The sequence below is a fragment of the Populus nigra genome, chromosome 11 (assembly GCF_951802175.1).
Source record: "Populus nigra chromosome 11, ddPopNigr1.1, whole genome shotgun sequence".
Classification (NCBI taxonomy): domain Eukaryota; kingdom Viridiplantae; phylum Streptophyta; class Magnoliopsida; order Malpighiales; family Salicaceae; genus Populus; species Populus nigra.
Window position 1 is genome coordinate 7229593 of NC_084862.1, and position 72089 is coordinate 7301681.

The 72089-nt window shown below is 35.8% G+C and overlaps 1 non-coding gene and 1 pseudogene across 1 annotated transcript; one reads left to right on the forward strand and one right to left on the reverse strand.

Moving 5' to 3' along the window:
* Nucleotides 1-6748: 6748 nt before the first annotated feature.
* Nucleotides 6749-57724, forward strand: LOC133668693 (uncharacterized; annotated as a pseudogene).
* Nucleotides 33426-33525, reverse strand: LOC133668850 (small nucleolar RNA R71). The gene has a single exon (XR_009833807.1). It is a non-coding gene; the product is annotated as a small nucleolar RNA R71 (small nucleolar RNA).
* Nucleotides 57725-72089: the final 14365 nt, after the last annotated feature.

Below are 72089 nucleotides of genomic sequence, written 5' to 3' on the forward strand. Positions count from 1 at the left end.
GAGTTAGGTTCATTTTGTGGTCAATATGGGCATGATACCTTAGTTACACATCAAGAAAGCATAAACAAATCAGGAAACAAAAAACAAAAGCTAAACATTATATTTATAAAAAAAACCTTTATACAAGAGAAAATGATCAAATAAACCATATATAAGATCAAAACCCATAACCTCAAAACAACTAACCTATTTTAAATATGGTCAAGTAGGTCATTATAAAAGTCAATGCAAAATAAAAATAAAAAAACAAATTCAAGAATTAGAAATAAAAGATAAAATTAGAAATCAAATTATCAACCTTTTGAATTCAGATATTGACACTAATATTCAAAAAGGTTCTAGTGATGAAATACTAGTCATTCAAAATAATGAAACCTTAAGTGAATTAGATAATGACCAAGAAAATGATAATTGCAGTCCAACAATTTGTATCTGTTCATACAAACAAATCAATATAATAACCTAGGAGAAAGATTTAATATTAGATGTCATTGATAAAACTCAAGATCTTGAAATAAAAAAAGAATATCTTCTCAAACTAAGACACCTAGTTTCAAATAAAAATAGACCAAATGATATAAAGCCATATAATCTTCAACAAATTCTAAATTAATTTCCTAAACAACAAGGTCCAATTGCAATTCAAGACTTACTACGAGAAATTAGAGAAATCAAAAGAGAACTAAGACAACTCACTACAATCATAATAAAACTCAACTAAAATGATTATTACTATAAAAACAAGATTGTTTTCCTGATCAAGAAGAATTTATAAATAAATAATTACCTGCAATATCTTAAGAATTCATAAACATAATACCAAAAATAGAATTTCAAAAATGGTATATAGAAATAACATTAATCATTAACAATGAACATTAAATTAAAACAATTGCTCTTGTAGATTATAGAGAAGGTCAAAATTATATTCAAGAAGGATTAATGCCAATTGAATAGTATGAAAAGACCAAATAAATATTAAGTGGCGCTAATGGTAAAAAACTTCAAATCAATTACAAGTTATCAAATGTTTAAATATATAATCAAGAAATTTGTTTTAAGAATATTTTTATAATTGTTAAAGTTATGAATCAACAAATAATTTTAGGAATTCCTTTTCTAACTCAAATATATCCATTTAAACTAAGCAATCAAGGTATCAAAACAAGAATATTTGGTTGAGAAATAATTTTTAAGTTTATATTATCCCTGAGGCCACTAGAAATAAATAATTTTCAAAACAAGTCAATTTATAAATTAATTTTTGTAATAAAAAAAAGAAACACCTACCTTTAAATTAAGAAGTATATTATTAAAAAAATTAATGACGTTAAACTTCTCTAATTCAAGAAAATATCAAACAATTTCAATAATTAGTTAAAAAGAAAATATGTTTCAATTTACCAAATGCCTTTCGGAACAAAAACCATTATACAATTCAATAACCTTTTGAAAAGGGGTTTGATGAAAGAAAAATCCCTACAAATGCCAAACCTATTCAAACGAATCAAGACTTAGTGAAATACTACAAAACATAAATCAGTAAACTACTCAATAAAGGTTTAATTAGGCCAACCAAGTCTCATTGGTTTTGTGCCTCTTTCTATGTTTAAAATCAAGCTAAAATTGAATGTGGGGCTCCAAAGCTCCTCATCAATGATAAACCACTCAATAAAGTTATTTAGTGGATTAGATATCCTATTCCAAATAAGAGTGATATCATTTGAAGACTTCATAATGCTTTAATATTCTTAAAATTTGATATGAAATCTTGTTTTTGGCAAGTTTAAATAGTTGAAAATGATCGCCATAAAGCAACCTTTATTATCCTGAATGGAATGTAATGTCCTTTGGTCTAAAAATGCTTTTTTATAATTTCCAAAGATCATGAATGATATTTTCAATCCTTATTTAAAATTCTTAATTGTCCATATAGATGTTGTCCTAGTGTTTTCAAAATGAGTCACCAAACATTTTAGTCATTCGCAAAGATTTTTCAATATTCTCAAATAAAATAGACTAGTTGTCTCAGCTTAAAAAATCAAATTATGTCAAACAAAAACCAAATTTGTAAGATACAACATTTATCAAGGATTAATAACTTTAAATTGTTGAGAAATTGAGTTTGATGATAAATTTTCTAATGTAATTGGTTAGTACTTAAAAGTGCATTTTATCAAGGTTTTATATCATCATTTTGCACTTGAAGTATCAATAACTCCTTAACTAAAACATGTTTTATAATAACAAGTCTGATACTATAAGATATCTTTAATTTATGGTAAATGTTCATCTTAAATGCATGCTTGTAACATAAATCAAAGGATTGATTGATGAATTTAACTACTGAAATTGAGAAGACAAAGAGAGGGTTAAGCTTAGAAAAGAGATGCTGGTTTAGTCCAAATTGGAACACTGTTCAGTCAATAGGTCATATCTGGAGTTGTAGATTTGGATTTCAAGTTGGTTTATATGGCTAGAAAGCTAAGACATAGGCCTAAAACATTCATGAGGAGTGCAAGACTCAATTTTGCTGTTTGGAAGTCCAAATCTTAGCAACAACGGAGAAGTCAGAATCTGTCCTACAACCGAGACACTGTTCAGTGTTCAGCCCATATCTCGAGTTTTAAAAGTCCAAATGACCTCATTCTTGTTTTGTTATAAAGCTGAGACAATTCCCCAGAACTTTCATGAGACTATCTGTTCAAATTTTGATGATAGCAATGATGTTTTCAGCAGACAAGAAGATAAGAATGGTTACCAAGTCAAGAGATGGCCACCCACTCAACAATTAGTCATCAAATCAATACTTCCGAATTTTGGCCTATAAAAGGAGGCATTTGCCATGCATTTAGGCATCTTGGTGTTTAGATCAAGATCTTGCTCTTGCTCTCTTTCTTCATATTTTGTAATATTCAAGTTTTATTCCATGTTATATTTTGCTTAATCTATTGTTTATGCTTTTTATTTCCTTTACTATACTTATATAATTATGTTCTTATCTTGTTTATCTATGTTTCTCTTATTCATAATGTTCAACTAAGTTTATTATGTCAATGTGAAAAGGTTACACTAATGGTGTAAGAATAAGTATAGTATAAACTCAACATGGACTTTAATGTTTGATACTAACATGTTTTATATTTATTATCTTGCTCACTCTTAATACCTTGCTTATTAAATGGTTAATCTAGATTTGTGTTGAACAACACTTGGTACAACAAATACTTGACACTTTCATAGCCCAACTATATGGTATAACTGACAGCTGTGCTATGAAAGGAACTTGTTTTGTTGTTAACATAAGTTATCACCATGAATACCTGATAATTTTTACAAGTATTGGCATTACTCTAATAAGATAATTAATTTAATCATGTTAACAATTTATAATCCGAGTGGAACCTCCTTTATGTGTGGTTTCCAATCAAGTAATAAAAAGAGTTTATACTATACTTGTTTGAAATACCATTAGTTGATCTTTTAACCTTGATAATTATTTTATCCTTGTTTAATCCTCATATTAATCTTACATCTCAAAGTCCTCTTTAACTTATTATTATTATTGTTGTTGTTGTTATTGGTGTTGTTGTTGTTAACCTCCCTGTGGTTCAACCTCGGTCTTGCCGGGTTATTTATTACTTCGACACTTCTGCACTTGGGAGAAGACATCAATCTTTTGGTCGTGTCAAGTTTTTGGCGCCGTTGCCGGGGAGGTAAATTCTTGTATAAATTATAGTATTTATTTTATTTTCTCTTTTCACTTTTCTTGTATCTAACTTTGTTTTTTTTATTTTGTTTTCTTCTTCATTTTATTCTCTTTCTACACGTGCATGAGAGTTTGGTCATGTATATTAAGTGGTAGACTTTGTAGGCTATCCTCATTATTTTTAGAAAATATGGTCAAAGAAGATAACCAGTCACTTCATAATGAGAATAATGAGAATAACCATGTTAGAACACTTAAAGACCACATGAATCCCACAAGAACAAGTGCACCCTCATGTATAGTTTTCCCCCCTGATGCATCTCATTTTAATTTTAAGCCAACCATTATTCAACTTTTATCTTCTTTTCATGGCTTAGATTTAGAAAATCCATATTTGCATTTAAAGGAATTTGAGAAGGTTTGTAACACCTATAATGACTTAAATTGTAGCATGAACACCATCAGATTAAAGCTTTTTTCCTTTTTCATTAAAAGATAAAGCTAAAACATGGCTACAAAACTTGAGACCAGGATCCATTCGTGCTTGGGATGAAATGCAACAACAATTTTTAAAGAAGTTTTTTCCATCTTACAATACAAACTCTTTCAAAAAACAAATCACCACATTCACTCAAAAGCTAGGAGAAATGACACGACTAAAAGATTGATGTCTTTTCCCAAGTGCAGGAGTGTCAAAGTAATAAATAAGCCGGCAAGACCAAGGTCGAACCACAAGGAGGTTAATTGTATAAATTATAGACAACAATAATACAACAACAACAATAGTAACAATAGTAACAATAACAATAATAGTAATAATAACAATAATAATAATAGTAATACTTGTAGTAGTAGTAATAATAATAGTAGTAATATTAATACTAAAGAGGAAGAAGTTGATGGGAACTTTGAGATGAAAGATTAACGTAAGGATTAAACAATGATAACAACAAATGTCAAGGTTAGAAGATCCACTAATGGTATTTTAAACAAGTATAGTATAAACCCTTATTATTCAATTGGAAACCACACACAAGGAGGTTCCAATCAAATTATAAATTGTTAACATGATTACATTAGCTATCTTATTCGAATAATGCTAATACTTGTAAATGTTTTCAGGCATTCATAATTATAACTTATGTTAACAACAAATCAAGTTCCTTTCATAGCTCAGGTGTCGGTTATACCATACAGTATGGGCTATGAAAGTGCCAAGTATTTGTTGTACCAAGTGTTATACAACATAAATCTAGATTAACCATTTAACAAGCAAAGTATTAAAAGTGAATAAGATAACAAATATAAAGCATGTTAGTATCCAACATTAAAGTCCATGTTGAGTTTATATTATACTTATCCTTACACCATTAGTGTAACCTTTTTACCTTGACATAATTCACTTAGCTAGACATAATGAAAGAAAGAAACATAAATAAACAAGATAAGAACATAAGTTAGATAAAAGTTAACTAAGTAAAGGAAAGGAAAGGAAAGGCATAAACTTAATATTAATGAAAGCAAAGCATAAGCAATACAAAGAGAGAAAGCAAGAGCATATCTTGATCTGAACATCAAGATGCCTAAATACATGGTAAATGCCTCCTTTTATAGGTCAAAATTTGGAACTATTGATTTGTTGACTAATTGATGAGTGGGTGGCCACATCTTGACTTGGTGACAATTCTTATCTTCTTGTCTGCCAAAAACATCATTGATAACGTCATAATTTGGACAGACTTCAATCATAAAAGTTCTAGGCAATTGTCTCATCTTTCCAGGGTAAAAATTTGAGATCATTTGGATTTCTAGAACTCGAGATATGGGCTGAACACTGAATAGTGTTTGGGCTGGAGGACAGATTCAGACTTCTTCTTTGTTGCTACAATTTGGACTTGAAAACGGCCTTGTTAAATCTTGGGCTTCACATGAAAGTTGTAGGCCTATGTCTTATCTTTCCATCCATATAAAATGGACCTAAATCCAAGATCTACAGCTTCAGATATGACCCAATTACCGAACAGTGTTCCAGTTTGGACTGCACCAACATCTCTTTTCTAAGTTTGGCCATCTCTTTGTCCTTTCAATTTCAGTACTTCAACTCATCAATCAATTCTTTTATTTATGTGATAGGCCTGCATTTAAGATGAACATTTACCATAAATTAAAGGTATCTTATATAATTAGATATGTTATTATAAAACACTCTTTAGTTAAGGAGTTATTGATACTTCAAGTGCAAAATGATGATATAAAACCTTGATAAAAATGCACTTTTAAGTACTAATCAAGAAACATTTTACCAATATTGGGATATGTATCAAGACTTGCTTAATACTTGCCCTCATCATGGCTTTGAAACATGGAGATTGGTTTCACACTTTTATGAAGGGTTAACATCAAAAGATAGGCAAATGGTTGAATTGATGTGTAATGGAACTTTTGAAGATAAAGACCCTAATGAAGCAATGGAGTACCTAGACTTGCTAGCTGAAAATGCTCAAAATTGGAACACTACAGGCACTTATAAGGCACCAAGTAAAACTCAACCTCATATATCTAGTGGAGGAATGTACAACCTTAGGGAAGATCATGACCTCCAAGCCAAGTTTGCATCTTTAGCTAGAAAACTCGAGGCACTAGAATTGAAAAGGAGTGGTCAATTAAAATCTGTTCAAAACATTGTGTGTCAAATCTGTGAAACGAATGAACATGCAAAAAATAATTATCCAACTTTGCCTTCTTTTAGGGAATGCCTCCATGAACAAGCCCATGTTTTAAAACAGTTTTCAAAGGCCCAATCATAACCCATACTCACAAACATACAACCCTGGTTGGAGAAATCACCCAAATTTCAGTTGGAAGAGTGATAACAATAATGCACAAACTTTACAGTCACCGTTTCAGGCACACCATAATTTCCAAAATTCTCATGGATATGCACCTCCTTATGCTCCCCCTCCTAGAAGAAATCTTGAGGAAAAATTACATGCATTCATTGAAAAGCAAGAGACAATCAACACTCAACTTGCTCAAAGCATGACAGATTTTAAAGATACTCTTGCAAAATTCACATATGCTCTCAGTTTTCAAGAGAAAGGTAAGTTTCCATCTCAACCATAACAAAATCCCAAGGGGCAATATAATGCAAATGCAAGTAGTTCCGGAAGCCAACACATGGATCAAATCCAATCAGTCATTACTCTCCATAGTGGTAAGGTTATTGAAAAACCCACTCTTGAACTTTGCGAGAAAGATGACGAGTCAATCTCTGAGGGTAAGGAAGGGGTTGAATCTTAACATTGCAAAGAAAAGACTAATTCCCCACCCCGCCAGCATTTCCATTTCCTCATGCCATGACCAAACAAAGGAAAGTCAATCAAAACTCTGAAATCTTTGAAACTTTCAAACAGGTAAGGATCAATATACCTTTGTTGGATGCTATTAAACAGGTTCCTTCCCATGCTAAATTTTTGAAAGATTTATGCACTATGAAGAGAAAACTGAATGTGAAAAAGAAAGCCTTTTTAGCCGAACAAGTAAGTGCCATTCTTCAAAACAATAATGCTTTGAAATATAAAGACCCTTATTGTCCTACAACTTCTTGCTTTATTAGAGAACATAAAATTGAAAGAGCCTTACTTGATCTTGGAGTTAGTGTGAATTTACTTCCATATTCAGTCTTTCAAAGTCTCAATCTAGGTGAGTTAAAACCAACTTCTGTAACTCTCTTATTTGCTGATAGATCTGTAAAAGTACCTAGAGGAATAGTTGAGGATGTGTTAGTACAAGTTGATAAATTCATTTACCCTGTAGATTTTGTTGTCTTGGATACACAACCTGTTGAAGCATGTAATTCAATTCATGTCATTTTAGGACATCCATTTCTTGCAACTTCTAATGCATTGATTAATTGTAGGAATGGACTGATGAAGTTATCATTTGGAAATATGACATTGGAGATGAATATTTTCAACATTTGCAAGCAACCTGGGGATGATAATGGTTTACAAGAAGTGGGCTTTATTGAAAAATTAGTTCATGATCAATTTCAAACCACTTCTAGTGAAATTGAGATTGATGAATCTAACGATTTGCAAATGATCTATTTTTAGGAAGAATCAAAGGCATGTAATTGGAGACCACAAATTGAAGAATTGTCACCACAATCAATTGAGTCCATACCTTCAAGTGTTCAACCACCAAAACCTGATTTGAAGTCGTTACCATTCAATCTCAAATACTTATTTTTGGGAGAAAATGGAACTTTTCCGGTAATACTCTCTTCCAAACTTAATGCACATCAAGAATGTAAGTTATTACAGACTCTGAAAATGCACAAAAATGCATTAGGATGGACCATAATTGACATAAAAGGAATTAGCCCTTTGATCTGCACACACAGGATTTATTTGGAGGAAAATGCTAAATCCTCTAGAGAAATGCAATGAAGGCTTAATCCTAATATGAAAGAAGTAGTGAAAAATGAAGTCATTAAGCTTCTAGATAATGGAATCATTTATCCTATTTCTGACAGCAAATGGGTAAGTCCTACCCAAGTTGTATCCAAGAAGTCTGGAGTCACTGTGATAACAAGTGAGAAAAATGAGTTAATTCCAACTATGACTGGTTGGCGCATGTGTATTGACTATAGGAAACTTAATTCAATAACTAGAAAAGATCATTTCCCTTTACCTTTCATGGATCAAATCCTAGAAAGAGTTGCAGGTTATGAATTTTATTGTTTCCTAGATGGTTATTCAGGTTACAATCAAATTGAAATTGCATTGGAAGATCAAGAGAAGACTACTTTCACATGTCCATTTGGTACTTTTGCATATCGAAGGATGCCTTTTGGATTATGTAATGCACCAGCCACGTTTCAAATATGCATGCTTAGCATATTCAGTGATATGATTGAATGTTTTCTTGAAATTTTTATGAATGATTTTTCTGTTTTTGGCGATTCATTTGATGATTGTTTGACTAACTTGGAAAAGGTTTTAAGCAGGTGTGAAGAGAAGAATCTTGTACTGAATTGGGGAAAATTTCATTTAATGGTAACAAACGGCATTGTACTTGGTGACATTGTTTCATCAAAAGGACTTGAGGTTGACAAATCAAAAATCGAGTTAATTACCAACTTGCCAACACCAAAATCTGTTAAAGATGTTAGATCATTCTTAGGATATGCTGGTTTTTATAGAAGGTTCATCAAAGATTTTAGTTTTTGATTTCATAACTAAGCCATTGTATAACCTTCTAACAAAGGAAAATGTTTTTGAATGGACCGAACAATGTGAAAAAGCCTTTGTTAAACTTAAAAGCTTACTTACTTCTGCTCCAGTCATTCAACCTCCTAATTGGTCATTACCTTTTAAAATAATTTGTGATGCTAGTGATTATGCCATAGGTGCTGTCTTAGGACAAAGAAAAGATAAGAAACCCTATGTGATTTATTATACAAGTAAGACTTTAAATAGTGCTCAAATGAATTACACTACCACTGAAAAGGAATTACTTGCAGTAGTATTTGCATGTGACAAGTTCAGATCTTATCTTGTTGGCTCAACTGTTGTCGTTTTTAGTGATCATGCATCTTTGAAATATCTTCTTTCAAAAAAGGATTCTAAGGCTAGATTGGTACGATGGATTTTATTACTTCAAGAATTTGATATCACAATCAAAGACAAGAAAGGCACCAAAAATGTTGTCGCAGATCATTTGTCAAGTTTTTGGCACCGTTGCCAGGGACAACAGATTCAAGATCTGACAATTTGTCAAAATTGACAACAGATTCGAGATCTGACATCACACCAATCGATGACTACTTTCCTGATGAATATTTATTTTTAGTCTCTACAATGCCTTGGTTTGCTAATATTGTTAATTTTCTTGTTTTAGGACATTTGCCAACTCATTGGAGTACCCAAGACAAAAGAAAGTTCTTGAATGAGGTGAAGAACTTCTATTGGGATGACCCTTATTTATTCAAATATTGTCATGATCAAATATTTCAAAGATGCATTCCTGACAATGAGGTAAGTAATGTCATTAAATTTTGTCATTCTGAGGCATGTGGGGGTCATTTCTCATCAAGAAAAACAACTGCAAAATCTTACAACGTGGATTTTACTAGCCCACCATGTTCAAGGACTCACATGCATTCTGCAAGACTTGTGAAAATTGTCAAAAGTTAGGATCTATTTCAAAACGTCACATGATGCCTTTAAATCCTATTCTTGTCATTGAGATCTTTGACTGTTGGGGTATAGATTTCATGGGTCCATTTCCTCCATCATTTGGTTTCTTGTACATATTAGTCGTAGTAGATTATGTTTCAAAATGGATAGAGGCAATTCCAAGTCGAAACAATGATCACAAAACAGTGATAAAGTTTTCGAAAGAAAATATTTTGAGTCAATTTGGAATCCCTCAAGTCATGATAAATGATGGTGGAACACATTTTTGCAATAAGCCATTTGAGTCTTTAATGAAGAAATATGGAATCACACACAAAGTTGCCACCCCTTATCATTCTTAGACAAGTGGACAAGTAGAACTTGCTAATAGGGAGATCAAACCAATCTTGGAGAAAATAGTGAACCCTAATAGGAAAGATTGGTCTTTAAGATTAAATGATGCACTTTGGGCTTATTGAACTGTTTATAAAACATCATTAGATATGTCACCTTATGGACTAGTCTATGGAAAACCTTGTCACTTGTCTGTAGAACTTGAACATAAAGCTTATTGGGCTATTAAACCTTTCAATTCAAACCTTGATGATGCTAGTCAGCTGCGAAAATTACAAATAAATGAGCTTGAGGAAATAAGTAAGGATGCATATGAAAATTCAAGAATTTATAAAGCAAGAATCAAAGAGTTTCATGACAAGAAAATACTGAGAAAAACATTCAATGTTGGTCAAAAAGTCTTGCTTTATAATTCTAGACTCCATTTATTTCCTGGAAAACTAAGATCAAGATGGAACGACCCTTTTATTGTGAAACATGTATATCCATATGGGGCCTGTGATATTGAGAATCTAAAGAATGACAATGTTTTCAAGGTAAATGGGCATCGTTTGAAAGTTTATTTTGATAATTTTTTAGTTGAAAATGACTCTATTGAATTGAGTGATCCTGTATATAAAGATTGATTCTTTTTTCTCACATTGTTTTTGTGTTTCTTTTTGGTGTGACTTTTGTTTTGCTAGTCTCTCTTACCCCGGTCAAATGGCGGATAACGGTACTCCGTGACTTAAGTCGGTTCTTTTAGTTTCCCATAATAACTGATATCTATATATATTTGTGCAATTCTTTGCTCTTTCTACCTTCTTTAAATCTCTTCTCCAATTCTCATTTGAAAATGGACACCACTCTTGAAAAATTGAAAAAGTATTTTCCCATTTTGCCTCTAAATGCGATTGCAAAAATTTACTATGCTAGGTGTGCAAGATTGAGGTTGTTAATGAACCATGAAATTCCTGAAGATATTCACTGGCTAATTGAAGCAAAGGTTCGATTTCAGGTAAGTCCTCCAATTCTTTCATTTCATACATGCCTGGAACAGGTAAAAGCACTTTTGCAAAGAAACGTCGTGCAAAATGACTGAAAGTCTGTCATAGATGTGGTAGATGGACTTGTAATGCAAAATGTCATTTTTTAAGAAAGGTATCTATAAACCGTGAAGATAAAATACAATTCATTACGGATGGCCTGAGTAAGGAGTCTTTAGATAATATTCTATTAACTCTTGAGATGCATCCTAGTGGAGATGTGCATCATACAATTCATGATTTATGGCCACAATTCCATAAAGAACATGATCGATTTAGTCTTGGGAATTTGACTAAAAAAGACCCTATTTGCCAGTTTTTTTAAAAACTAGATGGGAAGCCTATTCCCGACCTATAGAGGGCATTTAAGCCGTTCTTGGACGTAAAACCAAGGGAAGATGTGAGCTACAATCACAATTACCTGCACATACACATGTTTTTTCAAAATAAATAAATAAATAGAGAGAGAGAGAGAGAGAGAGACTCCAGCTGGCCTACATATAGGTGGTATGATTGCATTTTCAATTTCTCATCTATAAAATCTTCTCTTCCTTTCCTTCATTTCTACTCAACCCATACATTCAACAAATATAGAAGTGTGTAGAAATGACAGGTTCCTTAAGTCATACATAAGAAATATTTGTGTTTTCGGTGGATCCAGTCTTGGGAAAGAAAAAGAGTTTTTAGAATTAGCAAATCATCTTGGTCGGGCACTAGCTGAGAGAAAGATTCATTTAGTGTATGGGGGAGGTAGCCTTGGGTTAATGGGGGGGGAGGTGTGTCAATAGCTGTATTTTTAGAAGGCAGTCAAGTTTTGGGGGTCGTCCCCAAAGCTTTAGTAAAATGGGACTTCATTGGAATTCAAATAAAAATTCATACATAATTGAAGTAACTTTTCATTAACTAACAATTAACAAACTTAAAACAAACAATCTGTTGGTGTGTCTAGAATTCTTATCAATATCTATACCATGTTCCCATCCCACATCAAGTCTATTTTTAAAAGAATTTTTTCTAGATGCCATGAGTTCAACAATTCAAGAATCAATTCAAATCAGCTCTGTAATCAATCCAAACATAATATGATTCTAATTAAATTTTTTGTTTAAAAAGAAGTACCATAATACATGTGTTATACATAAGAATTCATATAATCCAGAAGTATGCATAAAGAACTCGCAAAACTAAATCAAAGATCACAATTCATATGTCTACTGAATCGGTTATTCTAAGCTATCCTCTGATCTTCTTTGTTATTGCTCCAGTTCTATTTTATGAATCTAAGTTATTACTCCCTAAGAATAACAAAACTCACTATAATATTCTCATTCAGCAACTAAACAATTAAAATCCATGCATGGCAGTCCCTAAAATATACTACTACCTAGATTAAAATCTGCAAATTGCATGTTGTATGGACAATCAAGTGGATGGTGGATTCGTGGAAATATTGAATCACTGATCAAATATCTTCAGATGATTTTTAAATTCTGGATCATTATAAAAGGCAACCTCTGGAAACACATCAGACAATTTTTACCAATAAATAAACCAACAACATCTTAATATGACAAGAAAATGTTTTCCTCCCCATTTCTCTCGGCAATTTTGTTTTTTCTTTCTCTGTTTTCCTCCCCATTTCTAAGAGCATAAAACAAATTTATAAACAATTGAACATATTCCCTTTACTAAATTTGCCATCAATAAAACAAATGAAAGAGAGGCAGAGAGCATAAAATCAAGGTTGTCAATTCCGTTTCGGTAAGTGTTTTGTTTTTTCCATTGGAACAGAATGTTTCAGTTTCGAAGTATTTTGACGCGCCGTTTCGGGGTTGTACTGTTCATATATATATAAAAATTCAACAAACAAAATTCAAATTCAAGATGAATTAATTATAAATTATGCAATACAAATACAATGCCAAACAAATATAATTTCAAAATTTAAAATATTTCTAAATAGTCAAGATTAAATAGATCTTTAACTTAAAGTAATTCAACTTAAACAAAATATCAAAATATTATGAAAGTAAAATGTTTTAACACAAATATTTTAAATATAAAGTTAAGTCAATGTTATCAAGGCTAATGGAATCTAAAGCATTCTTTGTTTTGCTCAAATTCCTACAAAGTATAAATATGAAAAAAACAACATGAATATAAACCATATATATTAGTGATAAATCTAATTTTAAAAAATTAATATCATTGTTAATGAAAATAGTAACAATAATTTTCAATATTATTATTAATATCATTGTTATTGAAAATAGTAATGAAAAAAAGCTTTTTATTCTTGGGTGGTTTAATTAATTAAATTGAACAAGATTCAATTTGATTCAATGGCTTTTCAAGAGCAGAACGGAACATGTGGAATGAAATCGGAACGTTCCAGCTGAAATTTAGCCGAAAAATCCAGAACGAACCGAGATTTAAAATGAGATGAAAATTGTTCTGTTTTTTGAATTGGTATGGAATGTTTCGTCCATTCCAGACGAAACGAAACGGAATTGACAACCTTGCATAAAATAGGCAGAGAGCATAAATGAGAGCATGAATTTTTGAATAAAAATTCATTACCAAATCTGCAAATCACTTCAAAATTTCTACTACATATTCATCACTCAATCACTTCAAAATCATCATACTAATCATTCCATCAAGCAAAATATTATAAAGAGAATAATTTTTATTCTAAATTATGGGCAATAAGGATCGGAAAAATACAGGGGATTAGGGAACAACTTATGGTGAAGACTGAAAAGGAAGTCGACGAGCTGAAGACTGAACTTTGAAGTCTGAAGAGAAAACAGTTGATGCTGGGGAAAAAAAAAGGAGATCGCTGCCACTGTTGATGAAGAGTAAAGACTGAAGAGGATGTCGTTGATGATGGAAATAAAGAGATAGAGGTAGATAACTGTTGTCTGTTGATGAAGAGTCGAAGACTGAACTCTGAAGTCTTAAGATCGCTACCGCCTGCTACTATTGATGAAGACTAAAGAGAAAGCCGTGAGCCACTAAGCCGTTGATCTTAAAGATTGTCTCTTCAGAGTTCAAAGATTAGGAATTTAGGGTAAATTATAAAACATGGACAATAAGACAAGTGATGTGTGGAGTTGTGGACTGTGGGGTGTGGACAAATGGCATACCGCTATTGGTTTAGAGGAAACATATATTGCACTATTGCAGTGAAGTATATGTTTTTGTTGAAATCGTAAAATCGGTACCGAAATCGTAAAATCGGTACCAAAATCGTGAATTGTTGCGATTTCATCCAATTTTACTGATTTCACTCGATTTTAACCTGATTTTATCAATTTTCGAGTTTTTAAGGCGATTTTGGACATTAAGCATATATTAACTCATAAAATCGTACGATTTTACAAGTTAAATCGCAATTTTAATAACCTTGATTGGAAGCATCTTAATAAGCACCTGAATATGGTTCACAATAGGTTGTGAAAATCTATCCACATTATAAAAATTAAAAATAAGTGTCTAAGACTTAAATTGGTATATAGAATCTAATTACTCACCCTACGTATTGCTACTCGGGTAATAATCACTTTTATACATTTGCTGCTTTGTAACATGTTGAATTCAAACAACCAGAAATCCCTTTCCAACATCCACCGTGACCCAAATTGCTTTCTCTATACCCTCTCCTCCACCTATGGTCATTTTTTCAAATATTCAAACAAACACAACATCCCACGGATCAACAAACAACCAAAAATCCCTTTCTAACAGCCACTTTGACCTAAAACAACAATCACCTCCTATACACAAGCGCAATATTCCTAGCCCAAAAACCTAGAATAATCACTCCTTTAACATTTCAGTGCCATAAATTTACTTTGAAGGTTCCCACTATCGGTTGATTACCATCGCATAAAGGATTCTTTTAACAAGTTAGGCTCTATACTCAAACTCTATGTATCTAGGCGTGTCAACAAAGCAGGGAGCCTATGTGGTTTTGTAACAATAACATCAAACTTTTCTGATAAAGTTTTGCTAGAGAGTGCGAATGACATTTGGTTTGAATGTTACAGACTAAAGCTAATTTCGCTAAATGACACGACCAAAAGATTGATGTCTTTTCCCAAGTGCAGGAGTGTCGAAGTAATAAATAACCCGGCAAGATCGGGGTCGAACCACAGGGAGGTTAATTGTATAAATTATAGACAACAATAATACAACAACAACAATAGTAACAATAATAACAATAACAATAATAGTAATAATAATAATAATAATAATAATAATAATAATAATAATAATAATAATAATAATAATACTAGTAGTAATAATAATAATAATAATAATAATAATAATAATAATAATAATAATAATAATAATAATAATACTAGTAGTAGTAGTAATAATAATAGTAGTAATATTAATACTAAAGAAGAAGAAGTTGATGAGAACTTTGAGATGGAAAATTAATGTAAGGATTAAACAATGATAACAACAAATGTCAAGGTTAGAGGATCCACTAATGGTACTTCAAATAAGTATAGTATAAACTCTTATTATTCAATTGGAAACCACACACAGAGGAGGTTCCAATCAGATTATAAATTGTTAACATGATTACATTAGTTATCTTATTCGAATAATGCTAATACTTGTAAATGTTGTCAGGCATTCATGATTATAACTTATGTTAACAACAAATCAAGTTCCTTTCATAGCTCAGGTGTCGGTTATACCATACAGTATGGGCTATGAAAGTGCCAAGTATTTGTTGTACCAAGTGTTATACAACATAAATCTAGATTAACCATTTAACAAGCAAAGTATTAAAAGTGAATAAGATAAAAAATATAAAGCATGTTAGTATCCAACATTAAAGTCCATGTTGAGTTTATATTATACTTATCCTTACACCATTAGTGTAACCTTTTCACCTTGACATAATTAACTTAGCTAGACATAATGAAAGAAAGAAACATAAATAAACAAGATAAGAACATAAGTAAGATAAAAGTTAACTAAGTAAAGGAAAGGAAATGAAAGGCATAAACTTAATATTAATGAAAGCAAAGCATAAGCAATACAAAGAGAGAAAGCAAGAGCATGATCTTGATCTGAACACCAAGATGCCTAAATACATGGCAAATGCCTCCTTTTATAGGCCAATATTCGGAACTATTTATTTGTTGACTAATTGATGAGTGGGTGGCCACATCTTGACTTGGTGACAATTCTTATCTTCTTGTCTGCCAAAAACATCATTGATAACATCATAATTTGGACAGACTTAAATCATGAAAGTTCTAGGAAATTGTATTATCTTTCCAGGGTAAAACTTTGAGATCATTTGGACTTCTAGAACTCGAGATATGGGCTGAACACTGAACAGTGTCTGGGCTGCAGGACAGATTCAGACTTCTTCTTTGTTGCTACAATTTGGACTTGAAAACGGCCTTATTAAATCTTGAGCTCCACATGAAAGTTATAGGCCTATGTCTTATCTTTCTATCCATATAAAATGGACCTAAATCCAAGATCTACAGCTCCAGATATTACCCAATTACCGAACAGTGTTCCAGTTTGGACTCCACTAGCATCTCTTTTCAAAGTTTGGCCATCTCTTTGTCCTTTCAATTTCAGTACTTCAACTCATCAATCAATTCTTTCATTTATGTGATAGGCCTGCATTTAAGATGAAAATTTACCATAAATCAAAGGTATCTTATATAATTAGATATGTTATTATAAAACATGCTTTAGTTAAGGAGTTATTGATACTTCAAGTGCAAAATGATGATATAAAACCTTGATAAAAATGCACTTTCAAGTACTAATCACACCCCCCAGCCAGCTTATTACTAGTCCCTAGTAATTAAGGCGTTAAAATAGAAAAACAATTTGCAAATTCCACAAAGCAAGGCATTCATCATTCAACTTCCATTAATCTATCCAGATAAACAAACTCTCATTAAATTTTATATATCTGCTCAATATCTCTTAAACAAAATATTAATAAACCTTCCTTGTTATGTGCTCAATGTATGAAACATAGATGATGGGGCTTTTATTGGAAGAAAACAATATTTTGTTTTAATGTTTAAGGTTAACTTCCTTGGGTTGGGATTATTTTATTTTATTTTACTCTTTTTTTTCTCTTTTTTTTTAATATATATATACATATAACTTAAAACACAATGCATCTTTAACCCATGTAACGAGCTTTCTGCTAATGACTCCCAGACCAGTTGATCTTAGGGCATTAGGTGTTGAGACACCCCTACGAGCTTAGTAACTCGGGTTGCAGATACTGATACGTAGATAGTGCAATGTTTGATTCCCTTAAGCTTTTCTCCTTAACTCATGTAACAAGCTTTGGACCAATAGCTCCCAAGTCAGTTGACTTTAGGGTATTAGGTGTTAAAACACCCCTTCGGGCTTAATTGCTTAGGTTAGGGAGGCTACGAAACCAAACTTATCTACGTTTTTATTATCATCATTTTTTTTTCTCTTTTTTTTTTGAAAATTATATACTATCCCTATCCCTTAGTTGTTACCTTTGACAAAAGAACATAAATAATGTAATAATCCAATGTGCAACCCACAATCATATGTTAAAGTGTGTGTGTGAAAATGAAGGTTTAAGAATACTTGTTAAATGAGTATATGAGCAGAATCAAGTGATAATAATGCGAGAGTTTGTAAACCTGAATATTTCAAGAAGTATTCTAATAGGCCTTGTTATGAATATTGCAAATAACCATTAGAAAATGTTTACTAAGATGCGTCTCAAGAGTCAATAAAATTCCCCCTTACTCTACCATCCTAGTAATAACAGTTTTGCCAAATGGTTTTTAAAACAAAAATAGTTAGTTGATTATTTTTTTTTAATTACTACTACCCTCTCCCCCCAACCAAAACGGGACATTGTCCTCAATGTCCTAAGGTAGAAAGATAGAGTATAGAAGACATCACCTGAAACAACGAACACTGACAAACCTGAAACACACTTAAGCAAATATAAGAGATAACAAATCAGAAAAAAATATTATGCTATTAATAAAACTGAAAGACATAAATTTTTACAAACTCAGACTCAAATCGTAGTTGTGATTGTGGCTCACATCTTCCCTTGGTTTTACGTCCAAGAACGGCTTAAACGCCCTCTATGGGTCGGGGATAGGCTTCCCATCCAGTTTTCTTAAAAGCTGGCAAACAGGGTCTTTTAAAGTCAGATTCCCAAGACTAAGTCGCTCACGTTCTTTATGGAAATGGGGTCATAAGTCTTGAAATGCACAATGCACATCTCCACCAGGATATGTCTTCAAAGTCAATAGAAGATTATCTAAAGATTCCTTATGTTTTGAAATAAATCCTGACTTTTGACAATTTTCACAAGCTTTGCAGAATGCATGCGTGTCCTTGAACATGGTGGGCCAATAAAATCCATTTTGAAAGATTTTCGCAATGGTCTTTTTTGACGAGAAATGACTCCTACATGCTTCAGAATGACAAAATTTAATGACATTACTTACCTCATTATCAGGAATGCATCTTTGAAATATTTGATCAGGACAATGTTTGAATAAGTTAGGGTCATCCCAATAAAATTTCTTCACTTCGTTCAAAAACTTACCTTTGTCTTCGGTACTCCAATGAGTTGGCAAGTCTCCTGAGGCAAGGAAATTGATATTTTTAGCAAACCAAGGCATTGAACTAAGAGAAAGTAAGGATTTGTCAGGAAAGTAATCATCGGTTGGTGTGATGTCAGATATCGAATCTGTTGTCACTCTTGATAAAAGATTCGCATCAACATTTTCAATGCCTTTTTCATCCGTGATTTCTTCCTAAGAATAAGTCATTTGCAAATGTTCAAATTCATCAAACTCAGTATTACTCAAAGTAGATTCAAGTTGATCACAAACTAATTCTTCAATAAGATCTACTTCTTGTAAATCATTATCATCTCTAGGTTGCTTGCAAATGTTGAAAATATTCATCTCCAATGTCATGTTCCCAAATGATAGCTTCATCAGTCCATTCCTACAATTAATCAATGCATTAGAAGTTGCAAGAAATGGACGCCCTAAAATAACAGGAAATGAATTGCATGCTTCAACAGGTTGTGTGTCCAAGACAATAAAATCCACAGGATAAATGAACTTATCGACTTGTACTAACACATCTTCAACTATTCCTCTAGGCACTTTTACAGATCTATCGGCAAGTAAAAGAGTTACAGAAGTTGGTTTTAACTCACCTAGATTGAGACTTTGAAAAACTGAATATGGAAGTAAATTCACACTAGCTCCAAGATCAAGTAAAGCTCTTTTAATTTTATGTTCTCCAATAAAGCATGAAATTGTAGGACAACCAGGGTCTTTATATTTCAATGCATTATTGTTATGAAGAATGGCACTTACTTGTTCGGCTAAAAAGGCTTTCTTTTTCACATTCAGTTTTCTCTTCACAGTAACAGATCTTTCAAAAATTTAGCATAAAAAGGAACCTGTTTGATAGCATCCAGCAAAGGTATATTGATCCTTACCTGTTTGAAGGTTTCAAAGATTTCAGAGTTGTGATTGACTTTCCTTTGTTTGGTCATGGCATGAGGAAATGGAAGTGCTGGCCTAATCAGTCTTTTCTTTGCAATGATTAGATTCAACCCCTTCCTTACCCTCATAGATTGACTCATCATCATTCTCACAAGGTTCAAGAATGGATTTTTCAATAACCTTACCACTACGAAGAGTGATGACTGATTTTACGTGATCCATGTGTTGGCTTCCCGAACTACTTGCATTCGCATTGTATTGCCCTTTGGGATTTTGTTGTGGTTGAGATGGGAACTTACCTTTCTCTTGGAAACTGAGAGCAGATGTCAATTTTGCAAGAGTATCTTTAAAATCTGTCATGCTTTGAGCAAGTTGAGTGTTAATTGCCTCTTGCTTTTCCATAAATGCATGCAATGTTTCCTCAAGATTTCTTCTAGGAGGTGGAGCATAAGGAGGTGCATATCCATGAGAATTTTGGAAATTATGATGTGCTTGAAACGGTGGCTGTGAAGTTTGAGCATTATTGTTCTCACTCTTCCAACTGAAATTTGGATGATTTCTCCAACCAGGATTGTATGTTTGCGAGTATGGGTTATGATTGGGCCTTTGAAAATTGTTTAATGCATGGGCTTGTTCATGGAGACATTCTTTAAAAGAAGGTAAGGTTGGACAGTCATTGGTTGAATGTTCGTTGGTTTCACAGATTTGACATGCAATGTCTTGAACAGATTTTAATTGACCACTCTTTTTCAATTCTAGCGCTTCGACTTTTTTAGCTAAAGATGCAAACTTGGCTTGGAGGTCATGATCTCCCCTAAGGTTGTACATACCCCCACTAGATGTATGAGGTTGGGTTTTACTTGGTGCCTCATAAGTTCCTGTAGTGTCCCAATTTTGCGCATTTTCAGCTAGCAAGTCTAAGTACTCCATTGCTTCATTAGGGTCTTTATCCTCAAAAGTTCCATTGCACATCAATTCAACCATTTGCCTATCTCTAAGAGTTAACCCTTCATAAAAATGTGAAACTAATCTCCATGTTTCAAAACCATGATGGGGGCAAGTATTAAGTAAGTCTCGATACCTATCCCAACATTGGTAAAATGTTTCTCCTGGTTTTTGAGAAAAAGTAATGATTTGTCTTTTGAAAGAGTTTGTTCTGTGGGATGGAAAAAACTTCTTTAAAAATTGTTATTGCATTTCATCCCAAGCACGAATGGATCCAGGTCTCAAATTTTGTAGCCATGTTTTAGCTTTATCTTTTAATGAAAAAGGAAAAAGCTTCAATCTAATGGTGTTCATGCTACAATTTGAGTCATTATATGTGTTGCAAACCTCCTCAAATTCCCTTAAATGCAAATATGGATTTTCTAAATCTAAGCCATGAAAAGATGGTAAAAGTTGAATAATGCCTGTCTTAAAATTAAAATGAGATGCATCAGGAGGAAAAACTATGCATGAGGGTGCACTTGTTCTTGTGGGATTCATGTGGTCTCTAAGAGTTCTAACCCGAATATTCTCATTATGAAGTGATTGATTATCTTCTTCAGCCATATTTTTTGAAAATGATGAGGATACCCTACAAAGTCTACCACTTAATGTACGTGACCACACTCTCATGCACGTGTAAGAAGAGAATAAAAGGAAGAAGAAAACAAAAGAAAATGAAACAACACCAAAGAAACAAAGTTAAATACAAAAAAAGTAAAAAGCGAAAATAAAATAAATATTATAATTTGTACGAGAATTTACCTCCCCGGCAACGGCGCCAAAAACTTGACACGACCAAAAGATTGATGTCTTTTCCCAAGTGCAGGAGTGTCGAAGTAATAAATAACCCGGCAAGACCGGGGTCGAACCACAGGGAGGTTAATTGTATAAATTATAGACAACAATAATACAACAACAACAATAGTAACAATAATAACAATAACAATAATAGTAGTAGTAGTAGTAATAATAATAATAATAATAATAATAATAATAATAATAGTAATAATAGTAATACTAGTAGTAGTAGTAATAATAATAGTAGTAATATTAATACTAAAGAAGAAGAAGTTGATGAGAACTTTGAGATGAAAAATTAATGTAAGGATTAAACAATGATAACAACAAATGTCAAGGTTAGAGGATCCACTAATGGTACTTCAAACAAGTATAGTATAAACTCTTATTATTCAATTGGAAACCACACACAGAGGAGGTTCCAATCAGATTATAAATTATTAACATGATTACATTAGTTATCTTATTCGAATAATGCTAATACTTGTAAATGTTGTCAGGCATTCATGATTATAACTTATGTTAACAACAAATCAAGTTCCTTTCATAGCTCAGGTGTCGGTTATACCATACAATATGGGCTATGAAAGTGTCAAGTATTTGTTGTACCAAGTGTTATACAACATAAATCTAGATTAACCATTTAACAAGCAAAGTATTAAAAGTGAATAAGATAAAAAATATAAAGCATGTTAGTATCCAACATTAAAGTCCATGTTGAGTTTATATTATACTTATCCTTACACCATTAGTGTAACCTTTTCACCTTGACATAATTAACTTAGCTAGACATAATGAAAGAAAGAAACATAAATAAACAAGATAAGAACATAAGTAAGATAAAAGTTAACTAAGTAAAGGAAAGGAAATGAAAGGCATAAACTTAATATTAATGAACGCAAAGCATAAGCAATACAAAGAGAGAAAGCAAGAGCATGATCTTGATCTGAACACCAAGATGCCTAAATACATGGCAAATGCCTCCTTTTATAGGCCAAAATTCGGAACTATTTATTTGTTGACTAATTGATGAGTGGGTGGCCACATCTTGACTTGGTGACAATTCTTATCTTCTTGTCTGCCAAAAACATCATTGATAACATCATAATTTGGACAGACTTAAATCATGAAAGTTCTAGGAAATTGTATTATATTTCCAGGGTAAAACTTTGAGATCATTTGGACTTCTAGAACTCGAGATATGGGCTGAACACTGAACAGTGTCTGGGCTGCAGGACAGATTCAGACTTCTTCTTTGTTGCTACAATTTGGACTTGAAAACGGCCTTATTAAATCTTGAGCTCCACATAAAAGTTGTAGGCCTATGTCTTAGCTTTCCATCCATATAAAATGGACCTAAATCCAAGATCTACAGCTCCAGATATGACCCAATTACCGAACAGTGTTCCAGTTTGGACTGCACCAGCATCTCTTTTCAAAGTTTGGCCATCTCTTTGTCCTTTCAATTTAAGTACTTCAACTCATCAATCAATTCTTTCATTTATGTGATAGGCCTGCATTTAAGATGAACATTTACCATAAATTAAAGGTATCTTATATAATTAGATATGTTATTATAAAACATGCTTTAGTTAAGGAGTTATTGATACTTCAAGTGCAAAATGATGATATAAAACCTTGATAAAAATGCACTTTCAAGTACTAATCACTAAACACACTAAAAAGAGTCCAAGAGAGAACAAAGCTCCAGCCAGATCAAAACCCAAAACAACTATAAGAGTGCCTATTAGTGAAAGGGATGTAAGAAGTTACAAAGAGGTACTTAGTGAAGGAAAAACTGAACAAACATATCTGCTTGTGTCTTTTGGACTAGAGGATTACTTTGAAAAACTCTTCTTTGATATTGAAGAAGAGGATTATGCTTGGCTAAAGAGATGTCTTCTTGGAAAAATAAAAAAAAGGATCCAATTACTCTTTATATGTTTTGGACTGCTCCAATATGATATAGATTTTGCTAGATTGCGCTTTCTTGGGGCATCTCAGGTCCTCATAATTTTTTATACCAGAGACATGTTAATGGAATCATGAAGGAAGAATAATGAATGCTGGGATGTATTTTTTGAGGAAGTACACCCTTGGGCTGAGACTAACACCACTTTGAATCGGATGGCCTGGATAACAATAACAAATCTACCCATTATATGGTGGAATTGCAGATGCCTAACGAAGATTTTAGAAAGAACTGGCCAGATGATAGGTTTTTGATAAAACTACTCTCAAGCATTTTGAATTATCACAGTTACGGATCCTTATTGGTACACAAATGGATAAAGTGATTAAGGTGATTGTTTTACAACTCAATAATCAAATATATCAGGTTAAGATAGAGGAGATGGACCATTTACATTACCTAATTGCTGGCTCTATTTCATACACCGTGGATGACTTTCAGACATCCCTAGAGTAAGGGGATAGGGATGATGAGGAAGACTCAGTTGATGTGGCCGATGACGCAAACACATATGAGGACAGAACAAATGTGTCTCCATCAGTCACAAGGACTCTTGGGGGCGGCATCAACGGGTTGGAAAAATTAGATCTAGCAAAGGATGGAGACAAGCTAGCACCTTTTGATGATAACTCTCTTGTTATATTTAATGCTCTTCATCTTGATGTGGTGCATGATCAACATGCTGCCTTATCTTCAGATAGATTTCCAGAAATTACGACATACACTCTTTCTAATTCTGATAGCAGCTATATAAAATGTAGTACCATTCCCAATGCTCTTACCCTATATATGGGACGAGGCATCTCTATCTTGAGAGAAGATGTTAGAAGCCTTGCAAGCTACCTGAAGCCTTGACTCCTTTTTGTTGGCCTAGAATAAAAGTCCAGAAAATCTTCACAGTGGATCTCAAAGCCCATCTGACGTCCTCTCTATTTCATCTGGATCAAACTATGATTTGGCTTTTCAATCAACATATGATCCTCAAGCCTTAGTAATTTTGGAACCGTAGCACAGAATCATTGTGTTATTTTACACCCTGAAGCAAACACAAAAGAGAGTGCCATTGTTCTATCTGCCAAAAAAAGAACGAAGTGGTGACGTACAAAGCTGATTACATCTTATGGGAGTTTGAATGAAACAGTTAACAAGAGTGAGATAGATACTGAGGACTCAATCATTCAGATGTGCATCAAGAGGAACTTATTAGCACATGGCAAAAACAATGAACGTTCTAAGTGTGATGAGGTTTGTTTAATGCTGGAAATAAGGGAGGCTTTACATATTCAAAAACCTTTCAACTTAGATGACTTCACATCATATATAAAACAACAAAGGCATAAAGAGAATGATGATTGGGAAACGTCCTAGTGAGTAGCTATTCCTCCTTGTTTGGTAAGGATTATAAATCTCTTTTCTTATGCAGATTCTTACATGGAATTCTTATGGTTTGGGGTTAGCTAAAAAGAAGAGGATGGTTTCAAAGTTAATTAGGGATTTTGATAAATTGATATAGAGGTTCGTTTTTTATTTGAAACCAAGTTACAGAGTTACTCAAACAGATTGGTTTTTTGGTTATGGAATGTCAGCAATGTTTCTTGGTTTGGCAATGAGGCTGAAGGTACTAAAGGGGGTATTCTGGCTATGTGGGATAACTCTAAGTTTGCGGTATCATCAATGGAATATGGTCATGGTTGGATCGGGTTATTTAGGTAGAATGTCTTGACTGGCTTTTCAGGGGCGATGGTGGGTGTTTATGCCCTTTACAATCAAGCTGACAAGCTTTTTCTTTGGAAGGACCTTCATATTGTAAAGACTGCTTTTGAGTGTCCTTGGTTTTTAGTAGGTGACATCAATGAAACTTTATTGCGAAGTGACAGAAGCAGCGACTTTATTAACAGGGTTGGTTCAACGGCTTTTAGACTTTTTATTGATGATTGTAACTTAATCGAGTACAAAATGTTAGAGGGTTTGTATACTTGGTTTCGTGGGGGATCCATGAGTAAACTAGACCGTATTTTTTCTAGTCCTTGTTGTCATTTGCAATTCCCCCTTCTATCTCTCCGGCAGCTTCCAAGAGAGTTTTAATCCTAGGGGCTTTACCTACAGAAAAAGGTTGGATTCCTTTGAAATTCATGGATTGTTGGCTTTATCATTCGAATTTCAAAGACATTGTAAAAGGTATATGGGATGAAGCTTGCAATGAATTTTCAAGTCAGTTCAAGCTCATTAAGAAGCTCAGCTTTATGGCAACTCGGCTAAGACAGTGGAATAGGGTTGGGTTTGGGAATCTGGTGATTGCTTTAGTAATGATTCAAAGCAATATTTCACTTATAGAACATAAATCAGAATATGGGCAATTAACTACTAATTAATACTTAAAAGTGTGTTCTCATTAAGGTTTTATATCATCATATTACACTTAAAGTATTATTAAATTCCCTAACTTAAGCATATTTTATAATAATGAGTCTGATAATATAAGATATCTTTAATTTATGGTAAATGCTCATTTTAAATGCAGGCATGTTTCACAATTCAAAAGATTGATTGATTTGTATAACTATTGAAATTGAGAAGACAAAGAAAGAGCTAAGCTTAGAGAAGAAGATGCTGGTTCAATTCAAACTGGAACACTATTCGATTATTTGATCATAACCGGAGCTGTATAACTTGGATTTAAGTCTGGTTTATATGGATGGAAAGGTAAGACATAAGCCTAAAACTTTCATTAGAGTCCAAGATTCAAAATGGTCGTTTTCAAGTTCAAATTGTAGCAAGAAAAGAGAAATTGGAATCTGTCCCGCAGCTCAGATATTGTTCAGTGTTAAACCCATATCTCGAGTTATAGAAGTCCAAATGAGCTCATTTTTTATTTTTTAAAAAGCGGAAACAATTTCCCAGAACTTTCATGAAGAATATCTGTTCAAATTCTAATGTTAGCAATGACTTTTTGTTCAAACAAGAAGATAAAGGTTGTCACCAAGTCAAAGAGGTGGCCACCCACTCAACAATTAGTCATCAAATCAATAGTTCTGAATTTTAGCCTATAAAAGGAAGCATTTGCCACACATTTAGGCATCTTGGTTTTCAGATCAAGATCATATTCTTGCTTTCTTTCTTTGTATTTTTGTAATTTTTAAGTTTTGCTTTCATTAATCTCTTGTTTATGCTTTTCATCATAACTATGTTCTTATCTAGTTTATTTATGTTTCTCTTCTTCACAATGTTTAGCTAAGTTTATTATGTTAAGGTGAAAAGGTTTCACTAATGGTTATAGATATATATAATATAAACTCAACATGGACTTCAATATTTATATCCAAGAAAGTTTGTTATCAACATGTCTTATCTTTTTATCTTACTAATTCTTAATACCTTGCTTGTTAATTGATTAATCTAGATTTGTGTTGTACAACCCTTAGTACAATAAATACTTGGAACTTTTATAGCCTACTATATGGTATAATCGACACTTGTGCTATGAAAGAAACTTGATTTGTTGTTAACATAAGTTAACATCATGAATTCCTGACAAGATTCAAAAGTATGGTGTTACTAAAATAAGATAATTAATATGATCATGTTAAAAATTTATAATGAACTATTAAGGATAAATCATTCGATTGGAGCCTCCTTTGTGTGTGGTTTCTAGTTGATTAATAAAAAGAGTTTATACTCTACTTATTTCTAATACTATTAGTGGATTCTCTAACCTTGACAATTGCTTTTATCTTTGATTAATACTCACATCAATATCACATCTCAAAAGTTTTCTTCAACTCCTTCTCATTTATTATTTATAATTTATATAGTTGACCTCTCTGTGGTTCGACCCCAGTCTTGCTGGGTTATCTATTACTTCGACACTCCTGCACTTGGGATAAGACATCGATCTTTTGATCGTGTCAACTACTGCAAAGCAAAACTCGCTTGATTAATAGATCAAGAAGCAATGGCAATGTAACTTAAGTATAAAAAACATGTTACGACAAAAGTCTCACCAAGTTTGATGTCGCCTAGGTGATCACAACACGCGTTTCTTCCATCTAGTTGCTAACTTTAGGAGCGCTAAAAACCATATCCTGAAAGTGGTTCATAATGGTTCTGTTGTTGAAGGTTTACCGGTCATAAAAGATGCGGCAATTAACTTCTTCTCCAACTTATTCAGAAGCCTTGATAGATTCTAAATTGGTTCACGGCTCATTGGTTTTAAAATACTCACGGCTTCTTCTTCAGCTAGTTTGGAGCGAGATATCACTTTGGAAGAATTAAAGCAGAGTGTTTGAGATTATGATGGGAGCAAAAGTCCTGGTCTAGGTGGTTTCAATTTCAAATTCTACAGGCTTGCTTGGAATTTCATTAGATGATTTGTTAGATCTGGCCAAGAATTTTTTCAAAACAGGTAGGCTTCCAAAAGGATTCAATCATGCTTATGCCCATCTAATTCCGAAGACAACTGTAAACTCCTGCATAAACATGGGATCATAGAAAAAAAAGAAGGAAAAAAAGAAAGACCTCAATGAGTAATGGAGACTCAATATGAAAAGAAATGAATAAATAGTAGAAATAATAATAAATGTGATGTGTAAGGGAGAGAATAAGATCCATAAATAAATTTAAAAGTATCGTGGAAGTCGTAATGAAAGTTATAAATTTTGGATTAAAATTCATAACATTGGCGAGAATGGAGACGAGTTTCAAGGGATGAAGTTTTCTTTTGTAAAACCCAACATGAAACCCATTTAAAAGTTTCACCCAACAACAACTTGGTAACATTCAATAAGTGCGAATAATATATATAAGAAAGAGTAAAATAATAATAAGAGTCAAATGAGTGAGTTTTGGAGAAGAGCATGTAAGGGAAGATTTGACCCGGTTATCTACCCAAAATGTGATGAACTAGCCTTGATACAAAAAAAAAAAAAATAATTTGAACCAAACCAAACAAGACCCAACTTCATTTATTAGGGAGTATAAGTAGTTGGGAGAAAAAAGGGTGACTTTACCTCTCCCATTACTGCCGCCAAGATAGCCCTTAGCAGCTCCCTTTCCTACAAAATTTCTAGCAAAATGTTCTTTTGCATTTCATCCATACGATGCTAGAGTGAATGAAGAGTGAATGTGAGGAGAAAGGCCACAAAATAAAGATGTAGAGAGAGAGAGAGAGAGAGAGAGAGAGAGAGAGAGAGATTTATGGCTAAGGACATAAAAAGGTGGGGAATAATCAACCAAGGAAGAGAACAAGAAGAACACGTACGGAGTTGTCAAAAATCATCCTTAATCCTTGCTTAATTAATGTGGTAAGAACAACCCTTCAATCTCCATTGTTGTCTTGAGTGAGCTTTGTTGTAAAGGGTGAATAACCCAAATGAAAACTTAGGACTTTTGTGTATATTAATGTTTTGAAAACTAATATTGTGGACAAGAATTTTTATCAAGGAAAGAACAATTTTCAAAGAATGTATATTGAGAAAAACTTGATGTAAACTAAAGAGAAAACCCTAGATTAGGGCCGACCATAAGGGGACTTGAAGGGGGGAGGAGAAAATTGAAGATATATTTCAATGATTCATGATCTTGAACAAATATTTAAGGAAAACATGGGCTAGAACACAAGTTAAAAGTGTTGATGTTCTTAGAAATTATATGAACAAATGTTGAATCCCTTATAATTTCTTGTTTGAAGATTGATATATGTTTATGAATGATAACATATATCATAAATGAAGAAAATGATGTGATTTAAATGAATGAACTAATGCGGACATGAAGCACAAGTTTCGGCCAAGAGAAGAAATTCAAGGGAGAAATTCTGGTTTGGTGAATGTTACTTGAAAAATAGAAATGATTGCTTGGAATAACCTTATATGAAGAATAGAAATAAACATTTAGTGACAATTTAAAGGAAGTATTGATATCATCTTAATGTATATTGTTCAATGAAAGGAGTACGAAACCATAAGAATATACTTGTGGGTATATGTATTAGTTTGAAAGAAGAATAGGTGCAAGAGGCACAGATGAAATTATATGTATGATGTGAACATCTCTAGATAGACAATTATTAATGATCGTATACATATGAAAATGTTTAGGTGATTTGAAGGTAATGTTGCTTAGAGTGGATAATGAAAGGAATTGAAGAAAATTCATTATAATTCACTTAAGCATGTTTGGCAAAAAGAAAACGACATGGGAAGGGTTATGGTTTAAGGCATTTGACATGCTTAACAATGCTTGGTATTGAATAAAAAAAAAGTTAATATGAGTGTTTAGGAAGTTTTGACCAAGAATTGTTAATAAGTAGCCATATGAAGGAAGAAAGTTCTTTCATGTGGTTGTTGTGCTTAATGAATAGTTTCTAGAAAAAAAATTGATGATCATGTAACATGTTTGGTAATACTATTTGACTTGAAATACATGGAACATAGTATATCATATCAATATAGATGAGGACTGATAATGTTATCTTGAATAAACACAAAAAGATTTATTGTAGAAATAAGGCCTATATTCAGCCAAGATATGAACAAGTGAAGAAACATCATAAAAATGTGAAAAGAAGTAATAAATAAATGGTAGGAATAGTTCATGGAAAATTCTTTACGTGAGTTAGAAGAAGAAAATTGATTAAAACTGTATGTTGAAAATGAGGTGACAAATGAATGAAAATTTTGGTGCAAAACCCAATTAAATAAAAGATATTACGTGCTTCAAATTTAGGTACATAGGAGAAATATAAATGGATTAATAATGTAGTGCAATTTGATTGATTCAGGAGTTGTTTCGGAAACAGGGCGTCAGGCAGGAGGAGTTGGGCCATCATGAACAGACGGTAGGTGATTCATCACTTTATTTTAAAATTCAAAGTTCATTATTAGTTATGAGTTGTTTATGACATATTGATATGGAAAAAGTAGAAGAAGAAACTTGTTTGTATTATAATTGGGATGTTGGGTAATTCGTATGAAATTATTAGTTAAATTGGCTATTATTAGAGAGTAGTCAAATGTTGGGTAATTTGTATGGAATCACCAGTTAGATTGGCTTGTAATATCCCATATCGGCGGGTGAGGAGTTGATAGCTGACCTTATTAGTAGTGCTGGTTGCTAACTTCTTAGACACGTTTTGGGGTCATGCGTTGTCACCAAGAACAAATCCGTGAGGGCGGTAAGGCTCAAAGCAGACAATATCTGGCAAGTTGGGCCGGGCTGTTACGGGCTATTGATAGAAAATAGCTAGATGTTGGGTAATTCGTATGGAATTACCGGTTAAATTGGCTATTATTAGAGAATAGCCGGAAGTTGGGTAATTCATATGGAATTACCGGTTAGATTGGGTATTGATAGAAAATAGCAGGATGTTGGGTAATTCATATGGAATTACCAATTGGATTGGCTATTAATAGAGAATAATCGGATGTTGGGTAATTCGTATGGAATTATCGGTTGGATTCGCTATTAAAAGAGAATAGCCAGATGTTGGGTAATATGTATGGAATTACCGGTTTGATTATTGGCTATTGAAAAAGGTTAGCCAAGTTTGAGGTAAAAATATGAATTACCAAATTAAAAATTAAGCAATGAGTGTTGGTTGCAGAGGTCCTAAATGTATAGAATTAATAAATTATGAATGGGTTATTAATGTTGATATGTAGTAAGTTAGTGATGAAAGACAATTTGATATATTTTGAAGAATTGTAAACGTAATAGTTTTATCATTTTTAATGTGTTATCTTCCTTATTTTTTATTAATGTTATGTATACAGGTTTTTTACAAGGTGATGCAGAGCGTTAAATATGGGCTTTGTGTTTAAATCTGTTTATTTTGTGGGATGTAAAATATTTTGTTTCAATATAATTTGTATTATATGTAGATTTTAACATATGTATCCTAAAGATATTTGCTTTTAGTATTTATACATTTAGAAAGTATGAGTAAGGAACTAATATTAGTAAACTAATCGAAAAGAATACTTAGAAATTATAATCATGCATGTTTAAAAGATGGATGCATGTTAATGTAATAATAAGTTCTATATGAATCCTTTAAGTTTATATTTATTTGTAGTTAATTTTTTATTTGTTGATGATCTAAGGTTGAGAAAGCACAACGAAGTATGGCCATGTGAAGTATTGTATGATGAGATAGGATATGATCCAGGATGATTGGATTGAAGTGGAAGATTTGAATATTGTGATTGAATGAAGTCTAGTCGATAACTTGGTAACATAAAAAAACAAAGGAAAATCCATCAATTTTTTTTTACAAAACAAATCCCATAATCTTAGACATATTATTCAATACTTGACATTAGTAAAGAAATGTTTGAGATTTCATGACATTATAATTTGAGGATGTTACAGGTTCAGCAGGGCACGGAGAGACATAAAGAGACCTTAGAATACTCCAAAAACAATAGAGGAGGCGGCCCAAAGTGAGACGAAAACAAAGACATACAGTGGGATGAAAATCAGAGAAGATTGGAGGACACCTATCTATTCTACTGCCATTCTCTACTTTTGAGTGATGTTCATTTTATCCAGTTTGTTTCTCTTTAATTTAACTATGGACTAGACTTTTATTCTGGGATGTTTTATGTAACCTTATTATGAATATGTGAACAATTTCTTTGATTGAATTATTACATTAATTGTTGAGTATTTCATTCTATGTTTAATGCTTGTGTATGTTTGGCCAACATCTGCATGATTTGGAATTCAATTTGAGACTGAAAAGTGATAATTGTTTTAGCTACTGTTTGAAATACCTTAAGAAATCTATAGGATATAGATATCCTAGGAATTTTTGTAATCATTAAAGGTTTTACAGTACTTAATAAATTTTGACAAGTTCAGAAATTTCGTAGAAAACATAAAGTTTGCTTGTCGAAATAATTCATTGATTCTCGAGAGAGATTAGTGTTTAAATTATAAAAACTTGATTATCAACGCTAGGAGTAATTAATTCAATTGAGGAAGTTCACATAGGAATAGTTACGGTAAGTCAGAAATCCTAGAACAAATATAATTGAATTCAATAATATTTAAATAGTTGATTGTTTGTTTTTAATCATTAATTTTTGTTTCGTAAACTACCTCATTCGATTTCACAAATAGATCATAATTTAAAATTTTTTGGTAATTAGTAGTAATTTTTACAAATCTTTGTAGGACGATACTCTACTCATCATTTTATTACTTGTTACGATTCGTGCACTTGCAAAATTAACCAACAAGTTTTTGGCGCTGTTACTAGAGATTTTAGATAAAATTACTAATAATATCAATAGGAGTTGAATTTGATCTAATTTGATTGCCTTTTGCCTTTAGTTATTTAGGTGTGTTGTCTGGTGTATGAGAAGCAGTAAAAACAAATTGTCACTACCTTATAATCCTGAGATTGAGAGAAGTGCAAGGGGATTAAGAAAGAAAACGCGAGAGACTAAAAAACAACTCAAACATCATGGCAGACAATGAAAATCTTGAGCAACACACACGGGCATTGAGAGATTTTGCTCTCCCACAAGTAACAGGAATTCGTTTTGTTATCAGGAAACCAAGGATTGAAGCCAAGAATTTTGAGATCAAACCAGCAATACTGCAAATGATTCAGACTTTAGTTCAATTTTTAGGTTGCCAAGTGGTGATCCTAACACCCATATTGCAAGCTTCTTCGAAATCTCCAACACATTTAAGCATAATGGTGTTATTGATGATGCTATTTGCCTCAGATTGTTTCCATTTTCTCTACGAGATAGAGCGAAGAACTAGTTAAACTCCATGCCTGTAGACTCAGTCATTAGTTAGGAATATTTAGTACAGAAATTCCTTGCTAAATTTTTCCCACTAACTAAGATGACAAAGATGCGCATTGAAATCTCTAATTACAACTTGAGAGTGAACCACTGTATGAGGCATGGAAGAGATACAAGGATTTGCTTAGGCGATGCCCTCACCATGGACTGCCAAAGTGGATGCAGTGCAGAATTTTTACAATGGATTGAAGGCCTCCACAAGAACACTAATTGATGAAGCTTCATGAGGAGCTTTTACGAGTAAGTCACAGAATAATGCTTACAACTTGAAAGAAATGGCCATGAACAATTACCAGTGGCCAAATGAAAGAAGCATATAAAATAAGACTGTTGGGGTGCATGAAATTGATGCAATCACAACATTAACAGCTCAAGTCCATTCGCTTACCCAACAACTGAAAGCCACTCAACTGACAGCAAATGCCATCCATACAATGCGTGATTTTTGCCATGGAAATCACACAAGTGAAGAGTGTCAAGTTGGGAACCCTTTCTTTCAAGCAGAACATGCTCATTTTGTGTCAAATTACAGCCGACAGAACAACCCCTACAGTGCAACATATAATCCTAGCTGGAGAAATCATCCTAATTTCTCATGGAACAATCAAACTGTCATAAAGAATCTAGCCATTCCATCCTCAAGTGAGCACATAAAAGAGAAATCAAAACTTGAAGAAGCTATGACACAATTAGCAAACAACACCAACAGATTCATGACTGAAACAAATACCAATCTACAGAACCAAACAGCTTCAATTCAAAATTTGAAGGTTCAAGTTGGTCAGCTAGCCAACATGCCGACGGGTAGACAACAACAAAATCTACCAAGCACAACTGAAATTAATCCTAAGGAGCAATGCAAGGCCATAACCTTAAGAAGTGGAAAAGAAGTGGAGCAGACTGCTGGAAACAAGAGTGCAATCAAAGAAGAGGAGGAGCAAGTGGCCAAACCACTTCAGAACATGAAAAAAACTGACCCTCTACTAGAACCAACACAAGAAATAATGCAGAGAATTCCATTTCGACAGCGACTCAAGAAGAATAAACTTCATAAGCAATTTTCTAAATTTCTTGATGTGTTTAAAAAACTGCAGATTAACATTCCTTTAGCATATGCTCTTGAACAAATGCCAAGCTATGTGAAATTTCCTTTTCCTCTCAAACAAAAGAGAGCTAGAGGAATATAAGACCGTTGCTCTCACTGAGGAATGCAGTGCCATTTTGCAGAAGAAATTACCTCCTAAACTTAAGGATCCAGGGAGTTTTACTATACTATGTTCAACTCTATATTTGAAAAAGCTCTATATGATTTAGGTGCAAGTATTAATCTCATGCCTTTATCTATCTTTAAGAAGCTTGGTTTAGGTGAAGCAAAGCCAACCACAGTAACACTGTAACTAGCTGACCGATCACTAAAGCATCAAAGAGGAATAATTGAAGATGTATTGGTGAAAGTGGGCAAGTTCATCTTTCCAGCAGACTTCATCATACTGGATATCGAAAAGGATAATGAGATCCCTATTTTGCTTGGCCGACCATTCTTGGCCACTAGAGGTGCGTTAATTGATTTGAAGAAAGGGGAGCTGTGGTTAAGGGTGAGTGAAGAGGAGGTGATTTTCAATTTGTTCAAAGCAATTAAACAACCAGATATGAGGGAGAGCTGCTTCAACATTCAAGTAGTGGATTCCTTAATTAATACAAAGTCAAGCTTCCAACTGACCCATTGGAAGCATGTCTGGTAAATAATGTACTAGAGGAGGATGCTGAGATAGCAGAATATACATGTTGGTTGAACTCTTTTGAACCTAATCGCAAAAGGTACTTTAAAGATTTGGGAAAAGCACCAACAACAGTAAAATCAACTAGTGAACAAGCACCAGTTCTGGAATTGCAACCTCTGCCAGAGCACCTTCAGTATACATATCTTGGAGAAGCTTCCACTTATCCTATGATAGTCTCTGCAAAGCTTTCCAAAACAGAGGAAGAAAAATTATTGAGGGTGCTGAGAAAACATAGGGCAATTCTGAGGTGGGTATTGGCAGATATCAAAGGCATCTGTCCCTCCATCTACATGCATAAAATTCTGTTAGAAGATGAAGTCAAGCCAATATTAGAACATCAGAGAAGGCTTAACCCGACAATAAAAGAGGTAGTTCAGAAAGAAGTTCTGATATGGTTAGATGCTGATGTTATTTATCCAATCTTTGACAGCTCATGGGTTAGTCTAGTACAAGTTGTGCCAAAGAAAGGAGGAATGACAGTGGTAAGGGATGTAGATAACAAACTGATACCTACGAGAATGGTAACTAGATGAAGGATTTGCATGGATTACTGAAAGCTCAACAAGGAAACTCGCAAAGATCACTCCCCCCCACCATTCATTGATTAGATGTTGGACATGTTAGTCGGGCATGAATACTATTATTTCCTAGATGGTTATTCAGGATACAACCAAATAGCCATTGCACCTGAAGACCAAGAGAAGACCAACTTTCACCTTCCCTTATGGTACTTTTGCTTTCAAAAGAATGCCTTTTGGGTTGTGTAATGCACCAGCTACCTTTTAGAGGTGCATGATGGCTATCTTTGTAGATATGGTGGAGCAGATTATTGAGGTCTTCATGGATGATTTTTCTATATTTGGAACTTCTTTTGATGATTGCCTTGCAAAGTTGGCATTGGTTTTGGAGCGTTGTGAAAAGATAAACTTGATATTAAACTAGGAAAAATGTCATTTCATGGTAAAGGAAGGTATAGTGTTAGGGCACTGGATTTCAAAAAAAGGAATAGAGGTAGACAAAGCTAAAATTGAGGCAATAGACAAGCTTCTGCCGCCAACTACAGTAAAAGGGGTTAGGAGTTTCCTTGGCCATGCAGGATTTTATATGAGGTTCATCAAAGACTTCTCTAAAATATCCAAACCACTATGCAATCTGCTACTAAAAGACATGAAGTTTTAGTTTAACGAAGAATGCAAGACAACCTTTATGCTATTGAAAGAGAAGTTAGTGACAGATCCTATTGTAACTGCACCGGATTGGGAGAAACCATTTGAGCTGATGTGTGATGCAAGTGATTATGCAATTGAGGTAGTATTGGGGCAGCAAAAAAGCAATATGTTTCACACCATATACTATGCCAGCAGAACACTCAATGATGCCCAGCTCGATTATGCCACAATTGGAAAAAAAAATTACTTGTTGTGGTCTATGTCTTTGATAAGTTTCGGCCTTATCTAATGAGAAATAAGGTGCTGGTGTATACTGATTATGCTATAATTAGACACCTAGTGTCCAAGAAAGATGCCAAGCCCAGACTCATCTGTTGGATCCTATTACTGCAAGAATTTGATGTAAAAATTAACGATAAAAAGGGGACTGAGAACATGGTGGCAAATCATCTTTCACGACTGGAATTGACACAACAAATGGAGCCTAAATTAACGGTTATAAATGAAAGCTTTCCTGATGAAAGAATCTTAGCAGTTTCCACTAATAGGTTCATTCCTTGGTACGCAGATTATGTCAATTTTCTAGCAGGCAAGACCATCCTGCCAGATTTTTCTTGCTAACAAAAGAAGAAATTTCATGTTGAAGTCAAACACCATTTCTAGGAGGAGCTGATACTCTATCAGGATTATACAGATCAAGTCATCAGAAGGTGCATTTTAGAAGAGGAAATGACAAACATACTAAAGCACTGCCACACACTTGAATATGAAGGGCACTTTGGAGTGCAATGCACTGTAGCCAAAGTTCTACAGTCTAGTTTTTATTGGCCCACTATGTTTAAAGATGCTCATGCTTTTGTTATTTTTTGTGACAGATGTCAACATACCGGGAATATATCTTGATAAAATGAAATGCCATTGCAGAATATCCTAGAAGTTGAATGATTTGACGTTTGGGGCATTGATTTCATGAGACCTTTTCCTTCATCCTACAACAACAAATACATTCTCTTAGCAGTGGATTATGTATCAAAGTGGATAGAGGCAATTGTAACGCCTACAAATGATGGCAAGGTGGTACTTAATTTTCTACGGAATAACATCTTTACCAGATTTAGTACTCCTATAACCATCACCAGTGATGAAGGAACTCATTTTTGTAACAAGCAGTTTAAAGCACTGTTATCTAAGTATAGAGTCAGATGCAAGAGAGCATTGACTTATCATCCTTAGAAAAATGGCCAAACAGAGGTATCAAATAGTGTGGTGAAACAAATCTTAGAGAAAATAGTAAGTAACTCTCGGAAAGATTGGGCAAGAAAGCTAGATGATGTATTATGGGCATATTGAATAGCATTTAAAACACCATTGGGAATGTCTCTGTATCAATTAGTTTTTGGAAAAGCATGACATCTTCCCGTTGAATTAGAGCATAAGGCATACTGGGCAATGAAATAACTGAACATGGATCTGCAGGTTGCAGGTGAGAAAAGAATCCTGCAACTTAATGAGATGGATGAATTTCGTAATGAGTCCTATGAGAATGCTAAGATATATAAGGAAAGAACCAAGGCATGACATGACAAACATATTATACACAAGGAGTTTGTCCCTGGTCAACAGGTATTACTCTTCAATTCACGGCTCCGCTTGTTTCCTGGTAAGCTTAAATCATGCTGGTCAGGACCATTTACAATTGTTAAGGTGTTTTCTTATGGAGTAGTGGAGGTCACTTATGATGAAAAGGGAACATTCACAATGAATGGGCAGCGTCTGAAGCATTATAGGAATGGGGAGTCAATTGGCAAGAGGGATGATATCCCTCTCACTTTATTTTAGCAAAATGGAAAAGTCAAGCTAATGACTATAACCAAGCGCTAATTGGGAGGCAACCTAAAAAAAAAAACCTTATTCATTTAATTGAGTTATGCAGGGATGGATCATATAGGCAAATAACCAGGAGCAACAACCAAGTCATTTCCACAGAGTCAAAAGGAAGTATTCGTAAGCCTTTCTAGTCTTTGTTTTTCCATTGAGGACTATGTGATATTTAAGTTTGGGGGAGACATTGCACACTTTGACTATGAAAGACACTGCACATTAGGACTATGAAAACAAAGGGTGAAAGTGAGATGCATTTAAGACTTACTTTGACATTTTTAGGTGCTTCATTATGTTATCCATGATATTCCTTGGCTTAGAATAGATAATATCTTACAAAGTTGAATTAAGCAGGATTATTTTCTTTGGAATTATTGAAGTACACCTTTCTAGCAAAGTCATGTGAATTATGTAGTTATGCATAAAAGATAAGTGTGTTGTTTTTTTTCTTATTATTACCCTTTTGAGCAAATATTAAAACAAGGTTTAAGTAAACAGGAGTGATAATGAGTATGAAAGTGAATGAATAAGTATATGATGCGTAACCAGGTGCATTCATCCTAAATGTTTGTATTTGTGTCAAAAGACAAGTGATATATATATATATATAAATTGCCCTTGTCAAAAGACAAGTGAAAGTGTGTTGTTGCTCCCAAAGTTTGCTACCTTGTTTGTATTAGTGAGAAAAGGTAATGGTAGAATGACTGTGCACGGTTCAAGGATGCTAAACACATGAAACACATGAATGAATTGGAAGTTTGTACAACGCTTTGAACTAAGAAAGTAAGAAGGCTTGGTTTTCCTTTATCTAATATTGTCTATGAACTAAGTCAAGAAGTAAATGTTTGCACGAGGGAGCCCTTTAAATGTGAAAGTTGAACTTATCATGAGCTTTTATCCCTCTGCTTTCATGGTTTCCTTTTTGCTTAAGGACAAGCAAACATTCAACTTTGGGGGTATTTGATAAAGGAATTTTTAGCATGTATATTTTCCACTATTTATACTTGTTTTTGAAATATTTTGGATGTGTTGCACAAGTTAATTAGAATTTTGGATCTCTTTTTAAACTATTGACCTCGTGGGAAATTAATTTGTTTTCAGATACTATATGAGTAGGCAGAATCCAGCAGTAAAACCGAACATTGATTGATTTTAGGCTGCAAAGGAAGCTATACAACTCAGTTTTAGGTGTTCATCACCATTTTAAAATATCTGAGATGAAAGTCTACAAAACATATGAAGGGCATAAAACTCAATTTTCTATTTCGAAGCCCAAAGAGCAAGTCGAAAAACAAAGTTGAATCAGACCCGAAATTTTTGCACTCCAAATGCTGTCTCGGGTTATGGCACATATCTCAAGTCTCAAAGGTCCAAAAATTACAAGATCAGTGTAGTTGGAAAGAAGATTCGATTTTCTACAATTTCTCCAGAAATAGAGATATTTTAATTCGCACGTTTCTTGCTGATGTAACCATATTATTCGATAGTTTCACCCACATCTACCTAATATTTTGTCCATGTTTTATATATAAAATGCCTTGATATTCTTTGTTTTATGTTTTGAAGGCATTTTTTGGATGAAAGATGCAAAAAGGAGTAAATTGGAGGTAATTGACAGATTTGACGTTCAGTCGATGTTTTGTGCAGAGCGTGAGTTCTAGAGATCGAAATGAAGTGATTCCAGTGGCACTAAAAAGCTAACATCTATACCTTTCTGGAAATGTAATGCAAGAAAAATAAAAAGAGAAAGATCATGGAAATCACATCCTGCAAAGTCAAATCTCGCATTCTGCCAGTGTTGACCTTTGGCCATTAAAAATTTATTATCTGGAGCTACAGAAGTCCAATTGATGCAAACTTAATTTTTGTGGATTATTGACTTAAAGACCTATCAATGCTCCAAATTTCAGTAAACAACGATGTCATATGAGTGAGATATGATTTTTCAAAGATGACAACTGAATTCTGCCAGCAAACAGGTTTCGTGAAGAAACGAGTCCAAATTACATTCCGAAGCATCTAAACCGACATCCAAGTTTTTATATCAGCAATTTAGCTCCTCTAAGTCAGAGTTTGAAGATTTCATGCAAGGCTATTTCTCTTTTTTAGGAAAAATAGTTATTGAAGTACTTAAATGTAAACTGTCAACTTAAGGAAGGACTATTTTGTAAAATAGAGACTAGGGTTTCTTAGCATATAAAAAGAAAGAGAGAAGGGGCAGCAACCAGTAAAAAAGAGGGAGAGCAGAAGGAGGCAGCAGCCAGCAGAGAATAAAAACAAATTCTCTCCTCTACAAACCAAAAAATCATGCTCTTTTCATTCTTTAGAAGTAGTTGTTCAATAGTTATGCAAGGCTAAGCTCTTTTCTTGGTTGCAAGGACACAACAAACCTTCGGATTTCAAGAACCGTGAGATTTATTCTTCCTTCTATTTTCAGTTTATGTTATGAATGAGTATGATTGTTTTCCTATGTATATTTCCTATGATTGTTGTTGATGATTGCTAGAGCGGACTCTAAGTTATTGTTGTGAACAATCTATTGCTAAGTTTAATATCAAAACCAGAGTTGTGATATATGAACTTGTGAAGCAACTAAGCTTGATAATTGTAGCGGAACTACGTTATTGAACTTAGGGAGAACATTAGAACAAAGTGACACAAGCTGCGGACAGCTTGTATGTTAATCTTGATGGAATTATCTAGTTCTTAAAGCTACCATTAAATTGAATCATTAGTGCGGACACTTTGATTGTTTATTGGTTAGGATTAGTTATACGGTGGATCCGTTAATTAATCAACGTTAAGAAAAGATGAAATTTCAGAACATAAACTGCAATTTTCGTTTCAAGGATCGGTTCTAATTTCCGTTGGTGGATGTGTGCTTGCGACCAAGGTTTGTTTTCTTGATAAGTTTCGATTTTAATTGATTTTGTTTGCTAGTTTAATTGCTGCCATAGTTTAGATAATCACAAACCAAATCCCCCCAATTACATAACGTACAACACTTTCCTCAAATCTGGTTGTGTATCCCTTTTGAACCAAATGCAGGAGTTTAGTTCATGATTGTTGAGGAATTGAAAAAAGCAAAGAAGAAATAAATGATTTTCAAACCCTGTTTGAGTTGTTTTCTACCCTCTTTATCCTCCCCCTTGCTGCCAAAGTCATCAGGTTTCTTAAACTGATCAGGAGTCTTCATAATGCTAAATTCATTTCTTTTTTATTTGGTCTTTAAGGTTGGATAAATTCCTCAGTATTTGCACTAAAAAATGATTCTGTTGCTGTCGTAATTTTTTGTTCCAACTTAGACTTTGATTCTGACTTGGTTTCGTGCAATATTTGACCATCCCAGCTATATTTTGTCACTCATGACATGTTGAAGAATTGACCTACATCTTTATTGGGTCCTAGGGCTCACTATTCTTATGGCAGACTCCTAGTGAAATTGGGATGCTTTGGCATTGTCAGTTTCTTGAATCAGATTAGGAGATCCTTTTAACTAACCAGATTGCAGCCAGATTATGTTCTTCAAAACAAATTTATCTCACTTTGAATCATTCATGAAAGTTGTAGACCTGTATGCGTAGATGAATTTGGGTTTTTAAATTTCCTGATTTTGATATCAGAAGCTCAAGATATTCCCATGTGAATATCTAATGAGAAAGTAGAGAATCCTGCCACAAGAAATGTTCCAACTCGAGTTTTTGCAATTCTGTTTTTCAAAATAAATGTATCTCACTTTGAATCCTTCATGAAAGTTGCAGACTTGTACACATAGATGAATTTGGGTTATTGAATCTCCTAATTTCGATATCAAAAGCTCAAGATATTTCCGTTTGAATATCTAGCATGAAAGTAGAGAATCTTGCCACAAGAAGGATCCTGACCTGAGTTTGCAGGTTTGATTCGAGGAACCCGATGTAATGTTTCAAGAATTTTTAGAGTTAATTAAAGACCATTTTTTAAGGACGTTATTGGTTTCGTTGAGGGATTTGACAAAAAAAGGACTGGATTGGAAAACATTGTCATAATTTCATTTGTTTTGCGGCCACGCTAGGGGAATATTTTTGCTTCCAAACAACACCGTTGCAACCTTTCATTTTTAACAAACCACACTGCATATGAAATAGCCCCATAGTTGAATTAATTAGCATGGTATTGTTCATTCGCATTTTGAGTGTAGTGCCCCCTGGTCTGCAGTTTCTTTCCTTTTTATGCACCATTCCTGCTGCACACACGGTCAAGATGAGGGAACATTAGTGTTGGTCTCCAAGCCTAAACAGTTGTAGAAACAGTTGGCTTTGCAAAGGAAAAAAAGGAAAGAATGTGTGGTAGTAACATAGATCATCAAGGCTAATATCAAGGAATCATATATGGAAAACAATTACTGCAATATAAAATACCATAGATGTAGGAATTGATGGGTGCAGGTTATGAAAAATAAATCGCAGCAATATAAAAGATCATAGACATATGAATTATGGGGGCTGTTTATAGAAGAGAATCTCTGCAATAATTACTAGAATTTTTCCATGAATATCATGTGTAGAGGTTCCTATATATGTGAACCTCCAGCCATATGCAGAAAAGGAGGGGATGTTTTTTAGAGCAGAAAAGTGAGGGAAACACAACAGAAAAGTGAGGGAAACACAACAGAAAAAAAAAACTTAAATCTAAACCCTCTATAGAGAGCAATAGCCCCCTCTCATCTTTTAAAAACGAAGCAGCCACCCCTTGACTTTGAAAAGAAAACAGAGATCTCTCTCTCTGGCCACACACTGTTCTTGATAAGCAATATAGTGACATCAAAAAACTATGGAAGGAGAGAAAGGGGCGAAACATTCTACAATCTCTCAAAATTTGTACATGACGTAATTTATGTTTTCAAGCTACTACTTTTTTATTATTTCTCTTTTGTTATTTTTCTCATTACTCTGACAAATTCTCAACAAGCTAAAAATTCTTAATCTCAATTATTCAAAACACTTTGTTAAACACCAAACTTGCACAGTACAAGTTTAGAGAGACTAATGCTTGAAGGTTGCTCGAGCTTAGTTGAGATGCATCAATCTGTTGGACATTTGAAGAACCTCGTTTTCTTGAATCTGAAGGGATGTTGGTGTTAAAATAATTAAGATCAAACACAAAAGGAGGCTAAAATTCTCAATAATCTGTTTATTATGAGTGCTTAAAGTTAACCTAAATACAAAGAAATTATATATAGGTTAAACTGAAAATATTATTTTACCCTTAATAAATAAGACTAAATAAATATTATTTAACATCTCCCCTCAAACTCACGATGCGGCAGCTACAAGCATCGAGAGTTTGCCAACTAGAAAACAAAAACGAGAAATGGAATGCGCCTTGATAAAGAAATCTGCAATCTACAAGGAAGAAGAAACAAAAGGCAAAGTAATGGTGCCATGCTAGAGATGATGATGGGTAAGATGACAATCGATCTCAATGTGCTTAGTTCACTCATGAAAAACCGAGTTGTGAGCAATCTGAATAGAACTCTGGTTGTCACAATACATAGGAGTAGGATGAGAAAATAAAACCCCCATATCAACAAGTAACCAACGTAACCAAATAATCTCTTTGGTAGTAGATGCCATGGCACGAGATTCTGCTTTGGTGGGTGATTGAGAAACAATAGATTGTTTCTTGCTCTTCCAAGAAATAAGAGAATCACCTAAAAAGATACAAAACCCAGTAACAGACTTTCAATCTGTGGGATCACTACCATGATCACCATCAGAGTATGTACGCAGCTCCGAGGAAGAGGTGGATAAAAGTAAAAGACTTTGAAAAACTGTACCCCGAGGATATCGCAAAGTATGAAGAACAACTGCCTAGTGAACAATAGTAGGAGAAACAACAAACTGACAAACAACATGAACGACATATGCAATATCTGGACGAGTAATGGTGAGATATACCAAGCTACTAACAATAGTACGGTATAAAGTAGGATCTGTCAAAGGTAAATCATTAGAAGAAGAGTACCTTGCGTTAACCTCAATAGGAGTATCTACAGTTTTGTTATTAGTAAGTCTAGCCCGCTCAAGAATATCTCCAACATATTTTGATCGAGATAGAAGGTAACCTCTAGGTGAGTATGCTACCTTAATACCTAGAAAATATCAAAGAACCCAAATCCTTCATTTCAAATCGTTTAGCCAACTCTTTCTTCAAAACTGAAATACCATCAATGTCATCAACATATATGACTTGTATCAGTGCACTTAATAAAAAGAGGAGAATCATGACTACTAGAAACAAAGCCAAGAGAAGAGATCACAATAGAGAATTTCTCAAACTAAGCACGGGGTGCTTGTTTGAGACCATATAATACTTTCTTAAGCTTACAAACATATCCAGAGTCATGTGAAATACCAGGAGGGGGTGCCATAAAAACTTTTTCTTGAAGATCTTCATTCAAGAAGGCATTTTTAACATCAAGTTGTGAGATATGCCATTGACAAACTAAAGCTACAACAATAAGAGTACGAATAGTAGTCATTTTTGCAACAGGGGCAAGTGTATCCTCATAGTCCATACCATACTGTTGAGACCCATCAGAATTAGTCTTGATCTTATACACCCAACGGCAACCAACAACACTCTTACCATGAGGTAGAGGAACCAGATCCCAAGTATCTATCTTATGCAAAGCAGAAAGTTCCTCATTCATAGTTTGCTATCAAAGTGGATCAATAATTACCTTTTTATAGGAAGAGGGCTCAAAGAGACAATGAATACAAGCTAAAAAGGAAGAAAATGATGAAGAATAACAAGAATGAGCAAAATCTGATAGTTTTATGGACTTACAAATACGGATGGACTGGCGTAGAGGTGGATCCACAATCTCAGATGAAGCTTGAGGGGCTGTAGATGAGAATGGAGCTTCAAGTGTTCTAGAGAGTAAAGTATCAGTACCAGCAGAGTTATGAGTACAAATTGGTCGAACATGGGGAGAGGTATGACAATCAGAATCCTTAGAAAAAGGATCTATACAAATAAGATCAGGTTTAGTCAGGCTATGAGTAGTGGATGGAATAGAAAACAAAGGTATATGCTTGAGAAAGACAACATGACGAGACACATAAAGTTTTCGAGTTATTGGATCAAAACAACGATACCTTTTTTTACCTTCACCATAACCTAGAAAGACACAAATAACAGATCAGGAGGATAGCTTACTGCGTTCTACATAAGGACGAAGAATGAAACAAGTATAAAAAAAAACTCTAAATGAGGAATAATTATGGACATACCTATTTAACTTTTCAAAAGGAGATAGACCCAAACTATGAGAAGATGGAATTGTATTAATCAAACTTACAGTAGTAAGAATAGCTTCTCCCCAAAACTTACTAGGAACAAAAGCAGACAACAAGAGAGAACGAGTAGTTTCGACAATGTGCCTATGTTTTCTTTCAGCAACACCATTTTGCTCAGGAGTATTTGTACATGAAGTTTGGTGGATAGTTCCATCTAAGGCAAGCAATTAACAAAATTTATTAGAGGTATACTCATCACCCAAATCACACCTAAAGCATTTGATTAGAATAGAATGTTAATTTTTGACAAGAGCTCGAAAAGCTGCATATATCTCAAAAAATTCAGAACGATGTTTCATTAAATAAACCTAACAATAACGAGTATGATCATTAATAAAAGAGACATAGTATCGGGACCCTCCATTTATGGCAACAGGAGAAGGTCCCCCCCATACATTAGAATGAATCAAGTCAAATGGTGAAGAAAAAACAGAAATACTTTGATTAAAAGGTAAAGCATAAAATTTTATCAGGTTACATCCACTACAATCAGAAATTTAAAAAGTTTTCAAATTTTCTAAAGCTCCTACGGATGCCAAAAATCTCAAACAAGAAGACGAAACATGTCATAGAAGAGAATGCCATAAATAAAAACTAGAAGATGAAGGACTCAAACGAAAAGAAGACAAATCAACAGTAGTAGGAGTAGCAGCGGGAACTGACACTTTTAACTCATCCAAAATGTATAGTCCATTCTCCCTACGACCTGTCCCAATCAGCTTCTAAGACTGCAGATCCTGTACATAACAAAAACAAAAGAGGAAAAAATGACTAAATAATCACCATAATCACATAATTGACCAACAAAAGCAAGATTCAATTTGAGGTTCGGAATAAGATAAATATTAGGAAGAGATAAGTGAGGTGTAACAACAGAACCAACACCTGCTAAGGGCATGAGAGTGCCATCAGCAGTCATAACAGGAATGGAGGGCGAAGGGGAAACAGAGGTAAAAAATTTAAAGAATCTGGAGACATATGATGTGAAGCACCAGAATTCAAAACCCATTCAAAATGTGACATACCTGAGGAACTATAAGGCAACTGGCCTATGGAAGAAGAAGCGAAAATTGCTTGTGGCTGCAAGGATAGAAACTTCTGAAATTGCTTAGCTAAAGTACTAGGATTGATAATAGAGCCTAAGAAAGCTACTGTTGTGGTATTGTGGTGTGGTGGTTTATAACCTTGAGGTGGTCTATGAGCATTAGATTGTGACTGGTTGCCAGGCTTCCAAGCTTGATTCTACTGTCTCAACTTAGGACACTGAGCTTTCTAATGACCTTTCTGCTTACAGAAACGGCACTCGTCAAAGCCAACCCTTGTGTAAGGCTTACGGTGGTGATTGGAGAATTGCTTAGAGGGTACTACTAGTACAGAAGGATTCGAAGCAAAAAGAATACCCTTTTCAGAATACGACTGAAGATATATTTCTTTAGCCAATAACTCACTAACAACTGAGTCAATAGAAGGCAATGGAGAGCGATGCAGTATTGAACCTTTAAGTCCTTTGAAATCACTGTGAAGTGCTGTTAAAAATTGTACCATTTGTTGCTGCTCTCTACGCTCAATATAAGCACCACATGCCTTTAATTCTGTTGATTTTGTAAGAGCCAATTGATCCCAAAGATCTATTATGGCATAATAGAGCTCTTGAATATTCATATTCTTCTAGGGAAGAGCTCTTATGTCATTCTCTAACTGATACTGCTTTGCAAAATTTGATTGCGTGAATAACCTTTGCAGATTATCCCAAACCTTCTTTGTTGTCTCATACTTCGCCAACTGCATACTTATGGAATGCTCAACAGAATTATTGATCCAAGTAATGATCTTTGCATTGTTTGCTTCCCATGCATCTATCATTGTAATATCTCCTTCCTCAATATTTTTAGGTACCATATAGGTTCCACTAAAATATCCCTATATATTTTTACCCTTCAGAAAATTTCTTATTACATAGCTCTAATATGAATAGTTCTTCTCATCCAACCTCACACTCATAGACTGAAACGAATCATCTCTTTTAGTAGCCTTAATCAACAATCATAGAGAACTAGAATGCAAAAGCAACGAAAAAAAATACCAAATTGCAGAAACTGAACAGAGATTACAGAAACTAAACAAATATCTTCTTGAAATTATATGATTACGCCAAAACACAAAATAAATTTGTAAAAACTGAATGCAAATACCAAATTGCAGAAATTGAATGCAAATATCAAATTGCAGAAGTTGAAGGAAGGATGAAATACCAAATTTGGCAGAAGCGAAAGATAAAATATCAATCCAAAAAAATTTGAGATTAAGCCTCGTTCCATAAAACTAGCTTTGATACCATGTTAAAATAATTAAGATCAAACACACAAGGAGGCTAGAATTCTCAATAATCTGTTTATTATGAGTGTTTAGAGTTAACCTAAATACAAAGAAATTATATATAGGTTAAACTAAAAATACTATTCTACCCTTAATAAATAAAACTAAATAAATATTATTTAACAGTTGGAGACTAAAGATCCTTCCCCAAAGCATTTGTGCTGTAAAGTCTCTTGAAATTTTGGATATTTCAGGGTGTTCAGGATTGGAGAAGCTGCCAAAGTGCATGAGTGATATGGAATCCTTAATCGAGCTACTAGTAGATGGAATTGAAAATGAACAACTTCTGTCTATAATTGGACAATTAATGTATGTCAGAAAGTTATCTTTCCATGGATACATTTTCAATCAGGACTCAACGTGGCTTTCACTATCATCTACATTTTGTCCATCATCAATTTCATCTTTGATGCAAGTGTTTTAAATTGGAAACGTTTGCTACAAACTTGTTTTGTTGAATGGAGATCAGTGAAATGTCTCAAACTTGTTGATGATGCTTTGTCTGAATACGTAACTAATGGTGTTGATTTTGGGGGTTTGTCCTCTCTTGAAGAATTGAATCTATCAAGAAACATTCTTTTATCTTCCTTCTGGGATTGGTGTCCTTCCTAAGCTTTATCAATGGAAAGAGTAAGGACACCAATCTAGTCAAAAACTAATCCACATCTTTATCTAGAAAGGTGTCTGAAATTAGTAGAGATTCTATCAGAATTGATGATAGTAATATTCTCTTATCCTTCTCTTTTGTATAACAGCAGACGTGAATATATATACATAGACTGGGAAACTATTTAAGAAAGTTTTACGAGTCTATAATCTTGTAGAATCACATAATTGATTCACCATAATTAGGAATATATATAGCTCATACCAATTAGGAATATACAGCTCATTGCCACTCCCTCTTAAGTTGGAGCATATATGTCGCCCATGCCTAACTTGCTAAGTGAGTTGTGAAATGCTCTGCTTGTGACTGCTTTAGTGAGGACATTTGCATGTTGATATTCAGATTTAACAAAAGATATCTTAATAATCTTTACCTCGAGTTTCTCCTTAATGAAATGTCTATCAACTTTAATATGTTTGGTTCTATCATATTGTACTGGATTATGTGCAATGTCTATTACAGCTTTGTTGTCACAATTCAGTTGCATGGAATGATTGGGTTTGAATCCTAGTTCTCCTAACAAATTCCTTATCCATAGTAGCTCACATACTCCGTGTGCCATACTTCGATATTCTGCTTCAGCACTTGATCTTGACACTTGTTTTTTACTTCGCCAAGATACTAGATTGCCTTCCACAAAGGTAAAATATCCAAATGTGGATAGCCTGTCAGTAATAGAGCCTGTCTAATTTGAATCAGTGAGACCCTCGATATCTAGATGATCATGTCGTGAGAACATCAATCCTCTTTCAGAAGCTGACTTCAAGTATCTTAGGATTCAGTTTACTGCATCCATGTGGGCTTCATTTGGTGCATGCATGAACTGACTTACCACACTTACGACATATGCTATATCAAGTCTAGTGTGTCCTAGATAGATTAACTTACCCACAAGACATTGATATCTTTCTTTGTTGGTGGGTACCTGATCGAGATACTCACCAAGCTGATGATTCAACTCCATTGGTGTATCTGCTGGTTTGCTAGCTAGCATTCCAGTGTTAGTTAAAATGTCAAGGATATATTTTCGTTGTGATAGAAATATTTCTTGTTCAGAACGAGCCAATTTGATGCCCAAAAAATACTTTAGAACACCAAGATCTTTCATTTCAAATTCACTTGCCAAGTTGTGCTGCAGTGCTGCCTTTTCCTCTATGTCATTTCCTGTAACTACCATGTCATCAACATATACAATAAAGGCGGTGACTTTACCTTTCTTATGTTTCAAGAAAAGGGCATGATCTGAGTCACTTTGCTTGTATCCAAACCCCTTCATTGACTTAGTGAACTTTCCAAACCATCTCTGGGTGATTACTTCAATCCATAAAGATTTTCTTAGTTTACACACCATGTTGCCCTTATCATGTCCCATATTGCATCTCAGAGGCGAATCCATATAGACTTCCTCTTCTAGGTCGCTATGCAAGAAGGCATTTCTTACATCAAACTGGTGTAATGGCCAGTCTAGGTTTGCTATTAGAGAAAGAAGTACTCGAATTGTGTTGATCTTGGCTACAAGAGCAAAAGTCCCATAAGTCTGAGTGTATCATTTAGCAACCAATCTTGCTTTGTATCATTAATGGAACCATCTGCCTTGAACTTTACTGTATATATCCATCTGCAACCCATTGTTTTCTTTCCTTTTGGAAGGATAGTCATCTCCCAAGTGGAATTCTTCTGAAGGGACTTCATTTCATCATTCATTGCTTAGGTCCACTTGGGATCTTTCAAAGCTTCCCGCACATTACTTGGAATAGATACAATTGATAATTGACATACAAATGACGCACATGATGGAGATAGCCTATGTAGGGACACATGATTAGCAATAGGGTATTTAATGTTTGTTTTAGGGTCAAGGTCATATTGTTGCCTAGGAATCCCTCTAGTTGTACGAGGAGGTAGTTGATAACTTGTGTTTCCTATATTACTTGACTCAGGTAAAGTGATTGAGTTGGAGTTTGAATGTTCAATTACCTGTGGGAAATCTTCAGGACCTGATTGGATGAGTGGTGATGGTACTGTAGTAGGAGTTGTTGAGGGAAGAATATCTGAACCAGTATCAGTATTTGGAGTTCTCAGTGACTTTTGATCTTGTTGCAACTCTTGATCTTGTTGTACCATTGTAACTGGTTGTTCAAAAACTGAATACTCTAAAATATTTTGTTGAATTTGGATCCGAGTATCTTCTGCAAAGATAGAGCTCTCCCCTATAGAGGATGCTTAGAGACTCCCCTTGAGATATAGAATTCACTCTCATGGAAAGTCACATCGATGGTAATGTGCATGGTGTGAGTGGGAGGATGAAAACATCTATAGCCCTTCTGAGTATTAGCATAACCCACGAAGACACAACGCAGAGCACATGGATCAAGCTTGCCATGTTGGTGTGGATACACCTAAATATAAGTAACACATCCAAAGATACGTGGTTCAAGATTTGGTGTGGATGGCATGGTGAGGCGAGTGTTCAATTCCTGAAATGGAGTTTTATACTGAAGAGTGCTGGATGGGGTTCTACTAATGAGGTAAGTAGCAGAACAAAAAGCCTCCCTTAAAAATGATGAGGTAAATGGGCTTCAAATAAAGAGGCACGAACAACTTCCAAGAGATGTCGATTCTTACGCTTGGCGACCCCATTCTGTTGTGGTGTATATGCACATGTGGTGTGATGAACAATACCATGTTGACTTAAAAAATTACACAGATCATGTTTGACGTACTCTCCTCCATTGTCAGATCGGAGTGTCATGATTTTCTTGTTAAATTGAGTAGCAACATATTGATAAAATAGTTTGAATTTGATAGTTACTTCACTTTTTCATCTTAAAGGAAAAACTCAGGTCATCCTAATGCAATCATCAATGAACATCACCAACCACTTATAAACACTAATTGTGGAAACATGTGATGATTCCCAAACATCAGAATGGACAATCATGAAAGGCATAAAACTTTTATTCAACCTTAATGGATAAGAAATACGATGAGTTTTTGCCAAAATGCAAGTTTCACAATGGAAATCTGATTTAGTAAACTGAAAAAACAACTCTAGAAATAGAAGTTTCAGATAACCAAAGGAGGCATGACCTAATCGTTTATGCCATAGCCAAATTTTCTTCATCCCGATAGACTCATCTCCTCTCACATGATGTGGATGACTCAATCTCTTAATTGTGTCATCTGTCAAGTCCAGATAATATAGTTTTCCTCTCCTAGTACCACATCAAATCACGACCCTGGTGTGAAGATTCGAAAATAGACAATACAATGGCCGAAAACACACGGTACAATTAAGGGAATCAATGATTTGAGGAATAGATAACAAATCATAGTCAAGTGAAGGGACAACTAAGACATGATCAAGACTTAATGAGGATGTAAGAGATAAAGACCCTTCTCCTATAACTCGGGAGGTGGTGCCATTGGCACTAACAATATGTGTTTGGTTGGAAGGTGTGACAGAGTGTACCCAATAAGACTAGATGTCATGTGATCCATTGCACCAGTGTCAATAATCCAGGATCTATTACTAGTAAGTGAGGATGTGCAAGAATTACCTACGATGGCAAAGGCCTTGGAGTTAGTTGTACCTGATGGGATTTTCGATGAAGTCTCATGTAATGGCTAGGCATATGCAAATAAGGCTTGGTTTGAGTCCCTTTTGCGCCTTTTGTGAACCCATTCTTCTGGATAGCCAATGATCTCGTAACAACCCTTAATTGTGTGATTATCTAAACCACATTTGGTATATTTCATTAGAGGTCTGTTACGAGCAAGGTCAACATTGTAATTATGTAGCCGAGATTGTCTGGACGTAGCAGCGGCAAAAGCTGTGGCTTTAGAGGTTACACTAGCTTCAGACATGGTTCCCTATCGGTTACTTTCTCTTTTAATATGTGCGTATGCAGCCTCAAGTTCTAGCTTTGACTCCATCCTTAAAATCTCTCCTTGGACTTGATCAAAATTATTATCCAAACCTGCAAGAAATATATAAACTCTGAGATGATCATGATGTAGAACAAGTAGCGGAAGCATACATGCTCAAGAGGGATCACCCGAAATTCAAAGGCAACTGAATTTCGGCAGCCGCGGCGTTGAAGTTGGAATGCTGCGAAACTCTCTGAGTCAATGCATTTCGTCGTTTGCGGAAAGTCAGTGGCTATGCCCCTGATGTCCACCAGTTTTTGGCCAAATTCCATCGTTTCGGCCCCGAAATCGTCATGTTTTCCATTTTTGGAAAGTTTTGTTTTAGCCATAACTCTTGATTTCCGAGTCCAAATTGACTTTCATCAATTCCTGTTTGCTCAGGATTCATAGGCCTTTCATATTATGCATTTATCTCAAATTTGCCATTTATGGTAAATTTAATGTTTTGTGTCGTTTCCTTATCCGTCATAGGTTAGGTTAGAGTTTTGCTTTATATACCATTGTAAGGCCTCTGACCGTGGCAGCAATTGATTTTTGAATAAACAAACCTTGAGTTTTCTGAGAGTTTCTCTCGTTGTAAATCATTTATGGAATATTGACGTTGGTCGTATTCATTTATTGTTTTCTGCTGCGTCAATTGGTATTAGAGCACGGATTTGCCGAACTCGATTGGCGGAGACCATGGAGTAGAGGCCTTGTGGGCGGCAGTGGAGGAGACACGGCAACAAGTAGCGCAGATTCGCGAGATGCTTGCTATCGGGGTTAATCTCAATGCCAATAGTAGGCCACCACTTAACAGGGCTCACGCGGAAGGAATTGCCAGAGGCCAACCTGTTGATAGAAGACGCAACCCAACACCTCGCATCCAACCTGACAGCGAGGATGATTCTGACGAAGAAGATGACATGGGATACTGTTAACCTCCACCTGCGAGACGTCCGAGGGAGCAAGATGATTATCGCCTGAAAGCCGATTTGCCCAGTTTCAATGGGAATCTGTGAATTGAAGATTTACTTGATTGGGTTACCAAAGTGGAGCGATTCTTTGAGATGATGGAGATACCAGAAGAAAAGATGGTGAGGTTTATAGCCTTTCGATTGAAGGGAGGGGTTGCAGTATGGTGGGATCAATTATAGAAGAATTGGCAGTGACAAGGGAAGGCGCTTGTAAGGACTTGGCGTAGGATGAAGCAACTGATGATAGGGAGGTTTCTGCCACCAAACTATGAACAATATCTGTTTCAAATACTTCAAGACTGCTCACAAGGATCCAGATCTGTGTTTGATTATACTGCGGAGTTTTCTAGATTCTTGGAGCGAAACAATCTTAATGAGACAGAGGGGCAGCGCGTAGCCAGGTATATGAATGGATTGAAATCATCATTGCGAGATAAGATTGGGTTACAGGTGGTTTGGACTGTGGAGGAAGCTCATAATCTGGCATTGAAGGCTGAACTGATGGAGCGAAGAGGAGGAGTCTCAGGGTTTCGTCGCAGTAATCCAGAATCTTCGTTTAATACCAGAGACAAGGGTGGCAACAGCAGCCAAACAGGCGTAGTGAATCAAAACAAAGAAGGAGGCAGTAGCAGCAGCCAAGCAACTCAAGGCAACAGAAATATACCCAGAAATCCAAGTCAGAACATGAACACGAACTTGAATCCCAACCCTTACGCCAGACCTGCACCTGGAGTCTGTTATCGCTGTCGAAAACCTGGACATCTCTCTAACACTTGCCCGGATCGTCGCAGACCTGTCAACTGGATAGAACGGGAAGAAGGGGATCCAGAGGCTACTGGAGATGATGCAGGGTAGGATGACTATTATGAGGGGGTAGAGTTCGCTGAGGAGGATGGAGAACGAATCAACTGTGTAGTGCAGCGGATATTATACACTCCAAGGCAAGAGGACGCAGGACAGCGGAATAACATCTTCCATTCATACTGCACCGTGAGCCAGAAGGTGTGCGACTTAATTGTGGATAGCGGGAGTTGCGAGAACTTCGTTGCAAGGGGCCTAGTTGAACACCTAAAGCTACCAACCGAGAAGCACCCAACTCCATACACTATCGGCTGGATCAAGAAAGGACCTACGGTGAAGGTAACTAAAATCTGTCGCGTTCCTATTTTCATTGGAAAAATATATAAAGATGAAGTAGTTTGCGATGTGATTGATATGGATGCTAGTCATGTGTTGTTGGGTCGGCCGTGGCAGTATGATTTTGATATTACCTACAAGGGTCGAGATAATACTTATTTGTTCACGTGGGGATCACATAAAATTGCTATGGCTCCTTACAAAAGGAAGGCACTGTCCGGTAAGGCTTCTGAAGTGGGGAAGCAGTCGTTTTTGACAATGTCCAGTTCGGATACAGAGTTTATGGCAGACATCAAGGGTGCGCCAGAGTTCTATGCGCTCGTAGTGAAAGCCCTCGTGGTGGAAAGGGAAGTTGAGGCTTCGGTGACGGTCCCTGACAAGCTGAAACCATTGATAGATCAGTTCAGGGATATCACTTCGGAAGAGTTGCCGAATAATCTACCGCCCTTGAGGGATGTCCAGCACCATATAGACCTCATACCAGGGGCCAGTTTGCCAAATCTGCCTCATTATCGAATGAGTCCGAAAGAGAACGAGGTCTTGAGGGAGAAAATTTAAGACTTGTTGTAGAAGGGTTTTATTCGCGAAAGCATGAGTCCGTGCGCGGTTCCTGCGTTGTTAACGCCAAAGAAAGATGGGAGTTGGCGTGTGTGTGTGGACAACCGAGCTATCAATAAGATAACCGTCAAGTATCGCTTCCCAATTCCCCGCCTAGATGACATGTTGGATCAGCTTGAGGGCTCGAAGTTATTCTAAAAAATTGACCTCCGCAGTGGATATCACCAGATTCGGGTCAGGCCAGGGGACGAGTGGAAGACAGCATTCAAAAGCAAAGACGGGTTATATGAGTGGCTGGTTATGCCGTTTGGGTTATCCAACGCCCACAGCACTTTTATGCGCGTGATGAATCAGGTATTGAAGCCTTTTATGGGGAGATTTGTTGTCGTTTATTTCGACGATATCCTTATTTATAGTAAAACCGCAGATAAGCATGTGGAGCAATTACGGGATGTGTTGGTGGTGCTACAAGAGAACCAGTTATTCCTTAATCTGAAAAAGTTCAGCTTTATGACGGATAGCTTGTTGTTTCTGGGTTATGTGGTAAGTTCAGAGGGGATTCATGTGGATGAAGAGAAGGTCCGAGCAATTAGAGAATGGCCTGCACCAAAGACCGTGGGTGAAGTTCGGAGTTTCCATGGATTAACCACTTTCTATCGCCGATTTATTCGGAACTTCAGTACTGTCATGGCACCGATAACCGAGTGCATGAAGAAAGGCAAATTTTAGTGGGGGGAAGAGGCAGAAACGAGCTTTGCGTTGATAAAGGAGAAGCTATGCACCGCACTAGTATTGGCCCTACCCAGTTTTGAGAAGATTTTCGAAGTTGAATGTGATGCGAGTGGAGTGGGAATTGGGGCTGTGCTATCCCAGGAGAAAAGACCAGTAGCCTTCTTCAGTGAGAAGTTGAGTGAGGCTCATCAGAAGTGGAGTACGTATAACCAAGAGTTTTACGCGGTGGTCCAAGTTTTGAAGCATTGGGAACACTATCTAGTGCAACTGGAGTTTGTTTTGTACACTGATCACCAAGCCCTGAAATTTATTAATAGCCAGAAGCACTTGGATAACATGCATGTCAGATGGGCAACTTTTCTTCAAAAGTTCCCTTTTGCTATTCGACACAACTCTGGTGCTTTGAATCGGGTTGCTGATGCATTGAGTCATCGTGCCAATCTGCTTGTGACATTGGCTCATGAGATAGTGGGGTTTGAGTGCCTAAAGGATTTGTATCAGGAGGATGAAGATTTCAAAGAAATCTGGGCGAAGTGCCTTGAGAAACACCCTGTCAGCGATTTTCATGAGAGCGAAGGTTTTTTGTTTCGCGGAAATCGTCTGTGTATACCCCAGATGTCGCTGCGAGAGAAATTGATTCGTAACCTTCATGGGGGTGGATTGAGTGGACACTTGGGCAGGGACAAAACAATGGCTAGCTTAGAGGAACGATATTTCTGGCCACAACTGAAGAGAGACGTCGGCAATTTTGTACAGAGATGCTATATTTGTCAGGTATCTAAAGGTCAGTCGCAAAATACTGGTCTTTACACACTTTTACCTATTCCTAACAATATTTGGGAAGATTTGTCCATGGATTTTGTGCTGGGGTTGCCTCGCACCCAGCGAGGGATGGATTCTGTTTTTGTGGTAGTTGACAAGTTTTCAAAAATGGCTCACTTCATCCCTTGCCGAAAGACCTCAGATGCTTCACATATAGCCCGGTTATTTTTCAGGGAGGTGGTCCGACTTCATGGAGTGCCGCAGTCCATTACTTCTGATCGCGACATGAAATTCCTTAGCCACTTTTGGGTGACTTTATGGAAGATGTTTCAGACTTCGCTGAACCGAAGCACAACCATGCACCCGCAAACTGATGGGCAGACAGAGGTGACAAACATAACTTTGGGATATCTGGTTCGTAGCATTTGTGGAGATAAACCAAAACAGTGGGATCATGCGTTGCCACAGGCTGAGTTTGCTTACAATAGTGTTGTTCATAGGGCAACGGGGAAGACTCCTTTTGCTATGATATATGTGACACCATCGAGACATACAGTGGACTTAGTTCGTCTACCTAAGGGAGGCCCAGGATTTAGTATGGCAGCTGAGAACATGGCGACACAAGGCCAGATCGTGCAGGAGAAAGTGAGGCAGAGGTTGGAAGCAACAAATGCAAAGTACAAGGCTGCGGCGGATAGGCATCGACGTCGCCAGGTGTTTGAAGAGGGAGATTCCGTGATGGTTTTCTTGCGCAAAGAAAGGTTTCCCATAGGCACTTACAACAAGCTGAAGCCCAAGAAATATGGTCTGTATCAGGTTTTGAAGAAGATCAACGATAATGCCTATGTAATTGATCTTCCCGAAACCATGGGCATTTCCAAGACTTTCAACGTTGCAGATTTATTTCAGTATTATGCAAAGGAACACTTGTATCCTGATCCCGATCCAGAACCTAACTCGAGGTCAAGTTCTTTTCAAGTGGAGGAGTCTGATGTAGAACAAGTAGCGGAAGCATACATACTCAAGAGGGATCACCCGAAATTCAAAGGCAACTGAATTTTGGCAGCCGGGGCGTCGAAGTCAGAATGCTGTGAAACTCTCTGAGTCAATGCGTTTCGTCGTTTGCGGAAGAAGTCAGCGACTATGCCCTTGATGTCCACCAGTTTTTGGCCAAATTCCATCGTTTCGGCCCCGAAATCGTCATTTTTTCCATTTTTGGAAAGTTTTGTTTTAGCCATAACTCTTGATTTCCGAGTTCGAATTGACTTTCGTCAATTCCTGTTTGCTCAGGATTCATAGGCCTTTCATATTCTGCATTTATCTCAAATTTGCCATTTATGGTAAATTTAATGTTTTGTGTTGTTTCCTTATCCGTCATAGGTTAGGTTAGAGTTTTGCTCTATATACCATTGTAAGGCCTCTGACCGTGGCAGCTATTGATTTTTGAATAAACAAACCTTGAGTTTTCTGAGAGTTTCTCTCGTTGTAAATCATTTACGGAATATTGACGTTGGTCGTATTCATTTACTGTTTTCTGCGGCGTCAGATCAACTTCTTTCCGTCTAGTTTCAATGCCTGACGGATGCTCCATGGTGCTTGGACTTAATTGATAAACCTCTTGAAAAATCTCAGTAAGCTCACTATAATATTTGACAAATGAAACACCCGTCTGTCTCATTATGAATGACCTTTTGTGAAGGTCGCAAATCTTAGCTTCACAGCCCCATGTGAATGAGTTTGCTTGATTGCATCCCAGACTTGTTTTGCTGTGTCATAATAAATAAACCTTTTAATCTGATTTGGTTGCATGGTGTCAACTAACCAACTCTTGACTTGGCAATCTACTGCACGCCATTTATTAAATGTGGGATTTGTAACTGCAGGTTGGGCAATATCATTGGTCAGATGACCATGTTTTTCTCACCCGACTATCTTCATCTCTATGATTTGATGCTATAGAGAATAGTTATTCTCATCCAATTTGATTCCTGCAGAGAAATTAGAGGTGTCACTTTGCAACGTGACTATTTGTGTGGTAGTGTTGGAGTCCTGACATGAAGGACTTATTGGTGTTTGCTGAACTATCATCGTCTATCAGGATTTTGGCTTATAAGTGATGAGAGGAAGAAGTAGAAAGAACAAACAGATTAATTTGTTTAGCATAATTTGGCTGAGGGAATAGTGAGCAGTGGTTGTGAAGGGTGGCTAATGGTTGCTGCTGCAAAATCACTGCTCCTACGAAGGGTTCTGATAGCTGTTGTTGTGGAGGCGATTTATGGAACTAGGGCAAGAGACAGTCAAGATTGACTACTCTGATACCATATTAGAATTGGTGATAGTAATATTCTTTTATTCTTCTCTTTTGTATAATAGCATACGTGAATATATATACATAGACTAGGAAAATATTTAGGAAAGTTTTATGAGTCTATAATCTTGCAGAATCACATAATTGATTCACACTAACTAGGAATATATATAGCTCATACCAATTAGGAATATACAACTCATTGACATATTCAGGGCATGAAAAGTCTAAGTAATCATGGCTGGTGTGTTTGCTCTTATGGCAACTGCAATTTATCAAATAATTATAAAAAGAGTCTTGTTAAGGTAATATTTTTGTCTCTCTTGCACACACAATTGGCACATACATTAATTAATGTCTAAAATTTCAGCATTCCTTGAAATCAATATCTATACAAGCTTTGTGCAATGGTGGTTATGGGTATCATATTCTCTTCTATAATGGTGAGAGGCCAAATTGGTTCAGCCACCGTGGAGATGGATGTTCATTATCATTTTATATACCTCCAATTTTCCAAGGGTTGGTTGTTTGTCCATTTGATTTTGAGAGGATGAATGTTATTATAACAACATAAAAGCAACGGTATTCAATTGTTTGAAACTATACTGGTAGAATTCTATTCCCCTGTTAGGCTGGCAAGATACACATGTAAAAGTGAGATGGTGATGGAAGAATACTGTGGAGATGAGGAATTGGTAAAGAAAAAACTGAAGACGTGAGTAGAACAATTTGTTCTAATGGTTTTTGTTTACTGAAACGTGAGCATACTATGTGTTATGTGTGGACACAAGATGGTGGTGGTGGCAGCCATGTCAAGCATAACTGCTGTCAAACATGGCTGCATGGTAAGAGTCAATGGTGGGTGCCTAAACAAAGAAAACGGTGGCCACCATAATTGACTAAATAAAGAAGATTGTCTCCCATATCAGCTATAAATAGAGGGTGCTATTGAGAGCTGAGATGTGAGATGTTGAAGAGAGAATAAGATTGAGAACAAGAGAGAAACACAGAGAGAGAGCTAGGGAGAGTTGAGTTGAGTAGAGAAGAATTTTCTCCTCCTCCTTGTTTTGTTGTTTGTATTGTTTCCAAGCTTGATTAATACAAACCAGTAGCTCCGTGGACTAGGCAAGTTGCCGAACCACGTAAATTTGTGTGTGTTTGATTGCTTGAATGACCCAACAACTGATATCAGAGCTTGTTCTTAAAAAAGAGGGTGTTTGATCCAAACTCAAAAATCAAAGTTCTCAAAACGTGTTTTTGAACATACCATCATCGTGTAGAGCAAGGGAAGACGAATTCACTGGTGAAAACCCGGCGAAGAACCGACGTCCTGCATGCCCGCACGCGCCCACACGCGCCGACGAAGCCACTGCCTACGCGCGCCCACGCGCAGCACGCTCTCCACGCGTCGTCTCTGCCCGGATGCCTGCATCTGAACCGGGTTGACCCGCCACGTCATCAGCCACTTCAGCAAAACCGTACAGTCACCTACCACGTCACCTGAAACCTCAGCAAGTCAACTGCCACGTCATCCACCCAGTAAGCAGCCACGTCAGACACTGCCACGTCAGCAAGAATCGCGCGTGCATTTGCCACCTCAGCAAAAGCGGGTCCCAGTTGGCCTACGTGGAGGACACGTCATCTTGCCACGTCATCAAAAGTGGGTTTTGATTCAGTGCTTCGCAGACACTATTCTGGCCTGACACGCGGCTTCATCTGCACCGTCCGTTGATCCAAAACTTTGATTGTTAAGATATGAGCCATCCGAAGTCCGATTGGGGTGATCTCAGTGTCGTTTCGAATATTTTTGGCCGTTCCGGACACATCTGTAAGGTCAGATTTGACAAATTCAAATCGGAGATACAGTAAAAATGGCAGATGAAATAAAGGCTGCGGGAATTGAAAAATTTGATGGATCAGATTTTGGATATTGGAAAATGCAAATTGAAGACTATTTATATGGGAAGAAACTTCATCTTCCTCTCTTGGGGAGCAAACCGGAGAATATGCGAGCAGAAGATTGGTTGCTTCTTGATAGACAAGTTTTGGGTATTATCCGGCTATCCTTATCAAGAAGAGTTGCTCACAATGTTACGAAAGAAAGATCCACTGCAAGACTAATGGAAGCCTTGTCTGGGATGTATGAAAAGCCCTCGGCAAACAATAAAGTGCACTTGATGAAGAAGTTGTTCAACTTGAAAATGACAGAAGGCACCTCCGTCACACAACATCTCAACAACTTTAATACCATCACAAATCAATTGTCATCTGTAGAGATTGAGTTTGATGATGAGATCCGTGCACTCATTTTGTTAGCTTCACTTCCAAGCAGTTGGGAAGGTATGAGGACAGCCGTGAGCAACTCAGCTGGAAAATTCAAACTGAAATATGATGACATCCGAGACTTGATTTTAGCTGAAGAAGTGCGAAGGAAAGACTCAGGTGAAAGTTCAAGTTCAGGATCAGCTCTCAACATTAACACTCGAGGGAGGAGACAGGAGAGAGGCTTATCCAGAGGCAGATCCAAATCAAGATATAGAAGTAAAAGCAAGTCCGGACTCAGAAAGCAGGTTGAATGTTGGAATTGTGGCAAACCTGGTCATTTCATGAGGAATTGCACAAAACCGAAAAAACCTGAAGCTGACTCTGCAAACGCTACCACAGATGAGGTGCAAGACGCTTTAATTCTTGCTGTACAAAGTCCAATTGATGATTGGATTCTTGATTCTGGTGCTTCATTCCACTGTACACCACACCATGAGATGATGCAAAACTATGTTGCTGGAGATCACGGTGTAGTCTATCTGGCCGATGGACAACCAATGAAGATTGTGGGTATAGGAGAAGTGCAGATCAAGACAATGAATGGATCTACATGGAACTTGCAAAATGTAAGGCATGTTCCTGGACTAAAGAAGAAGTTGATCTCAGTCGGACAACTTGATGAGAGTGGTCATTCAATCCTTTTTTCTGGAGGTATGTGGAAGGTATCAAAGGGAGCAATGGTTTTGGCTCGTGGAAAGAAAACCGGCACCCTGTATATGACCACAAGATTTGAAGATATTATTGCCTCTACTGAAGCAGAAAATCAAGCACAACTATGGCACTGTAGACTCGGCCATATGAGTCAAAAGGGGATGAAGATACTTCAGTCGAAGGGAAAACTGCCAGAGCTTAAAAATGTTGATCTAGACATTTGTGAAAGCTGTGTTCTTGGAAAACAGAAGAAGCTCAGTTTCTTAAAGGTTGGCAGGGCCTTAAGACCAAGAAAGCTAGAACTAGTGCACACAGATTTATGGGGACCTTCTCCAGTGGCATCTTTTGGAGGTTCTCGGTATTACGTAACTTTCATTGATGATTTCAGCAGAAAGGTATGGGTCTACATTCTGAAAAATAAATCTGATGTGTTCGAAACATTAAAGAAGTGGAAGGCTATGGTTGAGAATGAATCAGGTTTGAAGTTGAAATGCTTAAGATCTGATAATGGAGGAGAATACATTGATGGAGGTTTCAGGGAGTATTGTGCTATTAATGGTATCAGAATGGAAAAGACCATTCCAGGCACACCATAACAGAATGGCATTGCTGAACGAATGAACCAGACCATCAATGAACGAGCTAGAAGCATGAGGTTGCATTCAGGGCTACCTCAAACATTCTGGGCTGACGCAGTTCATACTGCAGTTTACTTGATCAACCGTGGACCATCAGTTCCTTTGGAGTTCAGATTGCCCGAGGAAGTATGGAGAGGAAAAGAGGTACAACTCTCTCATTTAAAGGTCTTTGGGTGTGTTTCTTATGTGCATATAGATTCTGATGCTCGCAACAAGCTAGATGCCAAATCCAAGAAATGTTTCTTCATTGGTTATGGAGATGAAGAATTTGGATTTCGGTTCTGGGATGATCAAAACAGAAAGATTATCAGAAGCAGGAACATGATCTTCAATGAGAAAGTTTTGTACAAAGACAGATCAAGTACAGAAACAGATATGACTGATTCAGATACAAGTCCATAAAAATCTGAATTCATCAGATTAGAAGGGCTTCCCGATGTTACCGAGCAAAACAAAACTCAAGAGTCTTTACAAGAAGATTCAAGCACATCTGTACCCACCACTACACAAGAAGATGCAGAGCCAAGTGAACCAATTGTTTATGTTCGCAGGTCTTCAAGGACTATAAAGCCCCCACAACGGTTCACACTTCTACTGAATAATATTTTACTGACAGATGGTGGTGAGCCGCTAAGTTATGAAGAATCCTTACAAGATGGAAACTCAAGCAAGTGGGAGTTAGCCATGAAGGATGAGATGAGTTCGTTGCTGAAGAACAAGACCTGGGAGCTGACCACACTACTTGAAGGAAAGAAGGCCTTGCAAAACAAGTGGGTCTACAGAGTAAAGACTGAGCATGACGGAAGCAAACGGTTCAAGGCAAGACTTGTTGTAAAAGGGTTTCAACAAAAGAAAGGGATTGACTACTCTGAGATATTTTCTCCAGTTGTGAAGCTCACAACAATCAGACACTACCAGAAAACCGGAGAAAAGCAACGGAATTACCAACGAAATTTTTCCATCGGTAATTATTACCGACGGAAATAATTCCGTCTCCAAATCTGTCGGTATATACCGACGGATTTATTCCGTCGGTATATACCGAAGGAAAAATTCCGTCGGTATATACCGACGGTTTCGCCGACGGGGTATACAGTTCGTCTGGAAATATGCAACGACGTGGTGACGTCAGGCGATTTTACCGACGGAAAGTACCGAGGGATTCAAACTGAGATAGCCGTACAGTGACGTGGCGCTGTCACCGACGGCATCACCGACGGAATCATAGACGGAAGGAGTCCGTCGGTGATTCCGTCGGAAAAAACCATTATATGCACCCATCTGCCGACACTCTCTTCCTCTGTTTCTCCTTCTTCTTCTTTCCCATCCCACCTCTCCCCTCCCAAACTACAGCTCCCCTCCCAAACTGCAGCCAAACACCCATCCCAAACTCTCCACTATTCTCAACACGAGCACTCAAGTTTCTTATATCTTGTACGTGGTCACAATATCCGTTTCTTGTAGATTTTTTCATTTTTTTGTAAGTAAATCTATCCTTTTTAGTTTTAATATTTAATTGTGAATTTTATTGTTTTAGTATATGTATTTTGTTAATGTTTGTACTTGTTTAATTGTTATTTGTCAAAGAAACTTGTAGTATGAATGTATAATTTTGTAGTTGTTAAATTGTTTGTATGAACGTTGATAGTTGATAATTGATAATGAATATTTAACATAAGTGTTGTTTTAGTTTGTTGGATAATGTCGGGGAAAACCAATATTTTTGTTATGTTTTATAGAGGTTCAATAGAAGTCATGGATGATCGTTCATGGATGTATCAGGACTCACCCCAAGGATTGCGGAGGATGGATTATTGTAACGGTGTCCAGGGTTTTATTAATTTCGCAACATCTATTCCGAGGAATTTTACTGATGGCGGTATTAGGTGTCCATGTAGGAAGTGTAAAAATTTAAAGTTTCTGCATCAAGATGTTGTAACGATGCATCTTCTAACCAAAGGGTTCATGGAAGATTACCTGTGTTGGTATGCTCACGGAGAACTATTTGTTCCTGATGAGAGCATGGAAGAACAGGTGGTTGGGTCAACTTCTAGTGCTAGCAACATGCATGAAGTTGGAAATGAGAACAGTAATCCTTACAGGAATATGGTTATGGATGCAATGAGAATGAGTGAAGGTAATGTCAGGGAATGTCCAATCGTAGAAGAAGAACCTAATGCAGATGCAGCAAGGTTTTTTGATCTGTTGAGAGATTCTGACGAACCATTATGGGATGGCTGCACGAACCATAGTAAATTATCAGCCGTAGCACAGGTGTTCACCATCAAGTCAAATCACGGGTTGAGTGAGGCCGGTTATGACAAGATTATTGAATGGGCGAGAAGCATTTTACCTGAAGGGAACAGGCTGAAAGAGAACTTCTATGCTGCCAAGTCCATGATGAAACCCCTCGGTTTAGGATACCAGAAAATTGATATATGCCCTAACTTCTGCATGTTATACTACCTTGAAAATGCTGAGATGACCGAGTGCATGACATGCGGGCATTCCCGTTACAAACCCAGAACTGGTAGAGGGAAGACTCTCGTGGCATATAAAAAACTTAGATACTTCCCAATCACACCTAGACTGCAGAGGTTATTCATGTCACCAAGGACTGCTGAGCACATGACATGGCACCAATCACACCATGCGGTTGATGGAGTGATGGTTCATCCTTCTGACGGTGAAGCCTGGAAACACTTTAACAGTATGCATCCTCCCTTTTCAGCTGAATCAAGGAACGTGCGTCTTGGGTTGTGTACAGACGGATTCAACCCATTCGGGTCATTTGCTGCTCCTTATTCTTGTTGGCCGGTCATACTGACGGTTTATAACTTGCCACCGGGGATGTGTATGAGGCCGGAGTTCATGTTTTTATCTATGGTCATACCAGGTCCGAGCAGTCCGGGGCGGAATATAGATGTTTGTCTTCGTCCGTTGATTGATGAGTTGACGCAGTTGTGGTCCCCTGGAGCTTTGACTTATGACATCTCGAGGAAACAAAATTTTGTTATGAGAGCGGCTTTGATGTGGACTATCAATGATTTCCCAGCTTATGGAATGGTTTCTGGTTGGAGCACGCATGGAAAGCTAGCATGTCCATATTGTATGGAGAACAACAAGGCATTCACGCTAACAAACGAGGGTAAAGCTTCTTTTTTTGACTGTCACCGTCGTTTCTTGCCACATAACCACAGGTACAGAAAGAACAGAAAGGATTTCTTTGTTGGCAGAGTTGAAAATGATGTTGCACCCCCGCGTCTTGCCGGTGAAGAATTGTTTGATGTTGTGTCAGAGTACGGTGAAATTGTGTTTGGTCTCCAATCAGGTAAGCAGAAGTTTCCTGGTTTTGGTTTGACCCATAATTGGGTGAAGCGAAGTATATTTTGGGAGCTTCCTTATTGGAAGACCAATCTTCTCCGCCATAACCTTGACGTCATGCACATTGAAAAGAACGTGTTTGAGAACATTTTCAACACCGTCATGGATGTGAAGGGGAAGACAAAGGACAACATCAAGGCTAGATTGGATGTAACGTTGTTCTGTAACCGTAAAAATATGGAGTTGGTTTGTGATGGGTCACGGGTCGCAAAACCAAGAGCAAGCTTCGTGCTAGAGAAAAACGCACAACTACTAGTCTACAAATGGCTTAAGAGTCTGCGTTTCCCCGATGGACATGCCTCGAACATATCAAGGCTGGTTAATACGGAGGAATGCAAATTATATGGAATGAAGAGTCATGACTGCCATGTGTTTATGCAAACACTCATCCCATTAGCTTTTCGTGATTTGTTGCCAAAGGGGATATGGGATGCACTAACGGAGATTAGTCATTTCTTCAGAGACATATGCTCCAGCAAGTTGAATGTTGATCACATTGAAAGGCTTGAAAAGAATATCGTCGAGACAATATGTAAACTTGAGATGATATTCCCTCCATCATTTTTTGACTCAATGGAGCATATACCCGTACATTTACCGTTTGAGGTAAAAGTTGGAGGACCGGTCCAGTACAGATGGATGTATCCATTCGAGAGGTTAGATATTACAGTTGCTATGACATTTATAATTAAATGTTTTTGTTTTTATTTTAATGTTTTTAATTGATAATTTTTTATTAATATATATATATATATATATATATATATATATATATATATATATATATATATATATGCAGATACTTGTTCAATCTTAAAAAAAAGGTTAAGAACAAGGCGCATGTTGAGGCGTCGATATGTGAGGCGTAAATTGTTGAGGAGATCTCAACATTTATCTCATACTATTTTGAACCTCATTTGAGAACGAGGATAAACCGTGTTCCACGACATGATGATGGTGGTGAAGTGCATTCAAGTGGGAACTTGTCAATATTCTCCAATCCTGGACGACCCACACCTAAAAATGCCGTGAGGGGAAGATATTTGTCTGAAATAGAGTTCAGACAAGCACACAATTATGTCCTATTTAACTGTGATGAGCTTAAACCTTTTATTAAGTAAGTGGATGTTCGACTTAAACTTTGTCAAGAGTGTACTATTTATGTTTTGTGATACCATACACTCATATACTTTGGAACAACCTTGCAGGCAACATCGACGATACTTACTGTCCAATAACTCACAGCTGACCGAATCCCAGATCTTTCAATTACAAGATGAACAATTTGCCACATGGTTTAGAACACATGTAAGTCCTATCACAAACTCATTATCTCTTGCAATGTAATTAATTGTAGTCAATGTTACATAATATCCGTTTATTGATTATTGTTGTATTTAATTTACAAGCTAGGTTTATCAAATGGGAGGTAGTGCTGCTATTTCACTGTCTTTACTATGTTTGGGCCCTGAAAGAAAAGTCAAGTGCTATAATGAATATTTTGTCAATGGATATGTCTTTCATACTGAAGAATACGGGCATGGAAGAAAGACATACAACAGCGGTGTTTGTATTAAGGGATCGACTTCTAGTGAGTTTGAAGTTGACTACTACGGTAGATTAGAAGAGGTCATCGAATTGCAATATCATAGCGAGCAAAATAGAGTGTTTTTATTCAAATGCTATTGGTATGACACAACTGACAGAGGAATCAGAGTAGATCCTCACTATGGTCTCGTTGAAATCAATTCAAAAGCTAGACACCGCAACGTAAATGACGTCTTTGTTTTCGCAAAGCAATGCCAACAAGTTTATTACACATACACCCCTTCCTTTAGAAAGGACCGATCAAGAGTTGATTGGTTATCCGTTTTAAAAACAAAACCCAAGGGTCGTGTCGAGGTTGTTCAGGATGAGAACGAAGACACAAGTGTGATAGATGAAGTCTTTCAAGCTAGTGAGTTGGTTGAACCATACCGAGTTGCTTCGTCGATTGACTTAGAAGAAAATTCGAATTTTCGTGTTTTCAACGATAGTCTTGTTGATGTTGACGCAGAGGAGTTGAATGTTGTTCTGAGCTCTACTAGTGGAAAAAAAAATGTTGTTGAAGAAGATTATAATGAAATTGAAGATTGCGATGAAGCTGATGATAACAATTCAATAGAGGACGAAGATAAAAATTCCGACTAACTAAACATGTTATAAAGCCTTATTTTTATAATGTAATAATTTGAAACATGAAATATTTATTCTTCTTTAAGGGTCAGCCTTTGTTATTGTGTTGTGTGTGTTGTAAGATTGCAATTCAAGATTTTTTGAGAGGGTTACATTAAAAAATACGAAAAATTTACCTTTTCACCGACGGATTTACCGACGGAATATAAACCGTCGGTATTTCACAGAGAGTTGCAAAACAAATTACAGGATTTTGCCACATTCACCGACGGATTTACCGACGGAATATAAACCGTCGGTATTTCACAGAGAGTTGCAAAACAAATTACAGGATTTTGCCACATTCACCGACGAATTTCTGACGGATTTCCGACGGCATTTCCGACGTCCAATACCGACGGAATCACCGACGGGTTGTCCCATGTCTGACACGTGTCCGTCTGCACGATTACCGACGTCCAGTACCGACGGCATTACCGACGGATCACGCATGTGTGACACGTGTCCGTCTGCACCCGTACCGACGGAATTTCCGACGGATTTGCCGACGGATCGAAAAGTTTGGCGGGATTTCCAAACTTTTTGGTGCGAATTTCAATTAATTTCCGACGGAATTTCCGACGGAAATTAATTGCACCGACAGCAATTAATTTCCGTCGGAAATTCCGTCAGAAATATTGCTTTATATACCGCCCATCCCCCCCACTTTGTTCATTTTCTCCTCTTCTCCTCTTCTCCCTTTCTCTTCTCCCTTGCTCTTCTTCTCTCATTTATATTTAGCTTTTAGAAGGATTTTATTGTTTTGGTGGTAGTTTTAAAAGGTATGTATTTTTTTTCTTTATCTTTTTATTTTTTTTATTTTAATTATGATTATTTTTTTTGGTGTTCTTTGTTTTGTATATTGTTTGTAGATAAAATCTTAAATTCAACACATTATTAAGGTAAGCATTTTTTATTCCCGAATTTATTTTGAATTGATATAATATTTTTTAGTTTTGTGTATTGTTTGTTTTGTGTTTATGTTGTGTGTTGTGTAGTGTTTTTTAGTTTTTTAGTTTTTTAATTTTATTTATTAATTTTAGTTTTTTAGTTTTGAAATTATTGTTTGTATTGCTATAATTGTTATTGTTGAATTTTATGTTAAAAATGTTAATTTATATATATAATTGTTATTGTTGATTTATTTTAAAAATGTTAATTTATATATATAGAATTGCATTTAATTAGTTTATCTTAATTTAGGATATTATTGTTTGTATTGCTATAATTGTTATTGTTGAATTTTATGTTAAAAATGTTAATTTATATATATAATTGTTATTGTTGATTTATTTTAAAAATGTTAATTTATATATATAGAATTGCATTTAATTAGTTTATCTTAATTTAGGATATTATTGTTTGTATTGCTATAATTGTTATTGTTGAATTTTATGTTAAAAATGTTAATTTATATATATAATTGTTATTGTTGATTTATTTTAAAAATGTTAATTTATATATATAGAATTGCATTTAATTAGTTTATCTTAATTTAGGATATTATTGTTTGTATTGCTATAATTGTTATTGTTGAATTTTATGTTAAAAATGTTAATTTATATATATAATTGTTATTGTTGATTTATTTTAAAAATGTTAATTTATATATATAGAATTGCATTTAATTAGTTTATCTTAATTTAGGATATTATTGTTTGTATTGCTATAATTGTTATTGTTGAATTTATGTTAAAAATGTTAATTTATAAATATAATTGTTATTGTTGATTTATTTTAAAAATGTTAATTTATATATATAGAATTGCATTTAATTAGTTTATCTTAATTTAGGATATTTGTATGACTTAAATCTAATGTTAGTACCAATTTAACAATGAATGTTCATAGTTGTAATTCTATATGATGTTATTGAATAAAATGTTGTATTTATGATGATGAGTTGGGTTGAGATCCAGGATGATTGGATCGGGATGTGAAATAAAATTGGAAGTGTAATATGATTTTGTCGACAACTTGGGACCCCCCAGTACAGGGGAGACTCTGTCGAATTTTTTTTTAAATAATCGAAGTTAATTATGTAATTATTTGTATATATTTGTGTAGATGCGTAGAATGAAATCTACAGCACGTCGTCAGAAGACGGTTGCAGCTAGTTCTTCTAGCAGCGAGGAGGACGTATCCTTAGGTGCTGATCACAGCGAGGAATCTACGCCAACTTGTGATGCTGCCTCTTCTAGCGCGGTTTCACAGCGCAGAAGCGGTGTGCCATCACAGCGGGGTCAATTCACCCGCAAGTACCAGGCACAATGGAAGGATGACCTCTCAATGTAAGTTTGTTTAGGTTTTAGTTTTTTATATATATACTTATAACATAATTTATGAACAACTAATTAATATTAATTACTACTTTTATTTAATTTCAGGTTCACAAACATTGAGGCTGCAAGGACTATAACATTGGCGTTTAAATCGTCGATGGAGATTCCATTGTTTCAATGGAGCCAGGTTTCCAAACATCCTGAGTGGAAACCTAATATCGATGCATGGTTTAAGCGATTTCAGGTCGGTGTTAATTTTTAATAAATAATTTTTATAATTTTATATCTTGTACTATTTTTATTTTATATGAATTATTTATATACACAAAACAAATTTGAGTGGGATAGGGCAGACAACAATGTTGTGAGGAGGGTATGGGAGAATCACGCGGCAACTAGGTAACATCGAAAATAATATTTATTTTTGTTTTATAATTTTATGTTTTAAATTCTAATTTGTTACTATGGAAGTAGGTTGCGTGATTTTTGGTATGACACCCAAAAAAAATCAAAAAGACATGCGAGGGATAACGGTCTTGAAGGATGGAATGAGGTGGCGGTTTGGCAGGAATTCAAACCGCCATTCATCTCGGGGGAAATATGGATGGCATATATTGAGCACGTGACCTCAGAGCGGTTCTCACGGCGCTCACAGTCTGGCGCCGACAACCGGAACCGGCAAATTTATGGTTCGGTGACCACGCACACTAGCGGATCCGTCCCATTCAGCGCACATGCAAAGCAGATGATAAGATTAATTTTAATGAAATATATCGTTAATTAATTTGTCATTCGTTATAATATATTTAACTTTCAACCTATTTTTCCTTACAGGCTGCGTCTCTTGGACGTGAACCGAGTCCAATGGAGCTGTTTGTAGAGACGCATGTGCGGAGTCAAGACCGCCAAAAGGGGGTGCAGCAGTTCGTGGACAACCATGCTCAGCACTTCGTGGTATGTTCGTTCATTCATTTTATTTTGTAAGTTATTATTTTCTTGAATTGCATCTTGAATTGCATTTGATGATTTTTTTACCGATGGAATTTTCAGGAGACCTATAATAGCCGGTTGAGGGAGAGATATGGTGACAATCCGTCGACCCATCCAGATTTCGATCCAGATTTGTGGATGGAGGCGGGATCGTCTGGTGGACCCGATAAAAATAGGGTCTACGGGCTCTCCAACACTACGGCTGACAACTTGCGGTCGACTCGTAGTGTCTCAACTGTTGGAAGCTCTCCATCAGTATCGAACACCCAGTCTGAGGAGTTCATTGCGTTGAAACAACAATATCAACAACTCTCGACGAATTATGATGAGCTCCGTCAAATAGTCATGGAGATGAGATCAAAGATGGGTGACGATACTTGTGCAGCTTCTTTTTGGCCGTATGGTCCCGGGAACAACCAGCCTCCTCCTCCTCCTCCGCCTCCTCCTCCAGGTCCGCCGCTATTCTAGTTTAATTTTGCTTTTTAAACACATTAAATTTGTAATGAATATTATTTAACATTACTTTTACATTATTAATGTTTAATGCATTTCTATTTGTTTATTAAGGTTTTTTACAATTAATAAATTATTTTTTTTATATATTTTAAATAACTACCGATGGATATACC